Source organism: Mytilus californianus, unplaced genomic scaffold, assembly GCF_021869535.1.
Source record: "Mytilus californianus isolate M0D057914Y unplaced genomic scaffold, xbMytCali1.0.p SCAF_1, whole genome shotgun sequence".
Lineage (NCBI taxonomy): Eukaryota > Metazoa > Mollusca > Bivalvia > Mytilida > Mytilidae > Mytilus > Mytilus californianus.
The window spans coordinates 65,145,354-65,199,285 of NW_026262581.1; the positions used below are offsets into that span (position 1 = coordinate 65,145,354).

Genomic DNA, 53,932 nt, shown 5'->3' on the forward strand with positions numbered 1-53,932 from the left:
TGCATTATTCATATGTAACTTTCTGTTTGATGAATACAAGTGTATTATTTATATGTAACCTTCTGTTTGATGAATACAAGTGTATATTTATATGTAACCTTCTGTTTGATGAATACAAGTGTATTATTCATATGTAACCTTCTGTTTGATGAATACAAGTGTATTATTTATATGTAACTTTCTGTTTGATGAATACAAGTGTATTACTTATATGAAATAGACAAACATGAAATTTTCGAGATATTTGAAACCCAGTATCAAGTTGAATTCAACTTTATTTAACAATACTTTATGATGCATTTTTAGGTCCATGTTAGTTTTATTTGTTTTTACTGAAGACCTACATATGTCCAAAATATACCTCTATGTGTTGTGTACATACATGTAATTAAAGAAGAAAGAACATTTTGGGGTTAAATTGACCACAAAGTTAAAAGTACATGTAGTTGAAATTTTGTTTAAATGACAAAATTTAATTTTAAATCTGTATATTTAATAAAACATTTTTACACAAAAATTATTTTGGGCATCACATGAGCTTCAACTATCTAAATTTGTCTAAATGTTCCTAATATGTGCCAATTGTGGTAAAAATCTGATAAATGGTCAGATATGCCTCAAAATATATGTTCCCCTTTCATCATATTTTTTCAGCACCAGTAGAGATTTTTGAGATATTGTACAAATAGTTAGCGTTGTAATTCCTTTTTTTTTGTTTTTGCCATACTTGTGTATTTCTTTGGTTGCAGAATTTGCAGTGCACCTGCATATTTTAGTCATGAAATGTTACTTTCAGATAACAAGTAGTTACAGTGATCACTAACTAGCCTCTTAACACTGAGGTTGTGAGATCGAATTCCACTCAAGCCCAAAAGGTTGGTGGTTTTAATGAATCACCTTGCTGTGAATATGTAGTTAAGTTTGATCAAGTATATGTATACTGACAAGTATTGCACAGCATTTACCACAAATGTATTTAAAATCCTCGTTGTTTTAAAAAAATTTAGTGATTTAAGATATTATTCTATATTGTTTTTTTAATTCCATTGTTCACATTTAATCTGTGGGAAAACAATAAAATACTGTACAATATATGTTTTTATATATGACCTGTCCTAAGAATAAGCTAGTCTCAATGAATCTGAAGACCACTATTTTAGTACCTTCTGTGTCCATGTTCATAGCACATAAAATTATTGACATAAGGACATATAATTTGGTTAACAATTACTTTTTTGTATAGTCTGACCTCATGCAGGAAGATTATGTCTACTGTGGATTCATAATTATTCGTGGGATACCAATTTTTCGTGGTTACAGGGAAACCTCGAATTTAAATGTTCAACGAATTACAAATTTTCTATACGGATGTATGCAGACTGTAGAAAAACCACAAAATTAAATTTCCATGAAAATGCAAGTTTTCCTTAAACCACAAAAATTGGTACCCACGAAAATAAATGAATTATGGCTATATGACCAATATTTCAGTTTTTGCTGCATTGGAGAGGAATGAGGAATTTTTGGGAGCATATGATTGCCTCTTTGTTTATCTTTCTATATTTGTCTTTCTTTCTGATTAAATAGTTTCCAGATGATTATTTAAAAGTTTATTTTTTACTAGGACCCTACAATACTATTACCATGGAATGCAGGGGAAGTTATATCTTCACTGTTGCTGCAAAAAACAATTCTAAAGGAAAAAATCAGCAGAAGAATTAATACACAATATCCTACCAATTGTGTCAATGGTTTCTTTTTGTCCTGGTTGGAGGATTTCAAAAGTTTACCCTCGGTTGAGGTATATGCTGATTTTTTTTATTCATTAATCTTGAGAACTTCTGTGATGTGTACTACTTTTTTTTCTTTCAGTCAGTTAGTTTATCAAAATTGTTATGCAATTTGCCCTATACATATGTTACTACCTGCCAAGTTCCAAAATACATCTTGATGTGCACTGTGGTTGTCTAAATATTGTTTTTATGGCAGTATTTGTTAGATTTCTTTGCCTGTGATTGATATCTAGCAGAGAATTTCCCTCAAAATAGTGATGGGGACTTGAGCTTCCAATGAAGTGTGAAAAGGTGGGGAAACCTAAGGGAAAATCAAAAACCACAAGTAAAAATAAAAACGGGCAACATTATGACCGAAAGAAAAACCATGAAAAGACAAATTACGCTTAACAGATAACTAAAGATTGAGCAAACTTCACCAAAAACCAGAAGTGAACTCAGATGCTCCTGAAGGGTAAGCAATTCCTACTCCAGGAATGAAACTGTCATGGAAGTAAAAATTTGGTGATATATCAAATTCATATTCAGTGATGTCACAATCAAGCAAAAGGACAAGTTGAATGGGTGGTCATCTGTGACATAGATATTCAATAATATTTAATCAAATCATGCTGGCGCCTGTAAAACTTTAGAATTCGACTTTACCATAAGAAAAATTTACAAACAGCAATTATTCGATCAAAGAAATAATGATACCAAACGATAGCTCTTATAAACTTGGAGATATATATTCCATATGCAGGTGCTGTTGGAATGTTGCTACACAGAAATGCAAAGTTCACAATGGGAAAATTGAAATCATCATTGTCGTAAAGTTTAATTTGAAACTGACCATCATAGTCGATTTCTAGATATAAAATAAGATATGAAGCAGACTTTTAAATCAGATATTTAATCGGGCTGTTTGTTTATTCGTTTGAGTTGTTTCACATTTTGTAATGACAGGGCCTTTTATAGCTGTCTATAAGGTACAGGTTTTTCTCATTGTTGAAAGCTGTACAGTGACCAACAGTTGCTTAAATTCATGTCATTTGGACTTTGTTGGATAGTTTATATCTCAGTGGCAATCATACCACATCTCCCTATTTTATATTAATTGTATCTGTGGTATCCTTTATTTCAAGTTGAATGGAATAGATGCCAACACCATAGTCACCAAACTTTGAATAATTCAGTTAGGGGACATCATCCATATAAAGCAAGGTGCAGTTAAAGAATAATAAAGATTTTCATTTTTCTTAAGAGGCTCCTGTGTGATATCTGCTTCACATAAAACAGGAAGAAATCAGCAAGAAGAGAAGCACAGTTGGTTTCAAAATAATGCCTATTGAAAAAAAAGTGTCCATCAAATACAAATATGTTGTCCATTAAAAAAAATCAAGCATCTATTTGATGCAAGTATTAGATAATTTTTTGTTAGAATCAGCATGCTTCTTTTTAATATAATATTTCCCATCCTTTTTCAAAATATCTGTATCTACGTTGGCCATCATTTAATAAATTTGGTCAAATCTTCTATCTATGTTCTGCAATGCACAAATTGGCACAATCAACATCTGGCAAAGAAATTTCTTCCAACTGGTGCTTGGAGCTGTTTTGAACTTCAATAAGGATTAGGGTTTGTTGCATGTTGAAGGCCTGTCTGTGACAGTAAAAACTAGAGGCTCTCAAGAGCCTGTGTCGCTCACCTGTATTTACTGATGCTTTGGAAATCATGTAAAATAAGTTAAAATCATAATTAATAGTATTAGATATTAGATATTATAATGATATCTAAGATAATAACAAATTTTTTGTAAAATTACTAACTCAGGGGCAGCAACCCAACAATGGGTTGTCGGATTCGTCTACAAATTTTCAGGGCAGATAAATCTAAATCTGATGAACATTTTTGCCACCTGTCAGATTTGCTCTAAATGCTTTAGTTTCAGAGATATAAACCAAAAACTGCATTTTACCCCTATGTTCTATTTTTAACCAAGTCAGCCATGATGGTTGGAAGGCGGGGTCATTGGACAATATTTTTAAACTAGATACCCTAATAATGATTATGGCCAAGTATGGTTAAATTTGTCTCAGTAGTTTCAGAGAAGAAGATTTTTGTAAAAGATTACAAAAATTTACAAAAAAAATGTTAAAAATTGACTATTAAGGGCAATAACTCCTACAGGGGTCGACTGACAATTTTGGTCAAGACAACTTATTTGTAGATCTTACTTTGCTGAACATTATTGCTGTTTACAGTTTATCTCTATCTATAATAATATTCAAGATAATAACCAAAAACTTCAAAATTTCCTTAAAATTACCAATTCAGGGGCAGCAACCCAACAACAGGTTGTCAGATTTGTCTGAAAATTTCAGGGCAGATAGATCTTGACCTGACTAGTTTTACCCTATGTCAGATTTGCTCTAAATGCTTTGGTTTCAGAGATATAAGCCAAAATCTACATTTTACCCCTATGTTCTATTTTTAGCCATGGCGGCCATCTTGGTGGGTTGGCGGGGTAATCGGACACATTTTTTAAACTAGATACCCTAATGATGATTGTGGCCAAGTTTGGTTAAATTTGGCCCAGTGGTTTCAGAGGAGAAGATTTTTGTAAAGCTAACGACGACGGACAACGATGACGACGACGACGGACGAAGGACGCCAAGTGATGAGAAAAGCTCACTTGGCCCTTCGGCCAGGTGAGCTAAAAAGCAATGTTTCCATTGCATTTATTCTGTCAAGTGTGAGAAGGGATTTGTGTAATGAATTTACACACCATGTCCTTTCTTTTCCATTTAAAAAATGAAATCGACAATTATAATATATGTATTTATTTCATTGCAGTTAAAAAATTGTATACATTTTTTATGATTCTTTTCATTTTAGTAACTCTCACATTTCCATCTTCATCTATTTCACTAAAAAGTCTATGAAGACCATCAAAATCATCACAAGATATAGCTAAATTTAGATGTCCTAATTTCAGCCCACTCTCAGCTGCTCGCTCACATAAAGACTTTGACATTACTGGTTCATCAGACATATATACAGGTTTGAAGGTATTAAGTCGAGCCTTTTTATGTCTAAATTCTATCAGATAATTATGAACATACTTTACAGTAAAACTGTGATTTATGATATCTTGAAGACTGACTTTTGAGTTTTTCATCAATTGGTTCAAGAGTTGTACATCATCCACTGCATTATGAGCATTATAACTTCTATTTAAAATATCCTTTACCAGATTTTCTTGTTTATAAGACTTCCTATCAGGATATTTTTGTCTAAATATGTGAAGTGTGTCTGAAAAACCAAAAACTTTGCACTGTAATTCATTCACGAGATTAACTGAGCTCAGTTGTGATACAATAATTTTAGAGTCAAAAATTTTACTGTTATGAGCAACTAGGACTACCTTATGTGGAAGCCATTTTATGAATTTTTTTAGACCCCCAGATTTTGACAAAGTATTTACTTTTTGTCCTTTATAAAAAAGAGAGCAGCCATCACTATATAAGCCTGTAACTTCTGAAGCTTTAGGATTAATAGGTTTGGTTGGTAATATATATTCCTGGAATGTCTGGACCTCCATTTCTACAATTTGTGATGTTATCTGAACAACTTCTGCTGATATTTGAACAATTTCTGCATCATAACCTGAAATAGAAATATTTCATTGATTGCTTAATTCAATAAAGAAATGCCATTTTTTTTAACGAAAAAATTTAAATTAAATACCTAAATCTATCGTAACCCATCAAAATAATATTCAGGTAAATACTTATTTTAAACCCTTCCACTTTCATTTTTTACTTCTTGATAGAGGATGTGTTCAGTTGCATGCATACTGATCCTTTCAAAATATTAATTAAGAGATTAACACCTTTTTTAGTAAACTAACTATTCAATTTTCATGTACTGGTAAATTCATTATTCTTCACACAGAGAAAGAACAAAAACACATTGGTATTTTTTGGTGACATCAATCACATCAACTATCAAGGTGTTGCAGGTATTTTGGCGACATCAATCACAACAACTATCAAGGTGTTGGTGGTATTTTGGTGACATCAATCACAACAACTATCAAGGTGTTGGTGGTATTTTGGCGACATCAATCACAACAACTATCAAGGTGTTGGTGGTATTTTTGCGACATCAATCACAACAACTATCAAGGTGTTGGTGGTATTTTGGTGACATCAATCACAACAACTATCAAGGTGTTGGTGGTATTTTGGCGACATCAATCACAACAACTATCAAGGTGTTGGTGGTATTTTGGCGACATCAATCACAACAACTATCAAGGTGTTGGTGGTATTTTGGTGACATCAATCACAACTATCAAGGTGTTGGTGGTATTTTGATGGTTTCTGTTCTGTGAGCTCTAAGTTTTATTTTGTCTATAACATCTAATATAAATCTTTTTTTGCAAATCTCTGTAAGGGGACAACCTACTGATTGAGAGGGTGTGCATGAGGAGTTTTGAAATACATATTCTGGCCTGAGGCTAAAAAAATGCAGGAAATAATTGCATATAAAGCCAAAAACAAATTTTGGAGCTGCAACAAATTAATAACCCAGCCTTAGTTTGGTCTAAAAACAGGTGAAAATGAACATTCTATCCATGAATAATCCTCCTGCACTCACTACAACATCAAATGATTGTTCCCTAATACAACTTAAACACTTTGCTGTAATTATTAATTGATCTGTACACTCAGGTCATGTTGATATTAATTGATCTGTACACTCTGGTAAATGTTGATCACCTACCTACTCCATCCATGAACAAAAAGTCTACAGAAACTTATAATAAATTAAGCTTACCAAAACCTGTAGTTTCTAAATCAAATGTCACTACTGAAACATTACAGTCATCAGCATTCAAATCTATTGGTCTAGAAACAAGTGGTTTTCTATATTCAGGAATAAACGTCTCAATTTTTTTGGTAGAAGGCACATGATATGCAAGGTCTTTTTTAATCCCAGCATCACAGTTGACATCTCCTGAAAATCAAATGAAAAAATATTTATAAATTACAGCATGCCCTTTAATAATAATATGCAACAATGTGTACAAGCTTTTGGGATTACTAAATGGATTTTTTTCTTTCAAAATAGGTAGGTAAGTTCTTTAATGGTTAACATTTTTCATGTCTCTTGCTATGACAAGTGAAACTTAAAAGTAAACAAAAAGGCAAAGATAAATAAAATCAAGCCGTATCACATAATTTTAATACTAATCTTATAAAATAGCTGTTGATAAAAAAAATTTAAACAGGCAAAAAAAAACCCCACAAAATAGGTAGAGACAGCTTCGTGATATACACATTTGTGTCTTAAATACACAAGTGAATGATTGCCATAAATTAAAAACCAAAGGACAAGGATGTGAACAATTATAGGTCATTGTATAGCCTTCAACAATGAGCAAATCCCATACCATATAGTTAGCCTTAAATGCCCACTGGCATGAAATAATGCGAAACAATTCAAATGAGAAAAGAAAACGTCCTACATTTTTGAAGAACAATGAACAATAAAATGCTCCGCAGGGCGCAGCTTGATACGACCGCAGAGGTCGAACCCTGAACAGTTGGGGCAAGTATGGACACAACATTCAAGCTTGATACAGCTCTGAATTTGGATTGTGATTAAATATTTGACACAGCATAGGTTTCTGACACAGAATGAATGTGGTCTAAGAACTTAAAAATTTTAAATTGGACATTCACTTATTATGGTCCAATATCCAAAATCTAAATACATGGTTAGATTCAGCATATCAAAGAACCCCAAGAATTCAATTTTTGATGAAATCAAACAAAGTTTAATTTTGGACCCTTTTGACCTCAATGTGGACAAAGTTGATAACGGGGCCCAAAAATCAAAAATCTAAATACATGGTTAGATTCAGCATATCAAAGAACCCCATATATTCAATTTTTGTTGAAATCAAACAAAGTTTAATTTTGGACCCTGATTTGGACCAACTTGAAAACTGGGCCCATAATCAAAAATCTAAATACATGTTTAGATTCAGCATATCAAAGAACCCTAAAAATTCAATTTTTGTTAAAATCAAACTAAGTTTAATTTTGGACCCTTTGGACCTTAATGTAGACCAATTTGAAAACGGAACCAAAAATTAAGAATCTAAATACACGGTTAGATTCAGCATATCAAAGAACCCCAATAATTCGATTTTTGATGAAATCAAACAAAGTTAAATTTTGGACCCTTTGGACCTCAATGTGGACCAATTTAAAAACGGGGCCCAAAATCCAAAAACTTAATACACGGTTATATTCAGCATATTAAAGAACCCCAAGAATTCAAGAATAAAACCCCATTAAAATTGATCAAGAAATAAGCAATTTATAGGAAGTATCTTCTTTTGCACAATACTGTGCAATTGAATATTTCTTGCTATTGTGCAATACTGTACAATTGACAATTTCTTGCTATTGCGCAATATTGTGCTATTGGATATTTCTTGCTATTGCGCAATACTGTGCAATTGAAGATTTCTTGCTATTGCGCAATACTGTGCAATTGAAGATTTCTTGCTATTGTGCAATACTGTGCAATTGAAAATTTCTTGCTATTGCACAATACTTATTATATAATAATTTACACATCCTGTTTGGTGTGTATCTCCTACCATATCATTATTATTTGCTTTTAAATATTAATCAGAAATAACCAACTTAAAATGGAAAATTTTAAAAGAAAAAAAAAAGGAAAAAAAGAAAAAAAAAGAAAAAAAAAAAATCCCCCCCCAAATTTTTTGAACCCCCTTATGATTCATCACCCCCAAACTCAATCCCAGCCTTCCCTTTGTGGTATGGTACCTTGCAGTACAATTTCAGAGAGATCCATACACTTGAACACGTTATTGTCTGGAAACTAGAAAAATGCTTATTTTTGGCCCCTTTTTGGCCCCCAATTCCTAAACGTTTCGGGCAATTACCCCCAAACTCAATTCCAGCTTTCCCTTTGTGATATGGAACCTTGTAGTACTTTTTCAGAAATATCCAAACACTTACACACAAGCTATTGTTATGAAACTAGAAAAATGCTTGTTTTTTGCCCCTTTTTTGGCCCCTAATTCCTAAAATTTTGAGGCAATTACCCCCAAAATCAATTACAGCCTTCCCTTTGTGATATGGAACCTTGTGGTACAATGTCAGAGAGATCCATACACTTACACACAAGTTATTGTCTGGAAGTTACAAAAATGCTTATTTTTGGCCCCTTTTCGGCCCCTAATTCCTTAACTGTTGGTACCATAACCCCCAAAATCAATCCCAACCTTCCTTTCGTGGTATTGAACCTTATGGTAAAATTTCATGGAGATCCATTCACTTAAACTAAAGTTAGAGTGCGAAAACCAATGTGTCTTCGGAAGACGCCAGACGACGCCAGACGACGACGACGACGACGCCAACGTCATACCAATATACGACCAAAAAATTTTTAATTTTTGCGGTCGTATAAAAAACAACTAAGGTCTCTAAAGTTTATGATGTTTTCCATAGATATTTACCTTTGGAAACATTGTACGGAGCCGAAAAAACAACAAAATAATTTTAAGAGAAACTTTATTATAACTATTGACATAATTTCACCAAATATAAAGTTGTTTCTTGGGTGCGCACTTACTTTTCCAATCCAATATATTTTTAAAAGTTGATGTAAAACAAGGAAAATCAAGAATTTTTACAAAATATACAAATTTCGTCATGGTGTGTTGCCATGGCAACTCATTAAATGTGATATTTGTTTTCATTTTCAGAAAATCTTGTACCATAGTGTAGTTAGAACAAAATTTAAGAATATGTATGGTAACTTTTCAATTTACGCTAATATTTGGGCAAAAAAAGGGCCTTATTGCCCCTACTCATTTGTGCTTTGTCTTTACCCATGAAAATTGGTACCAATGAATAATAATAAATCCACAGTACATACCTGATGTACACGCAGATGATAAACGACCATTTTGTTCTGATGAAATTTCAGGTATTCCTAATTTCTGTTTTGATGTTTGGATTTTTGTGAATGTTGAGCGTGGTACTAATGTTGAAGAAGATTCAAATGATGATGATTCCTGAGATCTTTCAAATATAGTTTTTGGTATCAAAGGTATTTCAAATGCTGAAACTGACTTGTGTATTGCTTCATATGAAAGTGATGGTGACTGAGATGTTTTAGATACTTTTACTGAAGCCTCTGATGTTCCAAATTTTGACCTTGATTTCTGTGCTGTTCCAAATATTGCTGTACAAGTGTCTTTTGCTTGTAATGATCTTTCTTTCTCTGGTGACAATATCGGAGATGAATGAGATATTCCAAAAGCTGGTGTGGTTATAGGAGATTCCCTAGAAGTCAAATTTAATGTCTCAGTTGTTCGCAGTTTTGAGGTTTCAGCAGATGCTATATTAGATGTTTCAAAGTTTGATGTTTGTTTTTGCAACATTGTAAACATTGGTGGTGTATTCAACATTTCAGGCTTCACTGTTGTAACCTGAGGCTGTCTAAATGTAGCTAATGATTTCTGGAATGTTCCAGATGTTTGTATTGGTGTTGAAGATGTTTTACATATTGATGATGATGTCTGGATTTTTCCAAATGTCATTCTGTCTGTCTCTGATGTCTTATGTGTTCCAAGTGTTGTGGATGATGTCACCATTGGTGCCAGTATTGATGCTGAGGTGTCTATTGTTCCACATGTTAATGCCACAGAAGTGCTAGTATTTGGTGCTGATGTTCGATGTGTTCCAAATGCTGGTGTTGATAGAAGTGATGTGCTAGTTGTTGGTGCTGATGTCCGATGTGTTCCAAATGCTGGTGTTGATAGCAGTGATGTTTTTGTTGTTGGTGCTGATGTCAGGTCTGTACCAAATGCTGGTGGTAATAGTAGTGATGCACTAGTTGTTGGTGCTGATGTTCGATGTGTTCCAAATGCTGGTGTTGATAGTAGTGATGTGCTAGTTGTTGGTGCTGATGTCAGGTCTGTACCAAATGCTGGTGGTGATAGCGGTGATGTGCTAGTTGTTGGTGCTGATGTTCGATGTGTTCCAAATGCTGGTGTTGATAGCAGTGATGTGCTAGTTGTTGGTGCTGATGTCAGATGTGTACCAAATGCTGGTGTTGATAGCAGTGATGTGCTGGTTGTTGGTGCTGATGTTCGATGTGTTCCAAATGCTGGTGTTGATAGCAGTGATGTGCTAGTTGTTGGTGCTGATGTCAGATGTGTACCAAATGCTGGTATTGATAGCAGTGATGTGCTAGTTGTTGGTGCCAATGTCTGAGGTGTATTAAATGTTGGTATTGATACCATTGAGTTGGCAAACGTTGATGTCTGAGGAGTTCCAAATGTAACTGTTGATACCAGAGATGTGGCAAATGTTGGTATTGATGTCTGAGATGTGGAATATATTGGCAATGTTGACTGAGGTAGTCCAACTGTAAGTGTTGATTTATTAGAGTTTCCGATTAAAACTTTTGATGTTTCTGATATTGTAAAGAATGATGTTGATGCAATTGATTTGCCAAATGAAGTCTGAGATGCTGATGCTGACACCCAAGATGTTGCAAATGAAGGTGTTGATGTTCTAGGTATTGCTGCTGCCATTGTAGAGATTTTCACATTTTGTGTTGAAGTTTCAGATATTTGAGATGTAAGTGCTACTGTCTCAGATGTTCCCAATATTGGTGTCCTTGACAATCTTGGAGAAGAACCAAGATTTCCAAATGTTATGGTATCTCCAAATGTATTTTCCCTAGAGTCGTTGTCAGAACTTTTGACCATGACCTCTGATTTATCCTTGATAACATATTCCTTGGAAATTGTACTTTCATTGATTTCAGATATTATTTCTGTCTCTAAAGGTTTATTAGATTGCAATTCATAGTATGTGCTAAATGGCGAATCATTTGTTTTTGGCAATTCTTTGCTATAAGTATTTTTACAAGACTGGGGTTGATCCATTCTTTCAGATAGTTCTATTAATCTTTTTTCAACTATAAATCCATTATTGTTTAATGTTGATTTTTCTCCAAACTTAGCTGATCTATTGCAATCGCCTGTCAAATTAAATTCACTGCTTGATTTTGAATTACCATTGAGATCTGATGTCATATCAGATTTGGAAATGAAACCTGCAGGTCTTATCTGGCATTCATCTAGAAATAAAGCAGAAGTATAATGATATCACATATCACTGATGTATTACAAAACATAACATGTCAGGACTTGATGCAAAACTTAAAAAATCCATGGAACCCTGTGTCTCACCTGCTATTGCTGCTGTCAGAGCAAATATGTAATGTTGACTGCCAAAAAAATTCCATTTATCCATAAAATACGAAAACAATTAAGAAAAAATTAAACATTTTTTTCTTCAGGTGCTATTTTTTTTATCTTGAAGAAGCTTCTGTCCGAGATTCATAACATTTAATGAAGGTTTGACAAAGATAGTGGCGATGTCTATAAAATTTAATCCTAGACTGTATCTTAATGTTAACTGCAAAAAAAATTAAGTCCCTTTTTCAGTAAAATACAGGAAAATAATAAATAAAAAAAATTGCATCATTTATTGACATTATCTCGTGATCATAGAAAAGCTTCTTTCCAAGTTTCCTATAATTCAATGAAGGTTTTACCAAGTAATTTATGTCTGGAAAATTTAAACCTAGACTGTATCTTCATGTAAACTGCGAAAATAAACTAAGTCATTTATCAGTAAAATATATGGAAAAATGAAATAAATATTTACAAATTTTTGCTGTGGATATTGTCTTTTGATCATTGAAAAGCTTTTGTCCAAGTTTCATACAATTCCATAAGGGTTTAAGAAAGTAATTGTGGTTTAATTTTTATCCGCCCGTTTACGGGACGTATTATGGTATACCGTTGTCCGTCTGTCCGTCCGTCCGTCGTCAACATGTCGGACATTAACTCAAAAATGCTTTAACCAATTTGCATAAAACTTTGATGAATTTTTTCTATCTATTGACGTGAGCTCCCTTTCGTTTTTTTATAAAATTTAGATTTTACGTTTCTGAGTTATGGGGTTTTATTCATTAAAAAAAAAGGGATTTTCCAGTTTTTGGACAATAATTCAAGAATGCTTTCACCAACTTGCAAGAAATTGTGGTGAATTGTTTATATCTATTGACATGAGCTCCCTTTCAGTTTTTATAAAGTTTAGATTTTACGTTTCCGAGTTACAGGGTTTTATTCATGAAAAAAGGGGGGATTTTCCAGTTTTCGGACAAAAACTCAAAAATGCTTTCAGCAATTCTTATGAAACTTTGGTGAATTGTTTGTATGTATTGATGTAAGCTCCCTTTAGAATTTTATAAATTTTACATTTTACATTTCTGAGTTATGGGGTTTTATTCATTAAAAAAGGGGTGATTTTACAGTTTTCTGACAATAACTCAAAAATGCTGTCACCAATTCTCATGAAACTTTGGTGAATTGTTTATATCTATTGATGTAAGCTCCCTTTTTATTTTCATAAATTTCTAATATGATATTGAGAATTAATTGAACTTTATTTGTTTATAGTCTGACAACAGATTTACTAAGTATTGCACAACAGCAAGAAATCTTTAATTGAATATAAATTCAATTCATATAACCAATTTCAAGATCTTTGACTACATTTATTCAGAAACCTATAATATGTCAAATATTTAATTACAATCCAAATTCGGACCTGAATCAAGCTTGAATATTGTGTCCATTTTTGCCCCAACTGTTCAGGGTTGGACCTCTGCGGGTGTATCTAGCTGCGCTCAGCGAAGCAGTTTTTTTTAACCACAGACTGAACCTAAATGTTGACAATGCCGACGATGGAATGCAGGATCGCCATGTCTCACTTCCGCAACAAAATGTCACAAGCTCAACAAAAAGTAACTCTAGTGTGAAAAGTAGGTCATGATGACCTAAATGTCTCTAAGGAATGTGGTACTTTACAATAGGACTGTACCAGTGAACTGTCACTGATATTTTGTCATTGAAATGGACCTCAAAACAAACAGGATGTATGGAGAGACAACAAAATGTTCTCTGCACTAGCCAAATAATGGCAAGGCAAAAAAAATCATCAGTTTACAATAAAACATATTTATACTACCACTTTTTATTATCTAAATAGAAGTATTAAAATTTGTATTCATAGCAAATGAAAAGTAGACAAAGATGATGCCCCACCACTTGCATGAATATAGTTCAGCAAACATTAGTTTGAACAGTGATGTTGAGGTGTCTTTCATGCATATTCAGGACAAGAAAACATTAAACATTAATACTTCAGCTAGGTGCTGCAATTCAGTTCGTCCAGGGTGAAGGTTGGGAAGTTTGCACAGCCACTGGAAAAAAAGGTATACTTGATGGAGACAGAAATTTTGCCTTGCAGCAAATCACCTATGAAGAGTTATTTTAAGGGTTCTTTACCATTCATAGAGCATGGCACTCTCCCTACATCAGGCATCTGATTTAGTGTTCCCATTCTGAGCAGTTGTGTGTCAGTGTAAATATACATCCAGCAGAGCCAAACAGACTATTTAGCATGGATTTTACTGCCAGATGGGAGAAGTCTAGGGATCCATACACAAGTTAACAAGTTTGGGTGATAACATTTAACAAGAGGCTCTCAAGAGCCTGAATCGCTCAACTGATAAACAATACGCCATTTTGATATTTATTTTTTTTCCTTTATTGCAATCAATTTAAAGGCAATAAATCCTATTACTACTGTGACAATTTGGCCATGTTGACTTACAAGCAGATCTTATTTTGTTGATCGTTTTTGACAAAAATGCAAAAAAAAAAAAAGGAATCATCATTCAAGGGAAGTAACTTCTAGATGGTTTTGGCCATGATAACGAATTTGTATATCTTATTGTGCTGAACAGTTTTGGTTTTTTACTGTTTCTCATCTATTTTAGTTTTTGCAAAAGCTGCACAAATAGAAAAATCATCTTTCAAGGGCAATAACTTCTCATAACTGTCAACTCACCCGTATCCTGCGGTTGAGACCTGCGAATTTCACCTCTCACACAGGATTTTAAAATAACCGCCGGGTCGTTAAATAACCTAAGAATTCGGAAAATGACCTGTTTTTCCCGGATTCTTGAGCTTTTAGACTGATTTCATAAGTAATTTTCCTTTGAAATACTGGCAAATTCGTAATTCTTCCTGGACAGGAGGTTCAAATAGCTATGTTAACTGTCAAATTATGTGACCCATTAAGTGCATGGCTTCACTTGACAGCTTTGGTGTCAAACACACTGTTAATTAATGCCAATTACCTTAGCTAAAGTCATAAATAATTTGTGTATTTCAAAGTTGTTTGACAAAAAAATTCAGTTACTCCCCCTTTTTTGTCACCTTTCAGAATATACTCCTTAAATTTATGTTTTTTTGGTAAAAAGATTAAATATAAGGCAAATTGAATGCAAATACAAATATATCCCCTAAATACTTATATTCAGCTGAAAAAAGTTTGTACGCGTTATGACCTGAGATTTTCTTCTTCAATGCAGGTCATGACCTGCATTTTCATTTTCATAGGTTGACAAGTATGACTTTTAAAAGGAGTCAGTTTACAATTTCAGCCATGTTGGCTTTCAATTGTAGATCTTATTGAGCTAAACAATTTCCCTCTATCTAAAATGATTTCTGAAAAAAATGGACAAAATGGAAAAAAAACATCTTTCAATGGCAATGGACAATTTCAGTTAAGTTGACTTATTTGTAGATCTTATTTTGCTGAAAAATTTTGCTGTTTACAATTTCTCTCCATCCATTATAGTTTTTTAAAAAAACACAAAAAATTAGCAAAATTAGTCTTTCGAGGGCAAAAACTCCTATAAGGGGTCAGTTGACAATTTGTCCATGATGACTTATTTGTAGATCTTATTTTGCTGAACACTTTTGCTTTTACAATTTCTCTCCATCTATTATAGTTTCTGCAATAAATGAGTAAAATTACTCTTCCAAGGGCAATAACTCCTTTGAGGGGTCAATTGACCATTTGTCCATGTTGATCAATTTGTAGATCTAATTGTTCTGGTCATTTTTACTGTTTAAAATTTCTCTCCATATTCAAGGTAATAACCAAAAATACACCTTTAAGGCCTGGTGAGCTAAAAGGTGGATCTTTAAAATTATTAGCATGGTTGTGAAGAAACAGTAGCAATTGGTAATGTTGTCAAGCTACAATATTTCAAATATATCCTGTTTGCTTTGCTTATAGCTTATATACCATATGACTTAAAATAGTATTTGCTAAAGTATAATAATCTCCTTTTATTTGTATTCATAATGTATTTATTTGTTACCTTGTGCTTCTAATTCTTTATCAGTACTTGATGACACAACTGATAAATTGTCAATATTACTGTAATGACTCTCTTTCCCTACACTGTGAAATTTATCTTTTCTGGGCTTGTCATATGATGACATATCATCTTCTGTAGAAGTTATGTGGAACTCCTTGTAAACAAAAACATATTTATATGAGACGAAAAAAATAGAAATAATATGCACCAATATTAGAGGTATTCCCGTAACAGTGTGGACAACCATAGTACTTTTGTTTTTAATAGTACTGAATCATTTACCTTTAACTTGTTTGTCATCGGCTATTGATAACAATGGTTTTACGCTCACTCAGTCTGTCAGAGGCCCTCCAGTGGGGATTTAAATAAACACTTGTTATACATTTTGATACATAAAATGAAACTCTTTTCACAAAACTTTAAAGGAATTTGTTTGAAATATTCTTTATATCAGCACACACAACAGTTTCATTTTAGAGAATAATAAATGTTCAGAGCTAATATCATAAAATAATCGAAAAAATACATTTACACATTTGGATTTTCATTGTAAAAACTTTAAGTCGATGGGGTTAATTCTCAAAATATCTTAAGAGAAAAAATAGTTCCACGTTGTGACCATTTAAGAGTAACCGACCATTTATTCAGTGCATAGGATTTGTTTGTGAAAAGAGTTCAGGACGATGAAATTTTTTTTTTTTTTTTAAACTTGATATTTTTCACATGGATCGTCGTTTGAATCATTCAGTCATACAGAGAACTCATATGATTAGTTTTCCTTGGATATTCCTGTACTGCACAACTCAATTGCCTCTATTTTTGTATATATCTATATGTATATCTAATTAATTAAAAGACTTTTCTGTTTGTATATTATGCTTTTATGTAAAGGCGTTGAGAACCTTTGGTGACCCCACGGTTTCAATGTCTATAAAAAATACCACGTGATAAGTGGGCGTTACAGACGAACGCTCACATAATTTAACCCAGACTTGAGCACGCCAAAAAATGGTCTTGTCCACAGTGTTATGAAAACGATACTATTACTTAAATTAGTTTCAAATTAATCTGTAAATATCAAATGGTTAAAATATTTATATACCCTTTCTCAAAACAGTTTTAGTTTTGTTTGATAATTGTTTTTTTTCTTCTCCAGTTTATTTTTTCATTTGGTTTACAGCTGGTAAATAACATACAGCTTTGAAGAAAATTCAAAAATAAAAAAAGAATGTGTCTGTGGTCTCAAATGCCCTTGCTCAAGCTTTGCAATTTTAAAAAGTTAAAAAGGGGCATAACCCTAGAACGATAAATGACTCACAACCCAAATTCGAGCTCTGTCTGCATGTTGTGGTTTTTAGCATTGTGTATGAGTTTCATAGATTTTGGATGAAAAAAATTTAATTTAGAGTACGGAAACGAAAAATTTTGCAATTTTCCAAGTTATAAAGGGGCATAACTCTAGAACAGTAAATGCCTCACCACCCAAATTCGAACTCTGTCTGCTAGTTTTGGTTCTTAGCATTGTGTATGAGGCAAACTTAAGTTAGAGTTTGGAAACGAAAATAGGACTGAGGGAAGGACGGATGGACGGAAAGAAGGACAGAAGGATGGTCCAGGGTAACTCTTAATGCCCCTGTTGGCTACGGCTAGGCAATAACAAGTGTAGTTTTAACTATTCATTACCATGTTGATTTTAATGCTGGTGATGTTTTATATGTATGAAATACAACTATAGTAATGTGTCTGACCAAAGTCAGGAATAAATGCTGTTTTTTTTCTTTTTGAATACTTTGGTTGCTGTCTCATTGTTATATGCACAAAATCTTCTTTCATTCATAAATAAAACTGGGTTTTCTTTGTCCTTTTTAGGTGCCTTTTGATCCTCTTACATTTATTTCTATGAAAGCTCTTAGAAATAAGGTACAATGTAAACAAAAATACACTTACTTCAATATCTGTTTTTAGCTTTTCCAATGTTCCATGCATATTTTTAGCTCCTGAACTGACAAATACACTACTGTTTATTGAGCTGGTTACATATCTGGCTTGCATTTTCTGTCTTGCTGGAATCTATGAAGAACGCAAAATGATTTTTATTGCAACAGATGCATACCTGCATTTCACTTTAGTTTCTTGTTTATCTATACATCTTCCTTCCATTATAAATGATGATACATTTGGCTAGCACATCAATGTTTTCTCTTTTTTTGTTTATCATTACATCCTCTTGATAAATCACTAAAACGTTTTTTTTTCATTACATGTTTTTTGTTACTTCCAAAAAACCTAATCAGTAACAAGAGAAATATACTTTACCTTATGTTGAGAAATGGGACTGCAATTTTCATTCCATCTTCTTTTTTGTGGTGAACTTCTTCCAAATGTTGTACCAGGATAAAATTCATTTTCAATTAATCTTTTGGACAGTATTGCTGCACTCTCCTGTAAATTAATGCTCATTACTTCAAATAATAGAACTACAAAGAATTAATTTATGTCTTATAAAAAGAATTCATTTATGTCTAATAAAAAGAATTCATTCATATATGTCTAATAAAATTTAACCCCATTCTGTATTTAAATGCAATCTGCAAAACTTATCTTAGTCCTTTTATCAGTAAAATATGGAAAAATGAAAAATTATTTTAAAAATTTTGCTCTGGATATTGTCTTTTGATCATAAAAAAAATTCTGTCAGAGTTTCAAAAATTCCACAATGATTTAACAAAATTATTGATGTTTAAAAAATCTTTAACCACAGACTGAAACTAAATGGTATAATCTCTATGTCTCGCTTCCTCTACAAAATGTTGCAGGTTTGACAAAAATAAAATTGACTTACATCTGGTGTCTTCGGAAATAAATTCAGTCCTGAACTGGACTTTTCTGTCAATGATGACTTCCTCAGTCTTTTTGTATTGTACTGTGCTGACCAATTCAGATTTTTTTTATAATCTACAAGGAAACAAAATTTTACTTTGCCAAATTAATGGATTGATTTAAAATTTAAATATAAGCATGAAATACATGTTTTGATGGGTCAGATAGCTCCAAAACAAAAAAACTGAAATGAAGATATTGGTAGAAATTGTCCAAAGTAGATGTGAATGTTATAATGTCTCCTGCAGCTTAATTGTTAAATATACATTTCCTAGTTCTGTAAGTCATTGCAAAGAAGCCTAGATAGTCACAATTTTCATGGAAAATCCAAGAATTGCATAATAAAGTTGATCAACAAGAAAAAAGGGCAAACTTGATAGGTCAGTCAAGTTTTGATACTAATGTACCAAAAAACAGCTCCACATCTGCAGGTGATGATCACAAAAATTACAAAAAGTCCAGACAAGTAGAGTGAATATGTTTTATTAGACAGGTGCTATAGAATACCTGATGATTTATACAGTGAAGTGCTTTACAATACCATGTACATTCTGGTATCATCACCATCTAAAATACAGGTAATTAAGCATTGTGCTGCATTTTAATGTATGAAAAATTATATAAGGCAACCTACATTCAGAGGTCAAAAGTGTTTCATACCTCGAAAATAACGTTATACATGTATATTTCACATAAAAACATAAAAAATTGGACATAAAATAAATTTTTGACAATTTATAAAAAATGTGTTTTAATAGTTTTCTTCAGCGTAATTTTCAGGGTGTGAAACACTTTTGACCTCGGACTGTGGCAAGTGGTACTTCAGTTTTACACACATAAACACATCCAACTACTGACCACGTACACATACATATACATTCTCAAACATATCACTATATATACATAAAATTAGCACCCTCTGAGTGACAGACATATCATGTAGTTAATATTTATGAAATACTTTTGCTACCTGAGTTATGATGAGTATCAGAAGCATTGTTATTCAGTTCTATTAAGGCTTTCTTCTCTTGGATGCTGGTTGGCTGATGTGGGTTCATAGAGGAATATCCACTTGAACACCCAGAATAATCACTTATGTTAGAAAAGTTGTCATCTAAAAATAAAATCATCATAAGGAATTTGCATGACTGGTCTTTCATTAAATGATCTTATATAGTAAAGTAAGGAATTTTACCACCAAAGATTTTTGTGAGTTTATTTATCATAAAAAAAAATGATAGGGTTTTGATTTATTATAAATATGATACTGAAAGTCAATCTTGATTGACATGCATGGATATCATTGCAGGTGTTGACATCAGTCATACATATAAAGAATTACCATACATTGCCTCGAAATATGAATTTTATTTGTACAAGGCTTAGAAACAGGTAGAAAGAGAGGCTGTGCCGAGCATTTCTACCTGTTTTGAGTCGAGTACAAATAAAATTTATATTTCGAGACAATGTATGGTTATTCTTTATATACTGCAACTTCTATAACTTTTCCAAATGAAATATTTAGGGTAAAAACCATCATTGTTTAATTTGGAGCGGACGACGTTAAATTTCCGCAAACCTGTATGTTTTATTGACGTCATAAATAAAACTCTACGGAAACACATTGTCTACGTCATAAACAAGGCGATATACGATCAGTGACTGTATATCACATATGAATATACGGTTAATGCAATTAGACTGCCCAAATAGCACAGCTGCAGTATATAATAGTTTTCGATACATGTTCGACTACAAAAAATGGAAGACCTGGATGCAAGATTGAGAATGGTGTCATCAATTTCAGTACCAATTACTTTCTTGTATTAGCTCTTTCTCCATTACAAAACTTGAAGTTTAGGTGCACTTCCGTATATAAACCAATTGAATTTTCTGTTATAAATGAATTTCATTCAGATAATGGTTTTAATGTCAGGCAAAACTTATTTTCAATAGTTTTAAGGACTTCAGACATATTTTCAACTTTGAAACTTTTCAATTTTTTTCTATTTCTCCCTATAAAGAGTCTTGACTATAAGTTTAATACATATGTTGGTCATATGTTGGTCTACTTCTTTTTTGTGTCAAAGAAATCTAAGAAAAGTGATCTCATTATACCCATCATTAGGCATTTATGTATTGTTTAAGACCTTGTAGTATAAAACTAATGTAACAAGGATAACACAAATACTTATGGTTCCTTGATTTACTGCTTATGGTAATAATGCCTCAGTGGCCTTGTGGTAGCATGATAGCGGGCTTGGTTTTAATCCCCACTGAGTTAAACCAAAGACAGCACACAGCATTTAGGAGTAATGGTCGGCTTGGAATCAAAATAATGTGTCCTTGTATGGTGACATGCCTTTCTGTGAACTGTTGTGAACTAGCACATTAAAAACCTGACTCAGTATGTTAGTCTAGTACAAAGCAGGTGGCATATTCATGTTATATTAACATGCTCTCATCCTGATATGCCTGTAATATTTGCCACTAGACATTAAACATCAGTCCATCATCATCATCAATATCATAATGCTATTACCATTATCTATACGCTCATTAATGTTTTCTGTGTGTAATGGAAGCTGCGATGATGAGAATATACCAGTAGTCTGAACAGGTATTTGATCTTGTTGATGATAAATATCTTCTCTAGATCTGGTGTGAGAAATCAATGTTGACTGTTGAAAACAGGTATCGCTGCATCTGGTGTTATTTTTCTGGTTGCATGGAATAACTAGTGGTCTTTTGACATTCGGTTGTTGTTTATCTCTGTCATTTGTTTGGTTCTATGAAATTAAACAGTAATGTTGTCACAATACAGATTACAGTAGACTCATATATTTTCATGGGTACCAATTTTTGTGGGTTGAGAAAAACTTGATTTCAAGGTTTTGCCAAAGTCTGCATAAAGCCCATACCAAATGTGTGCTTAGTTGAACATTTAAATTCTTGGTTTATCAATACCCACGAAATCCATGAAAATTTGTATCCCAGGAATAACAAGAAATGATTGTAACAGGAAGTCTCCCAAACAAATTCCCATAAGTATAAATCTCTATGGACTCCCCTTATTGAATAAATTGAAAAAAAAGTTCAAGGTCAAAGGTCAAGGTCATAATTGACCATTGACCTTTTGTGACCTTTCAGTAGGCCATATGTTCCCATAGCCATTACTGAAGACCCCATGTGTCAGTTTTATCACTTACTGTTCTCAAGTTATAATCATTTGAAACTTAAAAAAAAATAAATTCCCATAGGGTTCTATAGTAAACCCCTTCTTTACTTTTTTTTTAATTAGGTGCACATATTCACCCATTTGATTACAGAATTTCTATTCCTTCAAATATTAAAGGAGAAATAAGGGAAAAAATATTTTATATTGAGTTATCTGCCTTTGACCATATTGATACACCTGTATAACAGATATATTTTTAAGGGGTTAATGTATGGGGAAGTTAGAGGAAAATTGCTAATAGTTAAAGAGGCAAGTAAGCGGAAATATTAAAGTGACCTAGGATTTTTTAGGTAAAATCCTCATTCATGAAATATTTACACTTTTCTGCCTCACCAGTCAACCTCCCCTGTCAAGGAAATCTTTTGATGTATCCAGAAATTCAAGAATTACTTTAAGGGAGATAACTGGGGGTATTATGGTATTGATTGATTGATTGTTGGTTGCTTAATTAAAAAAACTCTAGGAATGCATGGGGAAGGTAGAGGGAAATTGTGCTAGAAAAATTGAAGTGAACAAGATATATACATATACCAGTATATAAATTTACAAGGTTGGCTGGTTGAACAGATAGTCCATAGAAGGAAACATTATTTGAAAAATAGTATGACTTGGATATATGCAAACTTTGATCCTAATTACAGTTTATAAGTAATTAGTTAAAAAATATTGTTTAAAGGGTTATCCAACAGTTGTTATGTGTTCTAAAAAGAATATTGAAATTTATTTATAAGATGAGAGAAAATCTTATATAAAATATTGGCATTTTAAACATGATATTGAAGGGAGATAATTTTAATTGTATCCATCAGTACAATTATCTGCCTTATATATCAGTCTTGGAAACTATAATCAAATTATAAATAAACAAAATTTACTTGCTAGAGAACATAGCAACAATTTATTGCTAAATACTAATTACATTTCACTAGCAAGGAGCTAATATTTTACCAGTTGATCATTTTGAAGAGATGTTTTCAAACTTGGTAAAACATTAGAGCAATTTGGTATCGTGAAAAGACTAAATCTTTTCAAATGTATGCACATTAGAATTGTTCATTGAAGATTATTATACAATGTTCCTTATAATGTGGTTGCTACTTCATGTTGGTAAAAAAAATCTTTCTTGTTGTAACAATTATCTACATCATGATTATTTATATACAATTGAACATCCCAACACATTACTCTTTAGTCAAGTCAACCAGTCTACGTTGCTCCCTTTCCTAAATGCTATTTGCTTCAATAGAGAAGAAGCAAATATAAATTTTTAAGTCTTTGGTTTAACCCTGCCGGGGATTAAATCCACAACCTCCTGCACTCCCTCAATTAGATAATTGATTATTGTAGATAATTGTTACAATATTATATATACCGGGGTACAATAACAAAAAAAGATATAGCTTTGAAAAAAGCTTACTTGATTTTCTATGTAAATTAAAGCTCATTGAAAATAAATTTTTTACATCGGTATTTCATTTCAAGTCATAGTGATAAGAAAAATATAGTGAGAACTAAAAAGTACATGTTTATGTTTAATACAAGAGAAAAAATGTGTATTAATTTAATAATTAGAACTTCAGAATCTACCAAAGTAAATGCCATGTAATGTATTCATTTTTTGTTGTCGTTTTTTGTTGTGTTTTTGTCGTTGTTTAGTTTAGTTTAGTTTTGTTATGTTTTATTAGTTTGTTTTATTTTATTTTTTTATGTATCTAATTTTTTTTTTGGGGGGGAGGGTTATCATCTGACTGCTTTAGAATTTTATACCTTAAAGTCTTTGCTAGAATCCTGGGTGTTTATTTTTCCTGGTTTTAAAGTGATGTATCTGGACAACCATGATGGTGTTAACAGATCTTTCAGTGATCCGAATACGGACTGAAAAAGAAACAAAATGAAAAGTCAGATATGCAATAGGAAAAAGATGGAAATAACAAATGTATATATAATAGATGACAAAGTATATATTTCACAAAAATCAATCTGTTTATACTGGAAAATCTCTTCAAAGGATATAAGTGAGAACAACTGTGGGTTGACTGTACTAAGTTGGTAGAGTACGTGGGTTGAAATTAGGTTTTACACCATGCCAAACCTTCCACTTGTATGGCAGTCATTAAAGTTAACTATGTATCTGGGAGTCAATGTCTCCAATATAATGTGTCTGTGTATTCCTTCAACATAATGGTGTGTTTTTATACAATATGATGTGTCTTTCAATGTATTCATACAATTATATAATAAGTCTCTATATTCATTCAATATAATGTGTCTGTATGTCTGTATTGTTGAATGATAATGGATCCGCCACTGAATAATATCTTAATATTCTCATTCTGGTTTTGCCTCAGGTGTTCTGGAAGGGTAATTGTTCATGTACATTTTATCAAACAGTATTATATTATCACATAGAAAAAAAAAGATCAAAATTAAATGGCATTTCTTAAACAGTAAATGTCAAAATCATCCAAATCGCACTTGACCTGTATTGTGTGATCTATAGCCATGATGACATTGTGTTCAAATTTCAAAAGATTTGATCGAACAGTACTCTAATCATTATCAAGAATCCGAAGAAAACACAACTTTTAAGGTATCTAAGGGACATAACTCTTAACAGTTAATGTCAAAATAATCAAATTCAAACTGGACCTGTATTTTATGGTCAATGACAGATCATGATATTGTTCTACATGTAATGTCGGTTTTAGAGAATTTTTTTTTTTAATCAACTAATCAACTATTTAACAAAGGAACAAACTACTAAGTATAGTTTCTTTTAAAGAAAGTTCTTTTGTTGAGTTGTGATTTAATGTAATTAATGATGTTTCCATTAATTGATAAAATAACAAATATTAAATTAATGTGTTTCACATGTTTACTTTTTTTGTAAGAAACTCATTTTCTTTATATTTCAACCAAATTTCTTTATATTTCAACCAAATTAAATTGTAAAAATAATATATGTGTTCTTATGAGGAGAAAAGAAAACAACTGAAGACAAAATTATGATCAAATAAGATAAGATTCTTCTTACAATTCAGCTTGTTGCAACACTTAGTTTGTTAAAATCCAACCAAATGCCTTCAAAATATTTAAAAAAGAATAGTAAAAGTGACGCCACCAAAATTCAAACTTGATCTGTGTTTTTTGGTAATAAGCATTGTGTATAAGTTTCATAACATTTGAATCATAAAAAATGCTATTATATGATGTATGGTAAAAATTTCTATGTGATGAATACTAAGTTGTGACGGAAGCCAGTCATTTCGTACCTTGACCAGTTCGTACCCAAATTTGCCATTTCGTACCCAACATTTACCATTCTGTACCCACGATAAAATCCATTTCGTACCCTATGGAGTAGATGCAATTACCATTTCGTACCTAATGGATTAAATATATGTTTACAATTTCGTATCATATATTTGTAAAAGTTATCATGATTTTAATGTTTTTTAAAAAATAAAATAAATTAAATTATGCATCCAGTCGTAGAAATTTCATAAAGACCGATGATTGGTTTGATTAAGCAGCACTTGGAAATCTTATTAGTTTAATTACACTTTTTTTGTTTGCAGGATTTGTCTTTAATTAATTTTTCAACTATAAAAATATGAGGTTAATTAACCAACAAAGAAATAATTATCTGCAACTGTTGTCATAGTTATTAACATTTGTTTTTGTCAGGAAATGCAGTGAAAAGGGACACAAGCTGATTTTTACCCAAAAAGGAAGCCATGAATAAAAGTGTTTGCATATGAATTTGCATCTTATGTGACCAATCAAAGAACTTGCTATGGCTTTTTCAATTTGAGAAATTACAGACAACCAAATGCAATAGATAACTTTTTCTGAAGATGGTTTTCCATAAAAAGTGCAAGCCAAAACGGCAACTATGCACAATTCGTCCAAGACAAGAAGCACTACAATGTGATAGCTGTTTACAATGACAGCATCGTCTATGTGGGACAGGTAGGGATTGCTATACATACAAACCTTCCATGAGGTACGAAATGGTATACATATAAATCTTCCATGACGTACCAAAGGGTAAACATACAAATCTTCCATGAGGTACGAAATGGCATACATATAAATCTTCAATAAGGTACGAAATGGCGCACATCAATGAGACATTTTTTACCAAGAAATGAAACACATATAAATCTTCCATGAGGTACGAAATGGCATACATATAAATCTTCCATGAGGTACGAAATGGTATACATACAAACCTTCCATGAGGTACGAAATGGTCAAGGTACGAAATGGTCAGGGTACGAAATGGTTTATGCCAGGGTACGAAATGGGGGGTACAAAAAGTTAGGGTACGAAATAACTATAATTCGTTGTGACAAGGCAGTTTACATCGACAAATTAATTTGATTATCGGTTCTTTTAATTGGTCGGTTCGTTTGGTTGGATGAAATACAATGTAAAACAAAATTGCATTGGACTGCAAAGAACAGACTGCAACACTTACAAAATTTCAAAAAAATATACATGTAATAAACCCTTCTCTACAGACTTTTGGTTATGAACCTGTTTAGATCAACCATCAATATATGGCTTTGTACATTTATGAATCAAGCATGAATATGCAATGTATCATTTGGACAAAGGTAAATGATTTTTTCCTTGAGAATACTAAAAGATCAATTTTCTAATCAACCTCTTTTATCTTTCTTAATGTCTAACAATATTAATAAATACCATTGTTCTTGTGTCTTCCTCCTTTGCTTCATTAGACTCATGCTGTTTTTCAGAGGTGAAAAGTCTAGACAGCCATGTTGGAGTTATTAAATCTTTGACAGTTCTAAATAATGACTGAAAACAGAGTAAACTGTAATTTGGAAAAATAAAATATTCTATTTTATTCTATTCTATTCTATACTAGAAAAAGTTCACAAACCTGAAATTTTTATTAATTGACCGTAAGAAGATCTTTTTGGTTTAAATTTTCTAGGATGTACATATAGCCAACATTCTTATGGGGTGTAGAATTTTGATTATGGGAAATGTTCTAGTGTATATTTTCCTCCCACTTATGTGTTTTTTATTATGTCGGGATTAAAACCATAAGGAAAAGTTGTAATGGAATTTGCTACATTTTTCTAACAGAACCTAAATTGCACCAAGTACCCAATTTGCATCCATTTTGCAAAATAAACTGCTGCAGAAATCTTACAGGTTTTCTAAGAAACTATAAACTAAAATATATACACAAAACGGTCACATTATATATCAACAGATAATAGATGAAGTATCCCGTGAAAAAAGTAAAATCTATGGAAAAGTCCCATTTGATGTCCACAAAGGTCAACTCCTAAAAATGAGCAATTGAAATATGTCAAAGGCATCCATTTCTTCCAAAATGCATATATTAAGCATGGACTATTGTTGAAATGTTCTAAAATTGTGAAGATATAAAACAAAACATTAGTTATTTGATTTTTAGGGATGTGAAGTTAAGCGTGGATGCAATTTAGGTACTCCTCATTACAGAATTTTGTGTTGTTTGGAGGTCGTTTCAAACCTGTTTTTCTATGATTCAGTATGGATTTAAATGAGGGAGGGTTTCTTTGTTTGTTTAGTTTTTTTTTATTGGGGGAGGTGGGAGAGGCCTACAAATTAACTTCGTTTTTTTTCCTTCTCAATTACAATTAACTTAGTGACCACTCTTTTTAGACCTTGATAAAATCATCACAGCATCATGCTTATTGCTATAAAATCGCCATACCAAAGTGACAAATGTAATATTTTTATTACTTCAAAAACAATTACTGATAAACACTAATTTACTCAATTCCATAATTATAATAAGATAAGATATTTTTATTTCCAATTATGGGCCCCAAAGGGCATAAACATTACAACATCAATAATTTTTCATAATACAATACAAACAATGAGATAAAAAAAAAAAAGAAAAGTTTAACGAGAACTATTTAAGTTCTTAAAGAATACGTAGATAAAGAATCTATAGTATGTTTTTTTTTTAATACTTATGCATTTTATTGCAAGTGTGGTTGATATAGATAACAAACAAACAGCCCAAAAAGAAAAATAGATATCCATACATGTATATGTATAGTACACAAAAAGTTGGATCAATTAAACATATAATAATTAGCCAAAAAGAAAGTAGAAATTAAGCATGTCCATGACTCATCCTGTGTCAGCAGCAAATAGGAAAGTATTATGGTTTCCTAAAGGCAGCTGACACCAGGGGGTGATACCTTATGGGCCATAGGCATGTAAAATGTGTGTAAATGTCTCTTTCCTACCTGTATCAAAAGCAAACAAGGAAGCATCATGGGTAACTTGAATGCAGTTGATACCCGAGGGGACGATGCCTCCAGGATATAAGAGACCATTTGAATAAATAATATATCTTAACAATTAATTTTTTTTTTTTAATCGGCTAGTATGTTTGTGATATTCAGATGAATATAATTTTCTATGTCCAATCAAATGTATATACACACATAGATTTCCTTTAACTAATCTTCACTAAGGAAGATGTTTGTATATAAAATTACATATTATTTTAAGTAACTCAACATTTTCTACACTAAATAACCAGATAATTTTGCTTTGAATGCTCATATGATTAAAATAAGAATTATATTATATATTTATGAATTTTAATCCTTGTCCGGAGTAGATTTTTATATTGCACAAGCTTGCCAGTGCAATATATATTTAAGAAGAATAGTCTTCACCAATATGCAATAACCCTAATGCAAAGATTGAAAACTGTTTAAAACATATGTTTGTCACTGATGATGTCAATATTTTGAAGCTATATTTCAAAGAATATTGCATGCTAAATTTTCTATTAAAACATTCTGTGGGAAATATGTTGTTATACATTTATTGCAGGCTCACTTTTATAAATATTTTGTGGGAAATATGTTGTGATATATTTATGAGGGGCCTGATGGGTTATTTTCGTTCTTTGTGATCGGCGTATTTTCGCTATCGTGATCCGTTTTTCTACAGATTTTTTTTTTTTTATATTTTCGTGATCCGTGATCATGGAAATTTATTTTCTGTGAATCGTGATTGACAAAAATATCAACTCGTGAATCGTGATGAGACCCCCCCCATCAGGCCCCTCATTTATTGCAGGCTCACTTTTATAAATATTTTGTGGGAAATATGTTGTGATACATTAATTGCAGGTTCACTTTTATAAATATTTTGTGGGAAATATGTTGCTATACATTTACATTCAATATTATATATCTCTCACCAATTAATGTTTGTGGTAATCTGTCTGAGGAGTTAATGAATTCACTTCAATGATAAATCTTTCTCTTTTTGACTTTCTAAACATGTACCAAAATGTCTTGAAACAACAAACACAAAGAAAAAGCACTTTATTGCTTAATTTACATTTATCAATTCCTTAAATGATCTTGAATCCATAGCACTTGGGGGCACAAACATCCCTTTTACTTGTTACTGTGTGTTTATAATAGCGTAGTACATGCCACTCTAGCTACTTTTTGAAAATAAAAGTCTATCAAGGGGCAGCATATAAACGCCCCCATATAAACTACAGTTATTGTGAAGATTGTATGATAACAGCCGCGGGACAAGAGCAATAATTAACACATGCAATATGGGGAAATAAAATATTAAAGAAATCTTAAACTCTGAAAGAAAGAAAAGAAAAAGGGGGCCTATAGCTAATTCCACAAGTCCGTTGTTGAATGTATAGCTCACAGTCCTCAAGACTTACTTTTCGTTCACATGGTTTGTTAATGCCATGTCGGAATTTGCTAATCCTCTTCATACCAACTTTTTCCTGCTCAGTCTTTTTGTCCATCTTTTGTCCTACTGCAATTACTTTCATATCCCTGGCGGTAGCATAGCGAATGATAAATGCACATTTTCTGGTCTTTTTATGGAACAACTTTCAGTTTCACTTTCGCTTTCATTTTGGGTGATTTTGGTATGTATCAAGGAAAAAAGTCACAGGAAAATGATCATAGAAAATAAAGTCACAGTAATAAAAGCAATGGTTAACTTTTATTGTTTCTTTCTTTTTGTTGAACGATTTTCGTTAGGAATTCATTAAAATGTTTTTAAATGTTTGATAGTTTTTATTAAATTTCGTCAGAGACATATTGCACTACACTTCTTCTTCTTCTTCTTTATTCTTTCCTCCACTATCTGGAGTACCACTACTTTTGTAGTGTAGCACGGATAAGCAACTGACTACTGTAAGCAACTGTGTGCATGTGCAGGAATAATTACCGTCAGTGAAAATATAATCGGTGCACAAACCAGTATAATTTCGCCTATAATCAATTGTTCAAGATACTGGTATAAAGGTTATCAACACTGCCTGGCATACCCACCACCAATTAAGTTAAACCGCAACGGCAGTTGGTCTTATCCAATACGAGCTAATGATGCTATCCCAGCTGGGTGCTCAATCAAACAAACTTGAGGCACTAGTAGCTTTAAAGTAACTTAATGTCTAATTAACTATTATACAGGTGCAGGAAACTGTTCCATCACCAGACTATATACATTTGTACTCCATTTTTAAAGGCACACGAGTTATTACGTCAATAATGCACTAATCTATGTATAGTACTGTAAAAGTTCATGCACTGTGGCATATACTAAAATCTAAAAACACTTTATGTGCCACCAAGATATCAATGTTACTGTGACAATTGGTTACTCAGCATATAACTTTCTACTTCCTATTGTTCTTTCTAAATTAAACCAATATGCACGTCTTTATTGGTACTTCCCTTAAACCGCCTTACACTGCACCAGTAGCCTTATTAACTCCTACTTCAATAAAAAGAACAAAAAACTAAATTAGGGAGAAAATCAGTTGAGCCAAGTTATCACAATAGTTACTTAATCACTTAATATTGGGATATATATTTCTATTAGCTATGTAGAATTTTCCTTATACCTTAATAACATTTTAATTTTAATTTTAATTTTAATTTTAATTTTAATTTTAATTTTAATTTTAATTTTAATTTTAATTTTAATTTTAATTTTAATTTTAATTGCATCGAGTTTAATCCAGGTATACCTCTCTCACTCAATATAACAATTTAACCATTTATATCAACCCCTTTAAAAGCTTCATCTTAATTATAGACTGAAATATAAGTATTGCACAAAATAAGGATACAGAGCCTATTCTTACCATTAAATTGTCACGTTAAATCTTAACTGTTTATTTGATAAATAATTTAATAAATTGTTTTATTTTTTTAAGCTATTAAATGATTTTAAATGATTTTAAATGATTTTAAATGACATTGCCATCCTAGCTACCAACTAAGTCCAGTATAGAGCATCTTTTATGGTGTAAGTCATATGCCATTCCTCTTGATATGGCCTCAATTTTCTCCATTAATAAGAAAGTCTGTATTTATATTGGAACTTGTGGACTAGACACATCCAAGATCACTCTCAATAGCATTGACTTGTTTGAGAAGACAACATTTCCTATTTCATGATCAATGTCATAAAGCAAAGTATATGTATATATGTATATATGTCACCGATTTCGTAATCTCTTTCATATTATTATATGGAACCGAGTATGGAACCTATCTAACTTTATTGATAAAATAAGTGAAATAATATTTAAAATAAATTTATCAGTTAAAGACCATTTAATTGTTTTTATTTCTTCCAATGTTTTGCAGTGTTATATTCTTTCAATGACAGACGACAGTATATCACAGTAGATGTTTGTCATGAAATGTAAATAGAAAATTGAAGCCAGATAATTAGTCTAATAACCTCTCTTCTATTGGTTTTAAAACTGAACTTTTTCTAATAATCAAGAGAAAGTTTATTCATAAATAAACATAAACATCAAAATACCACACCCAATGTTTTTGAACTTGTAAGTTTTAGATAAATTCGGTTGACCTTTTTTTCCCTACATACACAAAATTGGACTTAATTTCCAACCTGATTTGTAACTTTTTTTCCTACATAAACCAAATGTGACTTTCATACTAGATTAGTAACTTTTTCCCCTACATGTACCATGCAAATGTGTCATTTCATACCAAATGTGTGACTTTTCCCCTACATATACCAAATGTGTGACTTTTGACCTACATATACCAAATGTGTGACTTTCATACCATTGAAATGTGTGACTTTTTCCCTACATATACCAAATCTGTGACCTTCATACTTTTTCCGTTTACCGTATGTAACATACATTTTGTACTGTCTTACCCTATGGCACATCAGCTACTTTTCAGTTACATTTAGTTGACAACTAATTGTTCAAAAAAAGACAATAAAAATAACAAAAAATAGTGGACAGTACATCAAACAACAGATTTAATCAAACACCAACACCCTACACCTCCGAATAAATAGACGTTCGAACCATAGAGAAAGACAAACAACAGACAGAGGCAAACGACAGACAAAGACAAACCAACAAAGACAAACAACAGACAGAGACAAACGACAGACAAAGACAAACAACAGACAGAGACAAACGACAGACAAAGACAAACAATAGACAAAGACAAACAACAACGAACATCACTTGTTCCAAATAGCTTGACTTGACAAAACGCGGTAGGGTTACGTTATTTTTATATCTAAATTATTTAGATGGTGCATTTGCATTATGAATATGCAAATTGCTACATTTATTTTAGCAAATTCAATATATAATAATTATTACTGCAAATGCTCAAATTATCTCATAAGTCGAAGACAAACTGACAACGCCATGGAAAAAAAACGAAAAAAACGACACTGAAACAAAAGTCTACAAAACGCATCATAGAAAACTAAAGACTGCACAACACGAACCCCACACAAAACCGAGGGTGATCTCAGGTGCTCCGGAAGGGTAGACAGATCCTGCTCCACATTTGGCACCAGTCATGTTGCTCATGTAAATATATATCAGGTGATTCAGTCTAATTCGGTGATGTCACATTCGAGAAAGAGGACGGGATTGTGTTTACAATTGGAACATATTCGTCGTAATCGGTAAAAGAGATAATCCTATCGGTCAACCAACTTGTGGTTTTCAAATTTTCAAAAGGATGACTCCAACACTTGAAACCCCTTGGTTAAATAGCTTCCTTGTAAGTAGCAACCCTCTTTCAAGGAAATCACGATAGGAAATGCAATCTTTGGAATATCGTAGCAAGCATACGGGAGATATATACTCGATATACAGGTTCTGATGGAACGTTGCTACATAAAAATGAAAAATTCACATTTGGGAAGCTGAAATAATCTCTTTTATATTATATTTTGGTTTAACCAACCCTCATTTGTCAATTTCTAGATGCGAGGCAGCGGACTTAACTATATCTGTTGTATCCTTTATTTCAAGTTCGATGGGATTTATAGATGTTCAACATAGTCACCAAACTTGGAATAGCTGAACGTGAAGTAAACAGATAATGCTAGCCTTTTTTATTCTCCTTTAGACGCTCTTGAAAGAAGTCTACCACATATGAATAAAGGAACAAGTCGTCAAGAAGAGGAGCACCATTGGTTCCCATGGGAATGACGATTAATTGTTTAAAACAAATATGTTGTCAATCAAGAAATCAAGCATCTTGATAATGTCAGTTTTGGAGAACTTTTTGCTTGAATGAGGGCAGGGTGGTTTATTTTATTACAAAGTTTGATTCATCCTTATCTAACGTATTGAATGGGTCAAAAGTAAATTATCACATGAATATACCGAAAAGTAAAACTAATCACCTGGCTTTTAATTTTGAAAATATCTATTTAGGGATGGGAATTTCGGGGACAAAAATAAATGGAACACTTTTAGAAATCAACAAAGTTAATTCTGTAACAATTTAGCCAAAGATAAATCGGCTTGGCCTTCAGTGTTTAATAGAATTTATATATGTCTCCTTACTCTTGGCAAACATGGGAGTATTTCCCCGATTCATTTCAGATTTGGTTCAGTTAAAACATTATTCTATTATATAGTATAGTATAATAAACGATTCAAATTGAACAACATTGCCATTCATGTTGTGTAATTAAGGCAAATCTGGTGATGAAAGACATAAAGGAGTAACTAAAATGCTATCAGAGACATATGTCTCTGATGCTATCTACTTTATCTTGTTTTATTTTATGTATACATCGTTGATTTCCGAAGGTGGTGGCATGATCCAGTTGTTTTCTTTACCCCAGTGTTTATTGAAAGCATCGATACCCAGTGTATCTGGACACCAGTGTTTAGAATTGAATATGCTACATTTTGCATTTTAATCTGTTGTAAACCTGACTACAGTGTGTGGACCACAGTCCTGTTTTAGATATTTAAATGTAATATCATCTATTTTCCAATCATCGCTCTCCAACAGTTTTACTATTTTCATCTCTTGTCTAGGTACCCACTCTGGTACAATTTTAATACCGTCTGAGTCACATAAATGTGCCGTTTCTATTGTGATATTTTGTATATCAAATTTCTCGCTGCCCTTTTTTTGTCTAGCCATAGCGATCCTAGATTCCGTCGTCGGCGGCGTCTGTGGTTATTTTTTTTTATACATCAACAACTTTGTCAAACCTTCATGGAATTTTAGGAAATTTGGACAGGTTTATATGACGAAAATACAGTATCCAGAGCAAAATTTTGAGAAAAATACTTTTATTTTCATTTTCCGTATTTTATTGATAAATGGACATAGTTTTACAGTTAACAAGTAAATACAGTCTGAGGTTAAAGTTTTTCAGTCATCAATAACTTTGTCAAACCTTCATGGAATTTTATGAAGTTTGGACGGAAGCTTAGTTATGAATAACCAAAATACAGAATTCAGAGCATATTTGAGAGAGAGAGAAGGAGAGACGGACAAAGTTAACATATAGGAATTGGTCAATCGGACAGAGTGGGAGGGGTATTCCGTCTATCCGCAGTATAATAACAAGTGTTGATGAAGCTGTTAGAGTTATGCAGAAAAGGATATTTCTTATTTCGAACCGAAACCAGACTCATCTGCTTCGCGTTCTGAAGGAAGAGGCTCAGATGATCAAAACTCCACAAAGTTCAATATCCAATGCAATAGAGATGCCCTCACACCTGAGACTACTATAACTAACCTGAGCCTCTTCCTTCAGAACGCGAAGCAGATGAGACTGGCTTCGATTCGAAATAAGAAATATTTATTATGTGGACTATACATTTTGATTATCCAGATTTGGTTATGGAAGGACATTTTAACCCCAACACTTAATACTTCGAAAAGATCTATATTTGATATACCAGTACATCTCAGATTATATAATATTCCCGACTCTATTGGGTTTCCTTGATTTACCTGATACAGGGTTACTGTAGAGCAATAGTTCCTATTGGTAAAGTCATTCCTTCAACAGTTTTATGAAGCCATCATGATTTGGTTGACCATTATAGAATACAGGTCACAGATGACCACAGATATGTTTGGAAAACCTTTCAGAATTTTGGGTCCTTAAAGCTCAACTTCGTACTTTATTTGGACTTTTAACTTTTTTGATTAGAGCATCACTAATGAGTCTTTTAAAAATGAGAGTCTGGCATATAAAATTATGTCTGATATTTTTGATGATTTTTGTTCCAACTGTTGTAGCCACAATTCCTTAATCTTTTCGACCTGTGAATTCACAGAATGAGAATCATCACCATATTTGTACTTGCCATCAGAAACAAGACAAGTGCCACGTGTGTAGCAGGATCTGCTTACCCTTAAGGAGTACCTAAGATAGCCCTCAATTTTGGTGGGGTTTGTTTTAGTCTTTTGTTTTCTGTCATAGTGTTGTTTTTTTGTCCATTTTCGTTTTTACCATAGTATTGTCGATTTTTTAATTTCTGATTGAATCAACCATTAGATTAACTATCAACAAGCATTGTGAGAGTATTGCATGACAATACATAGTCCCCTACCGGTTAAAAATTCATTGTACTGGAACAAAATGCTAACTTGATCTATAACTTGTCCAGATGTAAACTATATAACAAATATCAAGTCAATATCTTCTAGCATGACGAAAAAAAATGTGTGGAAAACTGATTATTTGAGTGAATTTTCTATGTCCAAGGACCATAACTCTGCACAAAATCATCAGACCAGAACAAAATTCGAACTTTATCTGTAACTTGTCATGATAAAACAATATACCAAATATAAAATCAATATCTTCAAGCAAGAAGAAAAAAAGTGATGAAAACAGATGAGGTCAAAGATCTTAAAAATCTATTGCGCAATACTGCGCAATTGAAGACTTCTTCTTGAAACTTTTCAAAAGATTTGAAATTTCAAAAATTTTGAAGAAATGAAATATGAACCCCCCAAAAAAAAAATTGAGAGAAAAAAAAAATACCTCACTCTAATCTTTTTGACCCCCCTCCCCCTTTTGGAGTAATTACCCCCAAACTCAATCCCAGCCTTCCCTTTGTAGTATGGAACCTTGTAATACAATTTTAGAGAGATCCATACACTTAAACACAAGTTATTGTCTGGAAACTACAAAACTGCTTGTTTTTGGCCCCTAATTCCTGCATGTTTGGAGCAATTACCCCCATACTCAATCCCAGCCTTCCCTTTGTGATATGGAACCTTGTGGTACAATTTCAGAGAGATCCATATGCTTACCACGTGATACTAACACAAGAGTTATTGTCTGGAAACTACAAAAATGCTTGTTTTTGGCCCCTAATTCCTAAACCATAACCCCCAAAATCAATCCCAACCTTCCTTTTGTGGTATTGAACCTTCTTGTGAAATTTCATAGAGATCCATTCACTTTAATTAAAGTTATTGTGCGGAAACCAAATGTGTCTTTGGACGACGACAACATCATAGCATTATACGAACCCAAAACAATTTTTGCAGTCGAATAAAAACAGTATTGTTCTTCGTTATAGTAAGCTAATAAAATGCTCCGCTGGGGCGCAGCTTGATACAACCGCAGAGTTCGAACCCTGAACAGTTGGGGCAAGTATGGACACAACATTCAAGCTTGATACAGCTCTGAATTTGGATTGTGATTAAATATTTGACACAGCATAGGTTTCTGACACAGAATGAATGTGGTCTAAGAATTTTAAAAAATTTAATTTACATATTCAAACCATATCATTATTATTTGCTTTTATATATAAATCAGAAATAACCAATTAAAAATGGAAAATTTTAAAGAAAAAAAAAAGGAAAAAAAAATCCCCCCCCCCCCAATTTTTTTAACCCCCTTATGATTCATCACCCCCAAAACTCAATAAACGGCCTTCCCTTTGTGGTATGGTACCTTGCAGTACAATTTCAGAGAGATCCATACACTTGAACACAAGTTATTGTCTGGAAACTAGAAAAATGCTGGTTTTTTGGCCCCAAATTCCTAAATGTTTAGGGCAATTACCCCCAAACTCAAACCCAGCTTTCCCTTTGAGATATGGAACCTTGTAGTACAATTTCAGAAAGATCCATACACTTACACACAAGTTATTGTCATGAAACTAGAAAAATGCTTGTTTTTTGCCCCTTTTTTGGCCCCTAATTCCTAAAATTTTGAGGCAATTACCCCCAAAATCAATCCCAGCATTCCCTTTGTGATATGGAACCTTGTGGTACAATGTCAGAGAGATCCTTACACTAACACACAAGTTATGTCTGGAAGTTACAAAAATGCTTATTTTTGGCCCCTAATTCCTTAACTGTTGGTACCATAACCCCCAAAATCAATCCCAACCTTCCTTTTGTGGTATTGAACCTTATGGTAAAATTTCATAGAGACCCATTTACTTAAACTAAAGTTAAAGTGCGAAAACCAATGCGTCTTCGGACGACGACGACGCCAACGTCATACCAATATACAACCGCAAAAGAGTGCACACGCTGAAATGTCTCGCCTTCTTTTCTGACCATTGATTTTATGCTGATAGTCCTAAATATAAAGCTTTACTAAAAGTATCACATAAACTTGACATGATCCAAGAAAATGAGGTCAAGGTAAGATAAACCAAACCAGAAATACATGTACACCTTACAATCATTCAATACACCAAATATAGTTGACCAATTGCTTATAGTATCTAAGAAACAAACTGAACCACGAAAAACTTAACATTGACCAATGAACCATGAAAATGAGGTCAAGGTCAGATGATACCTGCCAGACAGACATATACACCTTACAATCATTCCATACATCAAATATAGTTGACCTAGTGGTTATAGTTTAAGAATCAAAGCCTTAAAGGCTGTAAAAGCAATTGCTGCCATGTTGATGTTTTGGGGACTTTTTCATCCACATATATATAAGAATTAAACCTGACAGGAGTGTTGTCCAGTGAGAAGTAAGAAGGTTTGAACTTTTATATCAATAAAAGACTTTCAGAGCAGAAAGTCATTTTTGATATGTTTTATCTGAGACTACTATAACGTTATAGTAGTCTCAGGTTTTATATTTCACAAGGAGACAACACGTTTACCAGGCTAAAGTTGGGGTCAAATTTACATATGCTGAAACATATAACTCAAAAAGAAATTATCCCCTGGTCAGAGTGTCTGTAACTGGGCAATAATTTCCTTTATTGATTTAATTAACAATTATCATAATTAATTTGAATTTAACCATTCAATTAAAACATTTCAACTTTCCAGACGCAAATGTTGAAAACGGGAAAGAAATAAAATATCTTACAAGACATAGACATGTAAAAAATAAATATATATTTCAGCATACTAAAAATGTTTTCATAATGTTACTTTGTCTTTATTTCTTAAAACTAAGTCCCAAACATTATTGCTCAGTTGGTATGTGTCATCCTCATGCGGTACGAGATAACTAGAATTCTCATGCAATCCCGAAAAGGGGGGTCATCACAAACAAACATGACATTAAATCGTCATTATACGAACAAGTGTAAATGCTCTTTTGTTCCGATGTTGGAAAGTTCCGGAGGAACTTATTAACTAGTTACTTTGTTCTCCCTCTGGTTTAAAAGTTCCACCGGAACAAAGTGACTAGTTGAAAAGTTCCAACGGAACATATCAACTAGTTAGAAAGTTCCTTTTTGCCAAATTAGTCAAAACCGGAACTAACAAACTAGCCCAAAAGTTCCAACGGAACTTATCAACCAGGCAGAAAGTTCCATTTGGAGAATTGATGCAAAGTAAAAGCGCAACATATTATATTTGAACCTTTCAAAGGGAAACCAAGATACTGATTACAAAAGTCAAATGGAACTTATCAGCTAGCCACAAAGTTCCTCTTTGGCAAATAAGTCAAAACCGGAACTAACAAACTAGCCCAAAAGATTCAACGGAACTTATCAACCAGTCACAAAGTTCCATTTGGAGAATTGATACAAAGAACCACATGAGGAGGGGGTATTCTTCCCTCTCTTGAGGGTACTATGAATACTAAATTTGCATGATAATGCAACTTATTCCGTTTTATGTGAGCTATGAAATACAACTTAAATTTTGCATATTTGTCCCCAAAGAAACCCCTTTCAGTTCGTTGGGTATTCTTGTAAATTAATGATTTGCTTTTATATATACTGATACTCATTCTTCCCCCTCTTTCTACAAAAAGGACGAAATATGGTATATTCGGAACAATGTAACTAGTTGTTCTGTTCCGCCAGAACTATTCAACTAGCTACATTGTTCCGGGACCTTTCAACGGTATCCGGTCGTTCCGTCCCCAAACCGATCCGGCCCCAAGTCGATCCGGCCCAAAGTCGATCCGTCCCAAGTCGATCCGGCCCACGTCGATCCGGCCCCATAATAAAATATGAATAAACTATATTGACTTTGGAGGATTTTAACAGTATAAATGGATTTTGCAAAAAGTATCGATGATGGATGACAACAGGTAAGTGAAGTATTGGTGTACCAGTCAAAGAATTATTTTAAATCGATACGAAACTGAGTGTGATTGTGTCTGTTTGTATAGCAGCTTCAACATTTTAATATGAAGTTATTTTCCACGATAACTTTGAATGTCATGGCGATTTTTATTTTATTCAATTCACACACATAATAGCTAAATAAATATTAACAGTCCAATGGAACCTATAAAATTTAACTCATAATATAATGACTTGTTTCATCAAATCATTAGTCTATAATTGGTTTGTTTATTCAACAAAAACAAATGATGAAAGACTTGTTAAGATCACAGTCAATTGAAAGAAAATGATAATTACTGCTGATTAATGTTGATGTCTGTTGATTGTACTAAATTCTGTTATATACGTTTTTATTATAATTATACCCAATAATCTTGAAAACTTGTAATGAAAACATAATCAACCTACTTGTTTTATACTCATCTAAAGAAAATATTTGTCAAAGGCCATTTTTTTTACCGTACACCTTTTACATAATAATAAAATTCATAAACATTTATGAATTACAATTAATATATATCTTTATTTTTATTCATTATAAATATATTTTTTTATTGGGGCCGGATCGACTTTAAATATGGGCCGGATCGACGTTGGGCCGGATCGACGTGGGACGGATCGACTTGGGCCGGATCGACGTGGGGCCGGATCGACATGAAAGCTTTTCAACTAGCTACTTTTTTCCGGAACTTTTCGACTGCACTCGGAATAAAACAACTAGTTGGAAAGTTCCATCGGAACGAAATAACTGGTTGAAAAGTTTCGCCGGAACAAAGTAACTGACGGAACATAGTGGCTGCTACACAAGAACTTTGATATTTATCAATTTTCAGGAAACATTGCGAAAAATGATCTTCAATATTTCGAAAACATGTGAAATAAAATTGCAAACACGATGGACCGTCGAGTGTCACTGTCAACACACGTAGTAGACTCGTCCACTGGAAAGACGAGGATAATGGTTTCATCATTTGTCATGCTTTTGCATACCCAGTTTTGATTATGATATCCAAAAGGACGTACTTTTTTTTTCAATCTATGAAACTAGAAAATTCCAAATTGTAAATATCTCTTCATCTGGACTTGGCATCTATCACGTTTTTCAGTGGCGGATTTACCGGGGGGCACACGGGGCACTTGCCCCCCCCCCCCCAAGTCGGGGACACCAAAAAATTTTCCAACATAATTTTATTGCTACTGTATCTGCTTATCTAGATATCTAGATCGAAAATCAAGACACAGCTTGATTTGACTTCCTAAATTGGTCGTTAATTAACCCCAGCTTCAACATGCGTGATTTATGACAAGTTATCGATGGGTGTGTAAATATTGACACCTTTGTGTAATGTCTATATCCAAAAGCATTTATGTAAACTACATGTACATGTACATGCTGATTGAAATTAATACGAATATATTTATTGGTTTTTAATACAATATTACAGGATCAAGATCGATTAACAAGTGAAAATTTCTGATCAGGAAAGAAATTACCAACTAAAAATAGATGTTTAGTGTTAAGAATGTTAGCATCAATATGAATACGTCTTTATTACCAAACACTCACATTGTATACGGTTTCTGGGGAATGCGTCTTTCTCAGAACAGTCTTTTTCGGACTTTATTAAACAACACACGATTTTTTTCAATGCATGCAGCATTTTTTTTTAAACTGAATGTCGTGTTTCTTTTCCCCTTATTTTTTTATGGAAACCAACGATTTGTCTTTAAAAAAAACCTCCCCCCCCCCCCTCCACAAAACATGAATGGTCTGTGCCTTATATATAATCATTAATAACATGATATTGTATTTTTAAAAAACCTACGTATAGTACAGATATATGTGTATATTTTTTCTTGTTTCAATTACCATGTATGAGGGTATGAATAGGTTACCGTGAATGAGGGTATGAATGGTGTACCGTGAATGAAGCCGCATAGGCCGATCCAGGTGGGGGGACCGCCCCCCCCCCCTTTTGTGGGAAAAATTTGGTTGATTATTTAGGGAATCACTGAAGCATGACTGGAGCGGGCCCCCTTAGGTCAGTCAGAGACCCCCCCCCCCCCCCCTTATAAAAAGTTCTGGATCCGCCAATGGTAGGTATGAATGGGATTTACAGATTAGAGAATAATGGTCAAAAAGTAGACTAGAAAAAAATGGGTCCAAAAAATATAGAAAACAGATTAAAGGTATGATGAACTATCTGATGAGTTCAGCCTTTTTCAACTGATTTTTATAGTTTGTTTTTATGTTATACTGTTACACCACTGTCCCACGTTAGTGGAGGTTTGAACGCTCACAAACATGTTTAACCCCGCCACATTCTTTATTTGCCTGTCCCAAGTCAGGAGCCTGTTTAGTTCAGTGGTTGTCGTTGGTTCATGCCTGTTATATTTGTTTTTCGTAGCCGACCTTCCGGTATGGGTTTTTCTCATTGTTGAAGGCCGTACGGTTGCCTATAATTGCTTAAAAATAATGAAACGATATAGAAATGACGACCCGACCCCCCCCCCCCCCCCCACACACACCACCATCCCCAATACATGACACTACCACCACCCACACTCGCATATATACATATCTAAACAAATCTTTAATTTTGGTTTCATGGTGCCCCCCCCCCCCCCCGACATCGAGGTTCTGGATCCGCCCCTGTTTTGACGGGTCCATTTCATTAGTAAGGTGATCGATAAATCTTACGGAGTTATGACAAAAAAGGAAAACGAACTTATTGTTATGTGTTTTTAACAAGGGTTTCGTTCCGCTAAATTATTTGCGCAAACAAATCAACAAAATAGGTCAGTTAAGCTTGTCTATTTTTAGATTACAGGTAATCATTTGACACTACGTATAACCTGTGTAGTGATTTGATTTTACGATAAATTTATGAATGAACAACAATTTTATGAATGAACAAGAGCACCTCGCCTCTTTCTTAGAGAAACACCAATTAAACATATAAAACCGTATTTAATAAGAGATAATTCAGTAAAATTTTCAATACTAAATCAACAACTGAAATGATTCGATATTTTGTTGAAACATCGTACGAAAGGAGAACGGAATCGCAGGTATAAAAATGCACTTTTTTTCACTCGGACTTCTGTGTTTTTTGATAGTCAAACGGTTGTCCCCCTAAATACAAAAATACATCTACAAGAACATATGCTGAAACCTCTTAAATCCACTAACGTTTTTCAAAAGTTTCAAGCTATGTATTGCATTAGAAAACATACATAGGTGTTTAAGAATGACAGACCAGGAGCCTGTTTAACACAATACTATGGCTTGATCTGGGCGGAGTCTCTGAATTGCGTCACAAAGATGGCCATACGCGATGGCATAAAAGCAATTGCTTTAAAAACAGACCAAAACACAATAAACTGCTTCGCTGAGTGCAGCTGGATACGACCGCTGAGGTCCAACCCTGAACAGTTGGTGCAAAAATGGACACAATATTCAAGCTTGATACAGGTCTGAATTTGGATTGTAATTAAATATTTGACACATGATAGGTTTCTGACACAGAATAAATGTGTCAAAGAACTTGAAATTGGTTGTAAGATTTGAATTTATATTTAATTGAAGATTTCTTGCTGTTGTGCAATACACTGTGCTGTTGCACAATACTTAGTAAATCTGTTTTCAGACTATATACAAAGAATTAGCAAAATAAATTGTGACCCCCAATTTCTTTCTTTTGAAAATTGACAATTTCTTAATTCTTGAGGGAAAAAAAATAATTTTGAAGAAATTTTCTTTTTGTAAAATGTGGTACAAATTAAGAGACATCCATACACTTAAACACAAGTTACATGTGAATTGTTAGAAAACTAGAAAAATGCTTGTTTTAGACCCTTTTTGGCCCCTAATTCCTGAACAGTTTGGGCAATTACCCCCAAAATGAATCCCAACCTTCTACTTGTGGTATTGAACCTTGTGGTACAATTTCAGAGCAATCAAAATACTTATACACAAGTTATTGTCCTAAACGGTTGGGACCATCACCTCCAAAAACAATCCCAACCTTCCTTTTGTGGTATTGAACCTTTTGTTTAAATTTTATAGAGATCCATACACTTAAACTAAAGTTATTGTCTGGAAACCAAATGTCTTTGGACGACACTGACGCAGACGTTATACCAATATACAATCGTATAAAAACTAAACACTGAGCAATGAACTGTGAAAATGAGGTCAAGGTCAAATAAAACCTGCAAGACTGACATGTACATTGTAAAATATTTCCATACACCAAATATAGTTGATCTATTGCATAAAGTATTAGGAAAAAAGACCAAAACACAAAAACTTAACTTTAACCACTGAACCATGAAAATGAGGTCAAGGTCAGATGACACCTACCAGTTGGACATGTACACTTTACAATCATTCCATACACCAAATATAGAAGACCTATTGCTTATAGTATCTGATATATGGACGACCACAAAAACTTAACCTTGTTCACTGATCCATGAAATGAAGTCGAGGTCAGATGAAAACTGTCTGACCGGCATGAGGACCTTGCAAGGTATGCACATATTAAATATAGTTATCCTATTATGTATAATAAGAGAGAAATTAACATTACAAAAAATCTTAACTTTTTTTTCAAGTAGTCACTGAACCTTGAAAATGAGGTCAAGGACAATGGACATATGACAGACGGAAACTTCATAACATAAGGCATCTGTATACAAAGTATGAAGCATCCAGGTCTTCAACCTTGGAAATATAAAAGCTTTTAAGAAGTTACCTAAAGCCGCTGCCGGATCACTATCCCTATGTCCAGCTTTCTGCGACAAAAGTCGCAGGCTTGACAAAAATGTTAGGTACCATTACCCTAATATGGACAGATACACCTGCCAAGTTTGTTCTTCTATGTTTCAATGATTCAAAGAATTTCCTGGTGTTAATTATGGACACGTAATATGTTGGGTAAAATTAAACTAGGTTCATCCCCTGAAAGGCACAATTTATGGAGTTAAATTTAAATAAACACAAAAGAGTTTTTTTATGATTTATTCAGACTTTACAGTCCTATCTGTAGAACCACTTCACCATTTCTTGTTTGTCTGTGGTTACCTAAAAGTTAAAAATACAAACATTTAGGCACATGTAATTACAGGATACACCTAAGAAATGGATTTGTTTTGGGGTATATATTAAACTTATAAAATTCTACAAATACAAAAATATTTCATCAGATATTTGAGGTTTTTGTTATATTTAGCTATTTAACCAATACATATAATGGACTAGGAGGTGTGTTGAAATCAAATCAACAATGGTGTCCTCAAATTAATATTGGTATTACAAATAATTGCAATTAATTAACCCAAGAGGAACTTTTTAATGATACATTTTGAATGCATATACATACATCTATTTTTCTTGAAAGGCTAATAACTATATAATAAACAGACTTTTAAAATATTTCTGTGTAAAAATAATTTTTTCCAAGTTATGCTATATTCTTCACTATATGACTTTATAACTAGCAACAATAGTACAGAACTAACAGATTTTTTGGTCCTTTTTAAGACATTAATTTCAATTTGGTTTGAAAACCAGAAGAAATACCACTTCAGCATATCTTTTACTGACTTATAATTACTATAGAATAATACCATCTAAAGAAAAAACAAAATAGTTTTACTGCTGTCCCATACCTTAATCTTCTGGCTTCTCTTTCTGATTCTAACAGTGTCAGGATATCACCTTCTCTTACTGGACCTTTAACATTTCTGATGATGGATCTGTTACTATCATCTAAAAATTCTACACGGACCTGTAGTGAAAATTTAATGATGCAAGGCTTGGAAAATGTTAAACACAATAGAATATTTTATATTAAAATAATTAATTTATAATTATGCCTAGTCTTAGGAAATTGTTTAATTTTGTTTTCAACCGCAGCTCAAAATCTAAATGTCCTTTAAAGATGCAATATGATAACTGCTACATGTATATTCCAAGTGTTTGAATATATTTTTCCTTATGAAGAAAAGGAAAAGTTTCTAAAAACTTTCTGACAAATTGACAATACCATAAACATATAAACTAAAAATAAAAGTTGCCCATGCATCTTTAAAGAACCATCCCTTTGTGGTATGGAAACTTGTGGTATAATTTCAGAGAGATCCATACACTTAAACACAAGTTTTGTCTGGAAGTTACAAAAATGCTTATTTTTGGCCCCTAATTCCTTAACTGTTGGTACCATAACCCCCAAAATCAATCCCAACCTTCCTTTTGTGGTACTGAACCTTATGGTAAAATTTCATAGAGATCCATTCACTTAAACTAAAGTAATTGTGTGAAAACCAATGTGTCTTCGGACGACGACGCCGACGTCATAACAATATACGACCGCAAAAATAATTTTTGCGTTCGTATAAAAAATAGATAGTGGAAAGATAATGATAGTCAAATTTTGAGTAAAACCCATTTACACTAGGAATCTTAACGTTCTCAAAGAAAATAAATACCTGTGTACACTGTCCTTGTGATCCTGTTCTGCCTAAAATTTTGGTGACCTGGAAAAAATGAAAAAAATATGTTAATATTTATTAGTGTTGTTCCGATGATCGGAATAAGTCAGAAATCAGTTGGTTGTGCTTGGTGATGTTGATGTTTGATTGGGATTATGTTTAATCAACTGTCTTTATAATTTCCGGACTTTGAACGTATCAACTTTCGGTCTGTTTACGGTTTGCATTTTACATGCGCAGTCAAACAAATTGTAACGAAAAGTATCAGTAGATGACAATAACAATGTCAAACATCCTACAATCAAAGACATAAGCAATTTCTTTCTTTATAAAAGTGGTAAAAACATTGACTTTACATATTGATCGTATGCTATTTAAAATAAATAACTTTTTATTAAATACTTTCTTTCACTTCTGGTACTTGTTACTCGAGAGCGTACATCAAATCATTCTGATTTTCAACAAAATAAATTTGTTGCTACATTAGAACATGGTGAAAATTGCCTTTTATTAATGTTCATCCATTTTTTGCATTAAAAACATCATATTCCTTTCCAAGTTGTTTGTCAAGCATTGTTTATTTATGTAAATTTTCCAAATTTGTCCACTATTGAAATATATACCAATCTCGGATCCGATACTGACCAACTATGAAAGAATTCCGTATTTTTACAATTATAATTACAGACGCACGAATGACATATATAGATGACAGAAGAATAATGATCACAGTAGTGAAAAATATGCATTCCACATGAACTAAAAGACATTGGTTATATCCCCTTAATTAAATGTATATATTTCAGTGCAAATGCATTGTTTTATTTATTGATTTATTTTAAACTGCTTAAAGTCAAATACTTTATATATCTTTTTTTCCATAAGCATTCAAATTTTGGTAAAGCTATGTATCCGAAATTATAATGTGAGTGATACCATTGAAATTTAGAAATGCAAATGTCATTGTTGGTAATAAATGTTGTAATTATAAGACAAAATATGTTCAATCTGAATCTGCATTCTAATTGATTCACTGTTTTGTTGAATAGAATATGAAAAGGAAACAAAAGATCAAACATGAACATATATAAAACTCTGCAATGATATGGAATATATGCATTAGACATGTAAATGTGGCTGAATGCATGATGAGAGCAAGGTATAATGATGTTTATAACTGATAGTCGGTTGGTTGCTGTCAACCGATAGTAATAGATAATCGGTTGGTAATTTCAGTTGTTTATCCAACACTAATATTTATTATGTAAGTGTTTGAAACTTTTTAACCACCAATAAAAAGTATTTTAAAGAACAATAACTTAATCCATTTTGGCAAATTGTTTATTTTTTGCCTATAATATTCTTACTTCATTGTAGCCCCTTATTGTCTCTTTTTTCACTCATTTTCTCTTATTCTGATAAAGAAAGGACTTATTTCTTTATTTAATGTCTGCAAATGGTAAAAAAACATCATAAGGACCAAAAGAGCTAAGGTTCTGCAGCTAGTCTGTGGTTGAAGTTAAAAGATAATTTTGCTCTTGCTGTCATCACTTATATGCAAAAAGAGGTAGTTTCCAGTTAAAAGACCCCATTGGTCTAACTGTGTACATGTAAGTGTGCCTCCAGTGATTATAGAAAAAAATATGAAAAAAAGAAATAGTCATGTTTACCCCATGGGTACCTAAAATAATTACATCGGTTGCTGATTGGACTAGGTATGGAATTGACTATACATGATGCCGATTATGGTATGGATTCAAAATGGCGGAAAGAAGTTGCTACAGACACAAAAAAATTATAAGAGCAATCCTAATAAAACATAGGTCAGTAGTGGTTTGGGGGGAACATTTAAGGTTCTGCTTAGTGAAAAACACCATCTAGAATAAACAACATTGATAAAAACCCTGTGCCAAACTTTACATGACAGCACCTAAATAGTTAGGTTTTATGATATAATTTGAGTCGAGTTATTTCCCTTGGCCACTATTTTGAAGGGATGAAAGGTTCATTTTCTTATTTGGCTAACCAAATTGAAATATGTGATACTCACAAGTCTGATAAGAGATCATTTTTAGATCGTAGTGGTGAATTAAGCAAGACTAAAAGAAAACTAATTGTTCAGAGAAACCCTTTTTAATGTCTAGCAGTCAGTATAACAAGTTGGATTTGGCTTATTAATGAAGGAATTTGGGCACTTAGACCTCGAACTTGGCGACAAAAGGGAAGTAACTCTTGCTCAAATTGAGCCAATCAAAACCCATTTAATACTGATGATCTGTAGTGCCGAAGGGACGAAAAATTCACCTGATTGACCCAAATTTACACAATGAAAAATTCGGAAGCAGGACAAATCGCCCCACTTTTAAAAAAATCGCCCATCTTGTGAAAAGGGTTAAATCCCGTTAATTTTTCTCCTGCCAACTCGCCCCTTGTTTTTGAATATTTTGCCAGATATTCGGAATCCTCTGGTTTTATCCATGTAGTGCCATTAAAAATATTTCCCCACTAACCCCTACTTTTCTTTTCATAATTTTATTACATATATTTTTAAAAGCTATATTTGAAAATCCTATAAAATCCTTGTTATTTTTTCATATTTTTTCAAAGAAAAAGGGTGCTAATGTTAAATGTATGAAAAGTCTAGAGAGAATTATTTCCCGCCAAATTTTCAATGGCTTATATCTCGAAAACAAACACACGGACCCTTCATTTTTTTCTGCTTTTTTAGTTCCTTTATTTATATACTATCAATTTATAAAAGTCTTTTAAAAAGCTTGTTATTTTGAAACAGAGTAGCGAACATCCTTAAATGATGTTTCACTTTCTTAAAATATAATTGTAAATACATTATTCATTATCATGTAATTTTCGTATGATTGGAGAATAACTTTATTCTTGTAAGCTTAGTTATTTACATAACAATTGAAAAGAAACCTGTTAATTGTATCATAATCCGATATTTTATCATAACAATTGAAGGATTTCAATTTGTTTTTATAGCACTAAACGGATTGGTTACTTTTGTCTATGAATTAAGAATAATTAAACACTAACGAGCAATCAGTGAAAGGCAAATGTTACTTTCAAGTAAATATCAAAGAGAATGTCCATTCATTCTAGTCAAAGCAGGTTTTGTTGTTGTTGAAAAATTGATTGGTAAGTTTTGTTTATGGTTTGAAAACAATAAAAATTGAGAAATTTATGGCTTGGTTTCAAAATTATAAAAAGTAAAGTATCCTTTGTCATGCATTTACTGTCTACTGTGTATCCCCTAGTGCTGTATTGAAGGCAGCATATCTACAACCAGACTCTTACGCCAGTGTGGTCGTGTCAACGGTCCAGTCGTGGAAGCAGACAGCTACTGAACTATCTGACAATCTATTGTATGCCATATATGTGTATTCATGTTCATGTTTCTAGTGCTGACATTTTATCTAGTACTTCGTTTTATGTTATCATGCCAGTGCTTGTCATAATTGATTTAATGTATGTTTGTTTAAAATGTTATTGTTATGCATATGATTTTTTAGAAAGTGGGGCGATTAGGTGTGGGGCGATTTGTCATGGATTCATTGACATTGTTCAAAATTAGTTTATTAATTTAGTTTTGAAAAATTATGTGGGTTTTTTAAGTACCTGCTGATATACGGTATCCTATTAGCAGGTTTATTGTAGGTTATATAATTACAGAGTGATCCAGAGTCGACGGAAAGGACAACTCTGCATAATTTGCCATTGACTCGTTGTCATGATAGATTAAAAAAAAATAAGATACATCTGTATTTCATGTCTTATAACGTAAAGGGGGTCTATGTAAAGGTTTATGGTTAAAAATAAACACTGTAAATAGCATTCATCAACTAACTTTAGCAAGTTTTACTGGCTGGAGTTTATCCATGCTGGTGAATTTTACAAGGCCGGAAGTGAAAAGGATGAAAGCACGTGTTTCCGGTATAGATAAATTTGGTATTTCTTTGGAACAAAGCCCAATAAATATCCGGAAAACAACAGCATCTCTGCTCGGCATATTATACATATCAGAGACATATATGTCTCTGTACATATATAATACAAATGTGTATTGGGCATTATTATTGGCTAAATATGTTCTTCGCTGCATAATTTTACAAAAACAGGTAAAGATTTTCAACAAAGCATAAAATTGTCAATAACAGCAATATGCAGCGATGAATGACTTTTTGATTTTATGATAGAAATATGGAAAGTTGTTGAAATTTGAGTATGTTTTAACATAGACATTTTTAACAATATTTTTTTTATTATAATTTTGGCCCCGTAAATGATCAACCCATTGCATAAAACAATACAAGAACGAAGACGTCATTTTAAATTATCCAGATTTATATTAAAGGGAAACTTCGCAAAAAAATGAAAAATTGATATTATGTTCATTCTGTATAAAAAAGCACAAATTCATAAATATTAAAGTTTTATTCTGCTATATAAGAGATCACCATCGATTTTAAATTTAGAGTATCAATTCTCTGTTGCGGCCATTTTGACATCTTCTCGGTTTAGAAACCACGATATATCTATAAACCACAAAGGACCAAAACCAGCAGTAACCTAACGTAGTCGTAATTGCGTGTCGATATCTTGTCAAGCGTACAGTTGTTTTATCCGACAAGAAAAGCATAAACAGTTTCCCGGGTAACAAAAATGATTATAATAGACATGGTTGTGCACCCTTTCCTAACTAGCATGATACGGAAAATGTAATTATTTTTTTTAAATAACTATGGTCTGTCGTATTTAAACTGTATTTTTTTACCAAGGATTTGTATTTGTTACTATACAAATCCTTGTTTTAACTAAGTTTTGAAATAAGAATTTATATGGGAATTAGTTCAAAAGTCAAAGCTCAAAGTCATAAATAAGTGTCCCGTGTATAATTGTTTTCGAAAATCTAATTTGTTCATAATTCTTTTATGTAATAAACTTTGATGTTAAAAACCAAGGCTCCGTGTTGAAGACCGTACTTTGACCTATAATGGTTTACTTTTATAAATTGACAATTTGTGACTTGGATGGAGAGTTGTCTCATTAGCACTCATACCACATTTTCTTATTATTTAAATAAATTCAGACCTTCCCTTATCTGATCACCAGCGTGGATAAAGGAATTATTCCCAGAGGTATTGTGAGGTGACACGTCCAGGTATTCATGCGATTTCCTGTCAGGCTTAAAAACTCTTATTACACAAATACATAAAGCAAGTTCATGCATCCTTTCATTTCTAAGGGTATTGATCAGTGTACACGGCCGATAACTTGTATAACTTTCCATTTTGAAACTATCAGGTGTAATATACATCTTTGTCTTGCGTGTCCGATAGTGATATACTAGTCATTACTAAACACATACGCTTGTTTATAAATAACATTTCTGGTGTAAAGAATGATATTTATGAAAATCTAAATAATTCCAAAAAAAGATTTGATAAAATTTTTCCAAGGGTAAATTGTGGAAATGTAAGTATATACTCGTTGTCAATAATGATGGACATTTTGAAACATACAAATATTGATTTAACAAAAATGTACGCACTTCTCGATCATTGGTTAATACGCCTAGATAGAAAGTTACGGAACTATAGATAGTCGCAATTAAAAATATATACATGTTTTTGAATATAACAGAGAAACATCCAGAACCAATTTGATTTAAATACAGGTTGATATCTTACTTGCTTTGGTTCATCGAAGTTATGGACATAGTAAAATCACAGATTTATATTTCATTTAGATTGTTCTCGAACAGTTAAAGAAATTCGTCATCACCACAATTGATGAGTATAATGTATAATGATGTGAACATATGGTTCTAAAAGTACATTATGCTAACTTTCCTGTTCCGACATGCATGTAATATATATGCCACTGGACGTACACTAATGATCCCCAAAAAATCTATTTGAAGAAATAAAGAAACTTCACTCCCGATAGACTGATAGTATTTGTATTAACGTCTGATTAGCTAGATGGTTGATTAATTTATTTAGTTGGCTTGTGGGGGGAATAAGCTATTCCCAAATATTGCACTTATGCATAAAATATTAAATGAGAGTAATATGAGAGAAAATATAAATACGGAAAGTCGCATATCTGGTAAAAGAAAGTCTCACTGGCAACTATAGAATTTCACGTACAATTGTCATTCTTAATCGAAATAACGGACAGTCATTAAAATACATGCATGTACACTTTGACAAAAAGGGGTGCCGCAGTTGCATATTATTCATCATAAATCTATTTCAAGTATATGCTTTCCTGTCATTCTTATAAGTTAACGCAGAGACATGTAACTATACATCTCTAGTTAACGACAATCAACCATATAAATATTTGAATCTGATGTGACTTACCGTTCATCTCTTTCTTTTTTCTTCTTTTTTTTTTTTTTATTTGGGCAGGTACACAAACATTGTAATGTTAGATATACTGTTCCCAGGTTGGGAGTGGGGCGGTGGTTGGAGGTAAAGTATATTGAAAGTTTCAAAATAAGAACGTTGTATTTATGAATTTACATGAATAATTCTGATCTTGGACGTTGGTTTCTTTTTTTTAGTTCAGTGATTTAAATTGAGAGAAAAAAATCTAGTCAGAATTTAAATCGTACCGGCAATTTCCACCTAAGACTCCTCTAAAATCATGAATGGTCACGCTTCACAATCATCAGAATTTTCTTTGCATTGGTACATTCTGTATCGGTAGTGATCTACCTTGACATTTCCGGGTATAACAGAGCTACTTGTATATTACCTGTATGTGGTTAGGTGACGTCCCATAAGGTCTTACGTATACAGGTTCACATTGGTTTCTGATAAGGTTTTATGACATTCACACATCTGCATGTTCTGTATACCAAATTCTTATCTTATTTTCAGACCAAACGAGGATGTGACTATTTTCCAGGAAAAATATTGAGTATCAAAGCATCAAATTAATTTCTAGATTTTTTTCTTTCTTCGTATTAAATCACAGAAATTTAAAGAATATACTGCTTGTCCGCTTGAGGTGTATTCTTGTCAGTTAAGACTGACATATATGTCTCTGGTATAGAGTGGGTTTATGAATGAATGATACGTCTTTCAAAGGTACAAGATATAAAACACATTGAAAATTGATTCCACCGGTCTGTCTCCATTCAAAAAAGGAAAGTTGACGTTATATTGATTCTGTTATTTTTTTTAAACATCGTTGGTCAAATAGCTAAAGTATGTATACGTTGTGAGATTTTA

General features: G+C 32.7%; 1 protein-coding gene across 1 annotated transcript; it reads right to left on the reverse strand.

Moving 5' to 3' along the window:
• Positions 1 to 4,600: 4,600 nt before the first annotated feature.
• On the reverse strand, positions 4,601 to 30,224 carry LOC127705961 (uncharacterized). Its single transcript, XM_052210348.1, has 12 exons — positions 30,018 to 30,224; positions 26,981 to 27,094; positions 24,035 to 24,142; positions 21,572 to 21,818; positions 20,000 to 20,143; positions 18,992 to 19,104; positions 18,466 to 18,591; positions 18,097 to 18,219; positions 16,150 to 16,303; positions 9,763 to 11,979; positions 6,619 to 6,798; positions 4,601 to 5,442 (listed from the first exon to the last, which is right to left on the reverse strand). The coding sequence occupies exons 1-12, from the start codon at positions 30,129 to 30,131 to the stop codon at positions 4,616 to 4,618; spliced, it is 4,467 nt and encodes a 1,488-aa protein (XP_052066308.1). The 5' UTR covers positions 30,132 to 30,224; the 3' UTR covers positions 4,601 to 4,615.
• Between the last annotated feature and the right edge of the window lie 23,708 nt (positions 30,225 to 53,932).

What these genes read in the sequence shown, in the direction of transcription:
- LOC127705961 (XM_052210348.1), bottom strand. Translation starts at nt 30,131, where the DNA reads ATGAAAGTAATTGCAGTAGGACAAAAGATGGACAAAAAGACTGAGCAG. An exon ending in AGCTAAAAACAGATATTGAA is followed by an intron (nt 16,304 to 18,096) that starts GTAAGTGTATTT and finishes TTTGTTTACAAG; the next exon opens with GAGTTCCACATAACTTCTAC. An exon ending in ATCATCTGCGTGTACATCAG is followed by an intron (nt 6,799 to 9,762) that starts GTATGTACTGTG and finishes TTTGATTTTCAG; the next exon opens with GAGATGTCAACTGTGATGCT.